At 40.6% G+C, this 72089-nt stretch overlaps 1 long non-coding RNA gene across 1 annotated transcript; it reads left to right on the top strand.

Moving 5' to 3' along the window:
- Window positions 1-27648: 27648 nt before the first annotated feature.
- On the top strand, window positions 27649-39801 carry LOC139066360 (uncharacterized). Its single transcript, XR_011519260.1, has 3 exons — window positions 27649-30308; window positions 34835-34955; window positions 39007-39801. It is a non-coding gene; the product is annotated as an uncharacterized lncRNA (long non-coding RNA).
- Window positions 39802-72089: the final 32288 nt, after the last annotated feature.

Below are 72089 nucleotides of genomic sequence, written 5' to 3'. Positions count from 1 at the left end.
GCGGCGTCACAGGCGTAAACATCGGCTTTTCATTACACTTGTAGGTTGCGGAAAGTGATGAAAAGAGGATAAATCTTCTTTGTGTCTCTCATCTCTACGAGAAAATGAATGAAAGGTAAACTCACAGAATGTCCTGAACTTTTCTGTTTCGGTGAACTTTATTTTTCCATCATGAGAGCTAGTAATCACCCAGCAGATTGCCGGATGGAAGACAAAAGTGCAAAGCAGTCATCAGATTTGTTCTGCATCATCCTACAGAACAAAATGGGCATGATGGCACGAGTGACCTTTGGCTCATCCATCAGCTCTGACTTCTTTCTCACAGAATAAAAAATGTTGCATTAGCACAAATGACCTTTTGTCATCATTGCTTCCTGACTACACAATGCCGTAAAGATCCACCCCCAGTGTCCCCTTATCTCCCTGAGCTCATGAGCAGTGATGCCATTAAACAACACAAATGACAACTTATTAATTAGTCCAAATGTCTCATATTAAAAAAAACATGATATAAGTTTACTTTTGTTTTTTGTGCAAATGATTTGAGTGAACTTTTAATTGCACTGAGCTTTTGCCAGATTTGACCCTTTTCTGCCTTCAACAGTGATTTTTTTCTTTAGATGGTGTTCCCCAGAGGTTCTGGTCCAGGTTGACATGACAGCATCACACAGCTCCATCCAAGATAAGAAGGTCCCGTTCCACCACATCTCTGAAGACTCTGGATTTGACTGAGATCAGGTGACTGACAGCAAAGGCCGTTGGAGTCCAGTCAACTAGTCATGCTCTAGTAGCCATCAGAAGATGAGTCCACTGTGTTCATGAAGGGATGGACATGGCAACACTCAGGTAGGCTGTGGGGTTTAATCCAGGCTTAGACGGTACGTAGGGGTCCAAAATGGGTCACCCATGAGCACTGATTCAAGGTAGGATGGATCCATGCTTTCATGTTGGTTACACCAGATCCTGACCATCCCCATCTAAATGTTGTGGCTGAAATCCAGACTCATAAGATCAGGAAAGGTGTTTCCGGTCTCGTCTGGTCCCGTTCTGGTGATCATGCGTGAAGTGTAGCTTCAGTTTCCTGTTCTTAGTTAACAGGAGTGACACCTGGTGTGTGTAATGGCTGACTCGAGCTGAGCGAGAGTTGGAGATGTGGCGTGGCTTCTTAACCCAAGCGCGGAGTGACTGACGCCAGGTTGAGTGAGCACGCTGTTTAATCTAGGAGCCGGGTGCGCAGCGGTATGAAGAAACAGCTGAGCACGGCGGCTCCCACAGCACAGGGCTGACTTCTAAGAGTTGTCAGGTCTCTTAGATCTGGCTGATCTGGTTTGCATAGGCTGAGTGATCTGAGACGATCTGGTCTGGACTCTGAGTTCGGTTCGGTGAGAACGATGACTGAGTGATTCGGCGTTGTGCGGCACTTCCTTAAGTAGACTTGGCGGGTGACGTGAACCGGAAGACTGGCGCTGGGGATGTTGGGTAATGGAGTTCGGATGGTCTGAGCGGCTCTGCGGTTCCTCCCTTTAGGAGGTCGATGGTTGTGAGGGAGACTGCGTGACAGTGTGGGCTTCTGTTGCTGGAGCCCATCTGCTCTATACTTCAAAGATGTTCTGCAGAACTACAGCAAGTGATCGTTTGAACTGCTGTTGCTTTTCTCAACCGTCTGCCCGTTGTCATTGAATAGTTTCTTATTTTTTTTTATTTCAGCAATTCCTCTTTACCACGTCTAGATGCTTCAATGCTTCCAGTAGCTGCCATGTGATTGGCTGTTTAGACATGTATGTTAACAAGCACTTGAATGGGTGTCTCTATAAAGTTGCAGGTGGTTAAATTTTACCGCAAGACAAAAGAGGAATAAAAAAATCATAATGTAACGAATGAAATGACTGTTTTCCACCAAAAGTCATTTTCCCCTCTCCTATGACACAGAACTAGTCTGCATGAGATACGGCCTCAAGCTCTCATGCATTTGCTTCTAAACTGCTTCTTTCCAGCTCAACAGAAGAATGAAGAAAGGACTCTCTCCTTTTAATAAATCAAATAATTCTATTTTAATAAAGCTAATCAAACAAAGTGTTAATCAATAATAAGATGTGACCAATCTGTGAAATCAAAATATTAATTACTTCATTATAATCCTATAGAATATAACAAGTAATATGACTTTAAATGTTTCCACTAGGACTGCTTTACTGATCCAATCAGAATGCGCCAGATCTAACGGAGGCGTGGTTTTGGTGGTGCTTGGTAAATCTGTCATCTTTTCATTCGACCATAAACCAAAACATCCTAAGTATAAAACTATGCCCACGCCATCTCTAACGCCAGTTCAAAGCGTTCTAGAGAAGTTGTCGGAGTGGCCAATCCGTAACTTTCCTCTTCAGCCGAAAGAACCAACGACAAGCTGGATAAAATCTGTTGCTGTTCCAACTGCTGCAACGGTTCCTTTCAGAATAAAAGCTGAATCATCACGACCCAGGTTTGGGTCTCACTAGATGCCAACAAAAATGTTGTGACCCAGAAGTATCTCAAAGACTGGTCTGGTCGGCAACCGATGCTTTTCCTACCGGCTCTGTTCCAGAGAGGTTCCAGCTGCTGGACCTCGACGTTCCTAATCTAACGGGGACTTCCACCAGGGTATGTTGGCCGACGGAAATCTCGTCGAATGTGTTTATGAATCTCCAAACCAAAGCTTAGCGCGAAGACATCACCTTCATTTCCCACCAGAACTAATCGTTTCTTCGGATTTGCTGGTTCTGAGCAGCATTCCACACTACACCATTCTCTGTCTCATTCACCTTAGTTACACCATAGATTTAGTGTTAAAGTTAGTCTAGTTTTAATTTGTTTAGTAATAAATCTTTAAACTTTTAAAACCTGACTCTCTCTTCTGTTGTCTCTGAATTAATATGAAGCTGTTATCTAATCCCTGCAATAAAAAGTTCCAATCTTCTGGTTAAACAGTACCCACAGATCCATAAGGTTGATTTCCTATTTCCTATGGAATCCTATGTCTTATGGCTTATTAAATAACATGTAAATTAACTCATTACAATAACAAAGTCTGTTTTCATCTTGTTTCCACAATTTATGAAAGATCCTAGTTCAAATGACTCTGAAAACATTGACACTGGAACTGGACAAGAACCTAAAAATCTACTTTATAAACTCTATCTCTGTCTCTTTTCTGCTTCATCTGTTCTCATCACTCACGGCTGTGATTTCTCATAATCGTCCCGTGAAGAACAAACACATGGTAGCAGAGCACCGCTGAGCACAGAGATGATAAGTTAAACCAATTAATTATCTCTGTTTTTGAATTGGCCAAAACAAGAAAAGAAAACAGCAAGACAAGCAGAAAGATACGGCGAGCGGAGACAGATGATGAATCCGTGTGAAAATCCTCCATCTATCACTGACGAGATAACTTCACAGTGTTTATATATTTTGGCTGTGTGGCTGAGCCTCCCATCTGGCTGGAAATCATTTGAAAAATGTACCGGTGCCAAGGCTTTGACAACTTCTGCAGATTGGAGGTTCAGCTTTACAAGTTGTGGTTCTTTGATGCATTGACAAAATTCACCCTTCGCCGTACTAAACCTGTCTTTTACCATGTTCTCAGGCTGACTTCTCTGGATTCTGTTCTGATTCTTTTATTGTTTGTTTTAGTCATGGGTAACAGCAGAACTGTGCTCGTCTCTGTTTGTGTGAAATAAGATTTTTCAGGCTGGTCTTGTGAGTCTAAAATCCACCCTCTGATCTGGGGATTGTGTCGTCTAGCATGACATAGCTCTCATTTTCCTTTTGATTTGGACAGAACGCCGTAGATTAGTACGCTACAGCTGCAGCGGTATTTTGTTACAAAGAACAAAGTAAGCCTCCATGCCAGCTCCTCTCCCAGGGGACAGAACCTTCTGCTGGGTGAAGAACAACAACAAGGAAAATATATCCCAGAATTCAAAGCTGTTGTCACACAGTGACATGCATTTGGTGGAAAATAAAATTGACAATAGGTAAAAAGTCCTGCAGCTCCGGAATTTCAGGAATTCTCTTCTAGTTTTTGCATCCTTGGTCTTTCTTGGGTTGGTTACATCGGTCTGCTGACTGTTTGGTCATCCTGATGCTTTGAAGGGAAATAAAATGTGTTAAGACTGAAGAAACTATTGACCACATTCTCTCCGGCTGCCCCACTCTAGCCAGAACTGAGTACTAGTGATGGGAATTCCAGCTCTTTTTAGAGAGCCGGTTCTTTTGGCTCAGCTCACCAAAAAGAGCCGGCTCTTTCAGCTCCCAAGTGGCTCCTCAGATTTTCTGTTGCGTAGAGTACATTTACAAGTAAAATAATGCAAAACTATAGGTAAAATGATTTACTAATGTAAAAAATTCAATATATCAAATATTTATCATTTCTACGGATTTAATAACTGAACACTTTAAGAAATCTCCACTTTCCGACTGCTGGCGCTCATTTTCTCACCGTCTTCATCGCACTCTCCTCTCTCACTCGCCTTTTTCCTCCTCCTCATTCCCTCTCGTCTCCCTCCACCCGCATGTGCTCTGCTGTGTGTCTGAGTCTGATCCTTCCTCTTCCCCGCCCCAACTGCTCTGTGTGTGGACAGTTTGGACACGCAGTTACACGTGTTGACCAATCGCCTGTAGCTTTCACCAAAGTAAGAGGGGAGGGGGGAGGGGAGGGGACGGCTCCCAATGATGAGCCGGCTCCCGTCGTTCACTTCAAAGAGCCGGCTCTTAGAGCCGGTTCGTTCGCGACTGACACATCACTACTGAGTACATCCACAGACACGACAGGGCAGCAAGCTCTATCCACTTGAAGATCTGCAAACATTTCCATCTACCAGCTGCAGATAAGTGGTATGAACACCAACCACCACCAGTGACTGAAAACAACAACATCACAGTGCTGTGGGACATGACGATCAACACAGACAGAGAAATCATGGCCAACAGACCAGACATAATCATCAAAAACAAAGAAGAGAAGACCTGCCTCATGATTGACATGACCATCCCATGTGAAAAAAAAATGTCACCACCAAGGAGCTTGAAAAGCTATCAAAGTACTAGGACCTGGAAATAGAAGTCACAAGAATGTGGGGGATGAAGACAGCAACAATACCTGTCGTAGTTAGTGGGTGCACTTGGCCTCATCAAGAAGGGACTGGAAAAGAGAACAAAACAGATTCCTGGAAACCCAACAGTCCATGAAATCCAGAAGATTGTTCTTCTTGGAAGTGCCCACATCATCAGAAGGGCGCTTTCCATAAACTGACCCTGAAATTGTCTTTAGAAGCATGGATTGGTTCTGGCACTTCAGTGAAAGCATACAAATATACAAAAAATATAATAATAATAATGATAATAATAATAATAAATATTTTAAAGTAGAACAACACCAACTAATAAAGAAAAGCAATGCAAAAAGTGCCCATCTATTTAAATACACTTTTGTTAACAAATTAAGAGCTAGCTTTTTAGCAGTGAGATCTGGAAAGTTTCATTAGCCTCAGTTGTTTCAGGAGTCAAATGAGAGAAGTGCAACACATTGTGGGGGCTAAAGAAGAAGAAATGTAGAAATAAAAACTGCCAAAGTAGGGGCTATCAAGTTGTTGGGCTGTTAGCACGATGCTAGTCTCATTATGAGATGATTTCAAGAGCAAGTCACCCCCCCCTACTTTGAGTCTAACTCGACCCACACTTGCTGTTTGAAAGAGTGCCAAAAAGAAGCAGACCGAGAGGGTGACGCATGTGGCAGTGAAGTCGAGTGCTGGTGCTTAGCCTGCCAGAGGCATGGCTGTGACGAGGCTGCTTCAGTACAACAGGTGTCACACTGGCTAACATAACACAACACCCCTTAGCCATTAGTGATGGCTGATTCAAATTCAAATATAACACAGACTTTTAACCTGAAGAGGGTCATAAAACTGACTAAAGCTGTCAGTGTTGCAGCCTATCCATCCTGGAAGCAGGGGTTCAGCACCATGGACAGTGCCTGCTTCAGCTATCCTTTCCCTTGATATTGACACCATGGTTAGATGCATCCCCCCTTTAGAAAGCAGACAGTGCAGCTGCTCCCCATTAACTGATGACGACTTAGGCTTTAAGATGCTGAAGCTGTAAGTCGCAGATCTGAAATCTGTGCTGTTCCCCTATCTCAGCACGTTTATATGTTTATAGGAACTTGTAAATAGTGTTGTTTGGTAAGCTTTTCACTTTAGACATTTCTTTTTAGTTTCTCCCCTCTGTGTTCTTTTTAGTTAGTTGTATTTAGTACAACAGACCTTAATTAGGATTGTCTTGGGTTTCAGGATGGGAAGTGTTTATTCCAGTAAATATAATATAAGTAAATAAAAGCCATTGTTTGACTGTTCCACCTACTTCACACCTCTTATGTTACACCATCCTTCACAATCAGCCTGCCAGTTTGTAACAGTCAGAATACATATTTTTTAATAGGATGCAATAACAAGCTAAAAGAATGGCTAAATATGTTTAGAGCACTATTAGAAACTCATTTTTACACTTTATCAGCAAAACACATCTGATTTGGCAGTGACTTGCTCTTTAAAAGCAGATACTTTAGATAATTTTACTGTTTTGCAATTTTAACATGCCTACTTACACACTTGGACAAAATCCTTCAGCCAATAAAAGAAAAACCCACAATGATCACGGAAATAACTTGGATCTAAAGTAATTCTAAAAAAATATTACATGAAATTTAACCAATAAAATCAGACACTGGTTTTTAACCATTCTTTAATGGAGTTATTAAAAAATTCAACTCATGGAGCAGGCCTGGAGAAAAAAATCATGACTAATCAAAGACATGGATAATATGAATGGTAACAAATGAGCCCAGAAAAACGTCTTAAGAGATCCAAGGTGAACTTCAAGCTCAAGGAACATCAGTGTCAGATTGCACCATCTATCATTGTTTGAGCCAGAGTGGACTACATAGGAAACAACCAAGGAGGACCATTGTTGAAAATAAATCATCAAAAGCCTGACTGGAATATGCCAAACTACATGTTGACAAGCCTTAAAGCTTCTGGGAGAATGTTCTATGGACGGATGAGACAAAAATGGAGCTTTTCGTCAAGGCACATGAGCTCTATTTTCACAGATGGAAAAAATTAAGTTTGTCAAGAAAAGAGCACTGTCCCTACTGTGAAACATGGAGGAGGCTCTGTTATGTTCTGGGGCTGCTTTGTTGCATCTGGCACAGGGTGTCTTCAATCTGTAAAGGGTACTATTAAATCTCAAGATAGAGAGAAATGTGCTGGCCAGTGCCAGAAAGCTTGGTCTCATTCACAGGTCATGGGTCGGCAACTGGACAATGACCCAAAACACACAGCTAGGAAAACACGGAACTATTCTAAAGTGGCCTTTTATGAGCCTTAATGTCAATATTGACTATCTTTGGAAGGGGCTGAAGCATGCTGTCTGGAGAAGACGCCCTTCAAACCTGAGACAACTGGAGCAGTTTGCTTATGAGGAGTGGGCCAAAATACCTGCTGAGAGGTGTAGACGTCTCATTGACATTTACAGGAATCATTTGATAGCAACGGTTGTCTCAAAGGGTTGTGCAAAAAAATTAAAAAAAAAGATTTCCAGTGAGGGGTGCCATCATTTTTGTCCAGACCTGTTCCATGAGTAGTTTATTTATTTTTTTAATAATGCCACAGAAGCATGGTTGAAAAGCAATGTCTGGCCTCCTTTGGTTAACTTTCATAAAAATAGTATTTATTATTACTTTTGTCAGATTAAATTCGTTTCTCTGATCATTGTGGGCTTTTCTTTCATTGACTGAAATGTTCCAACATTTTTTGTCCTCACGTGTACATCACTGCCATTGAAGTCACTCTATTATATGGCATAACAAGCTGCTTCTTTTGGGTGTTTTTTTTTCTTCTTCTTTTGCCAGATTCAGAAGTCACGCTGTACCTTAGAAGAATTTAAGGGTCTTTAGCTGTAAGTGATTGTGATTAAACAACAGTTTTCGGTTTATTAATTGTTGATTAGTCAATCAGTCGATTATTGGTTGACTTCTGTGAAATATTGAAAGAGGATCCATGAGTGATCTTGGAGCAACACTTTACCCTCTGACTCTTGAGGGTCTTTTTCCTGCCTTGGAAGACATAAATTCCTACATATGGTCATTTATGCTAGAATGATGAATTTATTTCTGTAATATTTCATACAAGCTGTTAACGTATGCTGTACTGTCTCCAGAAAGCCCCATTCACATCAGGCTGTTGCATGTTTTCCTTTCAGTTTTAAAAGTTCATTAAAACCACAGTGGCCTCCCTAAGCCCAGTAAACTTTACACTTTCCAATATATTTTATGTTTTTTACCGTTAGTTGTGTTGTTGTAAATTGTATTAATGTCTACCCCCTTTTCAACATTCCACAGTTCTTCTCGAAAATTTCCTTTACTTTACGATCCTATTCAGTTTCCCCCAAATGAAATTTCATTTAATTTAATGTTTTTGAAACAGATTTGCAAAGTCAGCAGCTGCTTCATTTGCTATTATTAGAGTGCCCAGGTACCCAAATAAAACAAGTCATAATGCCCTTCCAGTTACTTTCCACAAGATAAGTGAGATCTCACTAATTATATCAAACCTAGTAGAGTGTTTTTTTTTTGTTGTTTTTTTTTTTTTTTCCTTTCAGGGATGTTAGTGCAGCTGCTGAGTCAGAGCAAACAAGTTCCTTGTCTGGTTTAATAACCTTTAACCAATGCCAAGAAACTGCAAATAACTCAGCTGTAAAAGAGAAATGTTGTCGTTAATGTATCTACAAATTCTGTAGACAGCCTGTGGTATTTAAACCCCGTGGAATTCTGCGCTATCATTAAATCCAACAGTATAAATCTTCAATAAGATCCTGCAGAGCATACAATTAAACATCATGTATTACACAGACTCCTGTGGAAGTCTGAGGTCAGCTCACCAGTGGTGTGGCTGTGTATTGTGTTCTTAGTTAGCCTTTTCTACACAAACTGGTTACTTGGTTGTTGTTGTTGATTTTTTAAAGGGACATTATGGAAGTTTGACAGCCAAAACATGTATAGAAATAATACATGTCTTCTTCATACATTCTCCTGCAATGCCCTGGTCCTGTAGAATGAACCCTGGCATTTTTACTGTGATTGCCTGTTTTTCTGTAAAATCACAGAAAAAAAAAGATGCTCGGGTCGAGCAGGCTGCTTCATGCGTGTTCACGCTCAGGCATAGCCCTTAGCATTTGCTGTCAGTAGCTTTAGCAGCAGAGAGAGAGGCAGTGCCAACTCAGCAACTTTGTCACTGTTCCTAACGCCTAGTGACGAACCTAGCTACAGTGGGGCAAAAAAGTATTTAGTCAGCCACCGATTGTGCAAGTTCTCCCACTTAAAATGATGACAGAGGTCAGTAATTTTCATCATAGGTACACTTCAACTGTGAGAGACAAAATGTGAAAAAAAATCCATGAATTCACATGGCAGGATTTTTAAAGAAATTATTTGTAAATCAGGGTGGAAAATAAGTATTTGGTCAATAACAAAAATTCAACTCAATACTTTGTAACATAACCTTTGTTGGCAATAACAGAGGTCAAACGATTACTATAGGTCTTTACCAGGTTTGCACACACAGTAGCTGGTATTTTGGCCCATTCCTACATGCAGATCTTCTCGAGAGCAGTGATGTTTTGGGGCTGTCGCCGAGCAACACAGACTTTCAACTCCCTCCAAAGATTTTCTATGGGGTTGAGGTCTGGAGACTGGCTAGGCCACTCCAGGACTTTCAAATGCTTCTTACGGAGCCACTCCTTTGTTGCCCAGGCGGTGTGTTTGGGATCATTGTCGTGTTGGAAGACCCAGCCACGTTTCATCTTCAAAGCTCTCACTGATGGAAGGAGGTTTTGGCTCAAAATCTCATGATACATGGCCCCATTCATTCTTTCCTTAACACAGATCAGTCGTCCTGTCCCCTTAGCAGAAAAACAGTCCCAAAGCATGATGTTCCCACCCCCATGCTTCAAAGTAGGTATGGTGTTCTTGGGATGCAACTCAGTATTCTTCTTTCTCCAAACACGACGAGTTGAGTTTATACCATAAAGTTCTACTTTGGTTTCATCTGACCACATGACATTCTCCCAATCCTCTGCTGTATCATCCATGTGCTCTCTGGCAAACTTCAGACGGGCCTGGACATGCACTGGCTTCAGCAGCGGAACACGTCTGGCACTGCAGGATTTGATTCCCTGCCGTTGTAGTGTGTTACTGATGGTGACCTTTGTTACTGTGGTCCCAGCTCTCTGCAGGTCATTCACCAGGTCCCCCCGTGCGGTTCTGGGATTCTTGCTCACCGTTCTCATGATCATTTTGACCCCACGGGATGAGATCTTGCGTGGAGCCCCAGATCGAGGGAGATTATCACTGGTCTTGTATGTCTTCCATTTTCTGATAATTGCTCCCACAGTTGATTTTTTCACACCAAGCTGCTTGCCTATTGTAGATTCACTCTTCCTCGTCTGGTGCAGGTCTACAATTCTTTTCCTGGTGTCCTTCGAAAGCTCTTTGGTCTTGGCCATAGTGGAGTTTGGAGTCTAACTGTTTGAGGCTGTGGATAGGTGTCTTTTATACAGATAATGAGTTCAAACAGGTGCCATTAATACAGGTAACGAGTGGAGGACAGAAAAGCTTCTTAAAGAAGACGTTACAGGTCTGTGAGAGCCAGAGATTTTCCTTGTTTGAAGTGACCAAATACTTATTTTCCACCCTGATTTACAAATTCTTTAAAAATCCTACCATGTGAATTCATGGATTTTTTTTTTTCACATTCTGTCTCTCACAGTTGAAGTGTACCTATGATAAAAATTACTGACCTCTGTCATCATTTTAAGTGGGAGAACTTGCACAATCGGTGGCTGACTAAATGCTTTTTTGCCCCACTGTACATTTCTGAGGACCCTTGGCTACTTTCTGTAGAACTTTCTTCTAGAAAGTTCCTGCAAATTAGCAACAAAATAGCCATTTTTGCTTCGAATCATTCTTTGGTTTGACGTTGTTTCAGCTGTCATCAAGGATATAAAAGTTACAGATACTTTTAGTGTAGCTCACCTTGTAAGATGTCTGACTCCCATGCCGAAGACCTGGGTTTGATTCTGGATGTGAACATAGTTCATTTAGCATTTCTTTTTTACATTAATGGTATATTTTTTTACAGTAAGATGCCCAAATTTTTATTTGAGACTTGCCGAATGGCATTGAATTCACAGATAAAAAAGATGTGGGTTCAACTTTCATTTTGGAACAATTTTTCAAGCAAGGGAAGGGACTGATCTTAGCATGCAGGAGGACTGACCCATCATAAACCTTTGTCGGCTGTGCTGAAGAGAAAGGTACAGAACCAAATTATTTATTTAATTAGCTGCACGTTCTCCTGTCCTTTGTCCTCCGGGCCACACACACACACACGGGACTGTCTCAGCTGTTATTTTTGGTAAGGAGTGTGAACGTACAGCATGCGCGCCTCGTGCACGAGCCTACTATTAAAGCTGCCGCTACGCTTTTGGCCTGAGGGGGCAATCACGAGCATAAAAATTCAAAAGTCCGTAAAGTCCCTTTAAGAATTCAAAAGTAGTACAAGTGTGTTGAGTCTTCATATGAGCTGGCCATATCTCATTCCAATGTCTAATAATAAAAAAAGATGTCTGGGCTTAAATGACTTTGCTACAGCCGTTTTGGTCAAACCCTGAAAAAGACAAAGACAGTTTTACCAAAACTCCATCATACTTCAGTATATTCAAAACTCAGCTGCACAGCTCCTCACTCACACCAACAAGAGAGATCACAAAACCCCGGTCCTAAAAAACCTTCATCGGCTTCCCATTCAGCAGATCTTTCTCATCACCTACAAGGCCCTCAATATTCTTGCCCTTTGTTATCTACATTGCCTTGCGAGGCCAGTTGCCTTGCTTACATGGACACTGTACTTCCTTGGTCAAAGAAAACAGTTAAATGGAACAGACTTGCATCACATCACCGCGGCTTCCGCAGCAGTCACGTAGCATCATGTGACATGGGAGGTAACATTTTATTTTTCCTTAGTTTCAATATAAATGTATAATAAGCCTTTATCTTTTGTTGATACATTGGTTAAATTGAATATGCAAGCGAGTTACTACCTGCTAGCCACCGAAGCTGCCACTACTAGCATCCAAACAACCATAGCTAACTGCTTTGGATATTTAAAAAAATATTTAGATATCAGCCCGATAGCTACATTTATAAACTATAATTAAACTGGAAATTTGCCCGCAAAGTAGCTGCCGGCTTATGATCCACCATCCTTTTGAAAATATAGCGCTGTATTCTTGGAAATTTTTGACCAAGGCCTGGCTACAAGGCACCTCCTGTGTATCCTTGCTCAGCTAGCTAAACGGCTAGCAAACAGATGCCTCGGTGGAACATGAACACTGGAACACGCCTTGATGATTCCTGATGAGATATCTCAAAGTTAACGAAAACATCAAGGCAAGGTTTCTTGGCAATGGGAAACATCAATTGTCCATTCCTTTGGCCATTTTCAGTGGTGGTGCGTACATAGAGGGCGATGTCCCACTAGTCTAACAGGAAGAGAAGAAGAAGAAGAAGAAGAAGAAGAAGAAGATAGGAATCAAAAAATATTTTTCAAACACCTTGAAAACAGACTATCAGTGCTCTGTATTTATGTGTAGATTTAAAAGGGTTCTCTCACTCTTTTATCAAGACCGAAAGGTCGTGTGATGTATTTCCTGTTCCTTTGGGATGTAAAAATCATAAACCTACTCTATTCCTGGCACATGCGCGCTGGATCCCTCTCTAATGCAAAGAATAGGAGAGCCGTAGGGTGTAGAATTTTGTGACCGAAGCAAGAGCAGACGACTAGGGTCTCAGCTCAGATTAGGATGCTCACCCAGAAGCTCTCCACAGTCCACCTCTGGCTAACTGACTGTGCTAACTCCGGTGCTTTGTTGGGATTCTCCTGCCTCCTCTTTGAGCTGCCTGGCACAGATCATGCCAGGATACAGATAGATATTACAGATTTTAATTGTAACTGAAAACATATTGTATTTTTGCTTCAATTAAATATTTTAATTGTGTAATGAATACTTTGCGGTAGCCTAGTGGTAATATGTAGTTAGAGCGCATCTGAAAACTGTGGCCCACTAAAAAAATTTTTCACTAGCCTCCACTGGCCATTTTGCATATACTGCTTTTACTCATGCTTCACTCCAGCCAGCATTGGTTAACTTTTGTTTACTTGCTATATGCTAACCAAAAGAATGCCGACACAAAAGGGCCACCTACCTCAGTGGGGTTCAATACAAATCATTTAATCGTTCCATTTTCTAACTAACATGTTGACTAGGATAAAGACTCCCATTCTGGTTAAGGTTAGCTCAGTTAGTGACACAACTCAACTTAGATGTACATGTAACGGTGTTAAAGTTTAACTAAATCCCCCTCCTCTCTAAAACTAGTTAAACATGTTGTGTTGCTGGTTTTGGGTTATTAAAACCTGCAGATATTTTGTCGGTGTATTGTTGATGACGTTCTCTCGCCTGATCATTACCTCCTTTGTAAAAAAAATGCTGCTGTCAGGTTACAACAACGTGTTTGCTCTAATATGTAAATCAGAAGATTAATGGAATAACATAGCTTTCTATAAATACACACATGCAAATGCACACACACACACAAACACATAAAACAAAGCTGGTGTGAAGCCATCTGTGAGGCGCTCGGAGTGTGTCTGCTGATTCACAGCTTTCAGACCAGCTCTAATGAACTGCAGAAGCTAGCCAAACAGAACTCGGTTCTATTTAACCAAATATAACCGATTCAATTTGAAGACACAAGCATACAGATATGAAATATTCACATCATTTCTTAGCTGTGGAATAAAATCCCCATAACTCACTGCTAAGTTTCATCAGTGTGCTATTAGTTTTGTCTCATGTCTTCATCATGCTTAGCCATTTTCTAGCAGATTTCTCTGGATCGAAAACTTGAATCTTCTACTGTCTTTAAGTTATTAGTCCCTGTTTTTGTTTATTTATTTATTTATTTTGTGAAAATTTGACCTATTGTGGGAAAATGTAGAAGAAGTGATTCCTTTAACTTTTTTAAAACACATATCTGACCGCCAAAGCATGAAGACCGCCCACTATAGAGCTCCGGGAGTTAACGTCACTTCTCCCGGCATGCAACAGTTCAAATCGAAACGGCGCTATCGCAAACGGGAAATATGGTAGATTCCTGTTGTGCCCCAGGATGCAGAACAGATGCAGACGAGATAAGGGAAGAGCCTTCTACAGGATTCCCCAAGATCCGGAACGTTGCAAATGTTGGATCATTGCAATAAAACGCGCTAGTGACCGGGCTAAAATGAAACTGTGGGATCCCGAGAGTAAAGGTTTTCGCTTATGCAGCGACCACTTCATATCAGGTACTTAAACCAATGTTTCCTCAACTGTGTATGGTATTTATTTTAAATGTTTTTATTATGATTCTTAGTGGGCTTCCTAAACTTATTTTGGCGTGGCTTTTTCTGTCTTATTACTCATAGCAACAAGTAAACATCACGTAAAACGTTGCCTCGTGATTTCTGCGTTCTGCTGTTTACGTGTTTTATGATCACAGCAATTAACCGGCTAAGCTGTATTTAATTTTTAAGCAATGGTTGATCAATTGTCAGATCACACATAAAAAGCACTTTGGATTGCTATTATCTGTCTCACCGAGACAGATCTCAGACAGATCCTGAGACACTCCTGCCTGACATATTTATTTTATTCACGGAAAGAAATCTGACTATTTCAGTTTATACATTCAAACAGCACAGCACTCTATTTAAACTTCTTACATGTAAATCTGTTATTTGTCCATCCATCCATCCATTTTTATCCACTTATCCGGAGTCGGGTCGCGGGGGCAGTAGCCTAAGTCGAGAGGCCCAGACTTCCCTCTCTCCAGCCACTTGGGCCAGCTCCTCCGGGAAAAATCCCAAGGCGTTCCCTGGGCAGGTCCGGTAAGAAGTCCACTCCGGCAGCTTCTGGCATTTTCAAAAAGTATCCCAGGGGCACGGTAAGGGTCAAAGATGTTAAATCTATTTAGTTTCTGACTGTTTAAAACAATTTCTTCGGTTTTAAAGTGTGAAGTAAACGCCGACGGAGTAAAATCCAAGCCGATCCCGTTCATTTTGTTTACCTTTGTTGTCTGCCAACATGGCGTCTACTCTCTGAGAGTCACGTGACGTCCAGAGCTCTGTGATGCCCATTATGTATTTGATTTTTATTAGAGCAAACCACAGTTCCCAGAGAAAAGCCACACATGCATGAGGAGAATATTCTAATTCCATGCAGGTAGGCTTCAGTCAGGACTCAAACGTGTGACTGGTGTTGCCAAACTAGTGTCTTTGTTGCTATTAAGGAGTTTTCAGACCCTTCTATCAACCCCTTTCAAAATAAGTGACAAGTAATAAATCTGAAACATTTTGGGGTGTTACTGACTTTTGGAGTTTTGCTAAGTGCTGCGGATGCAAATTACACCATCATTGCCTTGATTAAGCACATGCACAGTTCATTTAGTCTGGACACAGTGGTGTGAACATCTGCTCTGCGTTCAGCCGGGACCGCACAGGACTGCAGCCCGGCGTCTAGCCTGGTAGGAGCACAGTTTGTTATTTCAGATTTCATCTTGCAAATGTTATGGTTCCAAATGTTAACTTGTGACTGTTTAATGTGACATAACAGATAATGCATGTGCTGTGGTCTCTAGGATGAAGGAATGCCCTGAGTCATTTTCTGCATACAAACATCTGGTGCTCCTGTTTCAGGCAGTAGAATTTAGTCAGTGATGCTATTTCACAGTGTGACATAGGTGTGTGTGGCTTTTCCTGACCCAAGTGTTTTCTAGGCTATTTTCTTTCTGTGGCTAATACAGGAAATGGTGCTGGAAGACCATTTTATTATTCTGCATGCACCTGAAACTCAGAGTAGCTGATCATATTTTAAATGTTTGCATTTTCCGTTTCTCAGCGAACCTCAATTTTTATACTGTTACGTATTTTTTACTACTTTTTGTCTCTGCCGTGACTTTGTCCTATCCGTGGGAATCAGGCTTCTTTTAATTATTCTTCAAGAGTTTCCACTGCAGTTCCATGAGGGATTAATAAAGTTGCATCTATCTTTCTATCTGAATTATAAATCCACTCACAAATTTAGACTTTGAAGCATTTGCTGTCAAGAAAATAAAATACAGAAATTCTTGGGCAATAAAAATCGAGTGAGAATAACATTTTAATTTCAGGGTTAGGGTTGGGGTTAGGGTTAGGATGAAACTTTGATGAACTTCCTCTAAAAATGTGCAGTTAAGTTTTGTTTTTCTTCCCTGGCATATTTATGCTTCTAGATTTCACTTTTTTTCTCAACCACACCTTGGTTATCTCTATCTTTATGTTTTCTTTAAACTTTGGTGTGATTCATTTGCCTAATATTGGCAGTCTGTGAAATGCATTCAAGTGTGAAGTTTTAATTGTGTGCTGTGAGCAGTCTACGGGTCCCCCAGGAGGAGGGGAGGGGGGGCAGAGAAAGAGGTGGCGATGTAGATTTGGTTCAGTGAGGGTTTCACAGCCCGGAGCAACTATCGATCAGCAGAATCTGTAAACTGTCATGGCATGTGGGCTGACACAGGAGCCTCTTTGCTTTTCTCAATTCATATTGAGAAGTTGACTCTCGCCACTGTTCTTGCTGACGATCCTTAAATAGAGTGCAATTGTTCAAAATAATAACTCACTTAGAAAAGAGGATTGTTTAGAATGAAGAGGGAAGAGCATAGTGAGGGAAAATGAGCAAGCAAAAGCCTACTCCTCTTCTTTCTTCTACACTAGAAATTCTTGCTGAATGAGTTTCACTTTGTCAAACTTAAGTTCCTGTGGAGTGGCAGACCGGGGTGGTGGTCCCCATCTTTAAGAAGAGTGACCTGAGGGTGTGTTCCAACTGTAGGGGGATCACACTCCTCAGCCTCCCTGGAAAAGTCTGCTCCAAGGTACTGGAGAGGAGGGTCCGATCGATAGTTGAATCTCGGATTGAGGAGGAGTAATGTTGTTTTCGTCCTGGCCATGGAACTGTGGACCAGCTCTATACCCTTGCAAGGGGGATGGAGGGGGCATGGGAGTTTGCCCAACCAATCCACATGTGTTTTGTGGATTTGGAGAAGGCTTATCCTGCAATGGACTGGCTCTCTGTCCAGGGTGTACCCCGCCTACCTGCCCGTTGACTGCTGGAGATAGGCACCAGCCATTCGGGGGAGAGGTCCTACCTCAAGTGGAGGAGTTTAAGTATCTCGGGGTCTTGCTCACGAGTGAGGGTAGGAGGGATCGGGAGATCTACAGGCAGATTGGTTCAGCGTCTGCAGTGATGTGGACGCTGAGCTGATCTGCCGTGGTGAACAGGGAGCTGAGCCAGAAAGCCAGGCTCTCGATTTACCGGTCGATCTACGTCCCAATCCTCACCTATGGTCATGAGCTTTGGGTAATGACCGAAAGAACAAGATCGCGGATACAAGCGGCCGAAATGAGTTTCCTCCGTAGGGTGGCCGGGCTCAGCCTTAGAGATAGGGTGAGGAGCTCGGACATTCGGTAGGGACTCGGAGTAGAACCGCTGCTCCTCCGGATCGAAAGGAGTCAGTTGAGGTGGTTTGGGCATCTGGTCAGTATGCCTCCTGGCTGCCTCCCTGGGGAGGTGTTTCGGGCATGTCCTGCCGGCAGGAGGCCCCCGGGTCTACCCAGGCCAAGTTGGAGAGGTTACATCTCCAATCTGGTCCGGGAACGCCTTGGGCTCCTGCCGGAGGAGCTGGTGGAGGTGGCCGGGGAGAGGACGGTCTTGAGCTCCCTAGTTGGGATGCTGCCCCCATGACCCGGACCCAGATAAGCAGAGGAAGACGACGACGACGAAAGTTAAGCCAACTAGTCTTGAATGAGACTTGACACAAGATGTGTGAGAATCCACAAAGACATCCAAAAGTGGTTAAATTTCCAATCTGCTTTCAGGAATGATGGATGTGTAATTATGTGTTCTGGAGGGAGGGGCAAAGCAATCAGCAGCCAGTGATGAACCAGTCTAACTAGTACTAGTGGCCAGCGTTAGGGAGTAATTGAGCACTTGTACCACCAAGGGGTGGGATTTGAAAACCAGTTCTGTTGCAAGCTCTCGCATGCCAGAAACAGTGGAGGTGATAAACAAAGTCATAAGGAGCGCAAAGATAAGCGAGAGACTGCTGCTGCAGGTGGAATCAGGCAGGTGATAAGGAGGAGTGGTCCAACTGAAAAGGAAGTAGCACAGGATGCGGGACAGAAGAAGGCCAACTGAAGAGATATCTCAGGATGTGAAAGTCCTCCGTGGGGGAGTTTTGAACTTTGGGTGAAACCGAAACCAGCTTACAGATATAACGATCATATGGATTTGGCTATCTTGTGTTTGACTGAGATATGTAACTGACAAATAATCACATTGTTTTGCTGTCTTGTGATGAAAAGATATATGTAACTGACAAATGATCACATTGTTTGGCTGTCTCGTGGCTGGTTGAGATATTGCTTCACTATGGAAAATGTTTTACTTGGCAGTTTTTAGAATGATATATAAAGGGCAGTTAGAAGTAGTTAGAGGGAGTGACAGTTAGAGATGACACAAGTTGACGAAGTAGCAGCGACAGTTGCAGGAAGAGAGAGCAGTTATTCTCAGGAAGATATTTAGAAGCATCCTCCTCCTAAGGGGATTTGTTAATCTTAGATTTTATCTTTTTTGTATTTTTTTATTTTGAAATAAACTTTTTGGAAAAAGAATCCTCGTTCTCGATTCTTAAAGGTCTCTTTTAGCCTTTGAGTGGGAGCCCTGACCAGATCTGGTAGCAGAGGTAAGCCACCTTAAATTGCTTGTTCCTGTGCTTCAGGACTTGTTTCAGGTTGTGACAGATTAAGAAAAGATACCTTAGGTAATAGGAGCTAGTCTCTCCTCCTCCCTCATGTATCGGGACATCCTAAGGGTTATAAACCACAGTGGTTCGTTGGTTCAAACAGGCTCTGTTCTGCACGTGAGAAAAAGTCTCTGTTTAGCGTGGGAAGGAACCATTTCAAAGGGTGGATTAATTAGACTAATTGATAAATCCATGTTAGCCTGATCAACTAAAAGGAATCATTTTCTAGTTACCATCGCCCACAAATGCTGACAGAGGTGCAAATTAATCCTTATAGGACCCAAATAACAGTCAGCTGGATGGCCTCCAGTAAACTTTCGCCCTAGTATTTAAAACCATTAAATAACGGGAAATTAAAAGGAAAGTGTGTTGTCACAGAAGAACAAGTACGGCAATCTCCATTCCACCTTAAAATAGAAAACGAGTTCTAATTAGGGAGTCCAAACCAGGGTCTGTACAATAAAACTCACCTGCGGCCTCATTACCCTGAAAAAGCAGCGTATTCTAAGGTTCTAACGGAACCACTAAGGTGCACGCTCGCTACAGTTCTTGTGGAGAACCAGTCCCATTTTTTCTATTCCTAGAAATCGTTTGCCACTTTTGCAAACAATTCCCCTTATCAATTCCAGTCGGAGCGAATGACATCACCATGCACGTTGCGTAGCTTACAGTAGCAGGGAACATGGCGTCTAAGAGGTGCAAACCCTTGAAAGTTTGGTTATATTTTACAAGAAAGGATGACAACTGGGTAACTTGCAATAATTGCAAAGTAGATATTTCTTTAAGGGAGGAAACAAATATGCAAACACATTTGGGCACAAAATACGTGATGACTTAAAGTTAATGACGTGTTCTGGTCCACTCCAGATTTGTGAACTTTGATGCAGCAGCAGTGAAGCTTGCACGTTCTCTCCTGTTAATACTGCAGGAAACTAATCAACTAACACTGCCTATCATGTTAGCGTCATTTGCCTCATTTACACTAGCAAACTCCAGCGAATAAAGTCTGACCTGTGATGAGATTTTTTCCACTTTGCATAAGCTACAGCAACACTACACCGAACAAGATGACTCTGCCTTCACAGGAAGAATAGAAGAGAATATTTGGAAAGATATTTCCAACCGATTCAGGCACAATTTATCATTTATCATAAATAAATCATTATAAAGCAGGAGGCCTTGTGCAATTCGTTTTTGCCACCTATTAAACCACCCTGGAACTGGATCGATAGAATCGACAATCCCATTTATATTGATAAAAACGTATCAATTCCCACCCCCACTACTGCTGTTACATATTTAGAATTCTAAATATGAGCAACTGTATTCTGTTACAGTTACTATTTCTAAACTTGGTATTTAGAATACAGTTACTTTTGTAATACTATTGGAATACTTGTGTGTTTTCCACTTTCCACCTGAAAGATAAATTAAAAAATGTCAGGTGATGAGTGCCCACCTGGCTGATTGAGTCAGTCAATGGGAAAGTCCACCATTACATCATGAAAAAAAACGACATAAAACATAGAAAACTTAAATTATATATAATTTTTCTAAAAAAACATGCTGTGAGTTGGTTAGTTGCTCCTGAAAAAGTTTCACTTTATTACAGAAACATAAATATAATCTATTCAATAAATTGCTTTATTTGTTTTTTTTCCCAGTCGGAACACAATGTTTAGCATTAATATGCTCTCTGTTTTCCTGTGGGAGCTGCTACCAGCACATATGACATTTAATAGACTTAGATGCTGTTTTTACAGGGAAGTTTTCCAAGTAATTAGAACACAAAATGAGGACTAGGCAAAGTAACGGAATACGTTACAAAATACATTTTAAAGCAGGTATTCAGTGTTCTGTAACTGAATATATTTGTAAAGTATTTTCCCCATTACTGCTAGTGACACTCTGCCCCGTTCGAGCCGTAGCGTAAACACGGAGAACTCTTTTTGATGCAGGTGTCCAATTATCTTTCACACTTTTGTGAAGGTGCACTTCGAGGCAGCTTGGCTCAGTTAACCGTCCCTCAGTGGAGGTGATGAGATGAAACACAAAGAAAAAAATATGAACCAAGGACTAAAAGTTTAGAACTATATCTTCAGGTTTGGCTTCACCATCTTTTCCTTCTCAGCCTAATTAAAGGAATTATTTGATTTCCTTCCTCAGATGTAAACTCAGCATCTCTGGCATTAAGCAGCAAGCAACTTTTCCTCCAGCTTTGACCTTTAACCTCTAAAGCCAACCCCAGCTCTTTGGCTCGTGAACACGTGTTTGTTCCTCACAGATCAAAAGAGCCTTGCTGAGACACTTTGCTGTCTCCTGGACAGCAGACCGAGTGTTTGTGTGCACTGCCGAGCCGGCTCATGTTGGGTTGGGGACCCGTGCTAAGGGTCAAGTCTACTCTGCAGGGTGAGGGGAACTGTTGACTTTGCTGAGGCTATTTGTGTACTGCTCACACACATTTTCCTGTCCAGATAGTTTAACATCCTTTGGGCTTTCTTTCTGTGGTGCTTCTTCAGCTGTCTTATTTTTATTTTATTTTTATTTATTTTTTGCTGAGATAGAAGGCACTGGTGGGTGGAGAAAGGATTTCAGAGGTCTTGTTCTTTTTGGTGACTAAACATGCTTCACATTCTGCTGGAAGTTTTCCTAAAAATCAATACGCATATCTGCTAAAAAAGTTTTTGTCTACCTTAGGGTTCCAACCTCCAGGGTATGAAAGCAGTTTTAGCCAGTTTTCTGGGCTATTGCATGCAGAGATATCTTCTCTATAAAGTTCATGTCAAAGGGAGGAGGTGGTTAAGGACCAAATGGACTGAAAAGACAAGGTTGTTCAGGTCTCAGCAACAAAGAACCAGAATTCAATAAAGACAACGTCACAATATTAATCTGATGGGTGTAGCTCGAGAATAAATATATCTGCTGAAGGAGCAAAGAAATAGTGCAAAAAAAATTCCAAGAACCTATAAAGAGATTTGAATCAAGCTTTCTGAAAATAATCCTTTAAAATTTGTCCATAAGCAATTCTGAGTTAGCATGTTTCAAGATGACTTCCGCATCTTAGGCTATGCAAAAATGGCTACAGCTCAGACAGATCTGTGGAAATGAAGCTAAAATGTTGTGTGTTAATAGCTCAGAGTAAGTCCCATCAAATACTCAAAGGGTGTCACGTTACAAGGGATCATCCATCCTTTAAAACGTGGGCATCACATTTTGGAGTCATCCATGTTTGCCTGTTGGTTAATTTTCAGAAAGTCTCCATTGGATGATTGAAGTCAATTCAATTCTAGATGCATGCAGAAGCAAAATCTAGTTTTTACACCCTACGCTTCCAGAATGCGCCAAGCTCAGCAGTTCAAATAGGCTAGACATGAAGTCTAATATTGGAGCGCTGTAAAACTTTCAAATACATTTAGATGTCCTATTTTTTAACTATTTGAAACAATACAGTACCTGTGACACCACCATGGCACAGTTATAAAGAGCAGAAAATAAACCGTAAACCTTTTGGGATACACGCTGCAGTCTTTCTATGCTTCTTTATCGTGTGATCTCTCGAGACCAGCTATGTGGAATGTATCCAGCTGCTGCTCGTCTGAAATGCCCCTGGTAGGACCGGACACGCTGCTGAGGTATGATATGCATATGCCTTCCGTAACTGTTAGATTGTTAAATTCATCCACGAAACGTGTTTGGATCACTTCACACGATACTTTCTTAGGATAGAAGCATAGAAGAGGTCATATGACCAACAACAAGAGCATTAGTAACCTTCTAAATTTTAAGAAACAATACATTTGAGATGAAACATCTTCAAGAACTTCTACTTAATCAAGTAGGATCATAAAAACCTGGATGGCTGAGAATGTCTGACGAAATGTCGTCGTTGTCGTCTTCCTCCGCTTATCTGGGTCCGGGTTGCGGAGGCAGCATCCCAACTAGGGAGCTCCAGACCGTCCTCTCCCCGGCCACCTCCACCAGCTCCTCTGGCAGGACCCCAAGGCATTTCCGGACCAGATTGGAGAAGTAACCGCTCCAACTTGTCCTGGGTCGACCCGGGGACCTCCTGCCAGCAGGACATGCCCGAAACACCTCCCCAGGGAGGCGTCCAGGAGGCATCCTGACCAGATGCCCAAACTACCTCAACTGACTCCATTCGATCCAGAGGAGCAGCGGTTCTACTCCGAGTTCCTCCCGAATGTCCGAGCTCCTCACCCTTTCTCTAAGGCTGAGCCCGGCCACCCTACGGAGGAAACTCATTTCGGCCGCTTGTATTCGCAATCTCGTTCTTTCGGTCGTTACCCAAAGCTCATGACCATAGGTGAGGATTGGGACATAGATCGACCGGTAAATCGAGAGCCTGGCTTTCTGGCTCAGCTCCCTCTTCACCACGACAGATCGGCTCAGCATCCGCATCACTGCAGACGCCGAACCAATCCGTCTGTTGATCTTGCGATCCCTCCTACCCTCACTCGTGAACAAGACCCCGAGATACTTAAACTCCTCCACTTGAGGTAGGACTGGTGAGACAACAAATGAAACTTTAACCTCTGTAACCTGGTTTACAGTCTTAAACCTTTATTAATTTTCTGTGCTTCTTTTCTCTACAGGACATGTTCACATGAGCAGGAAAAATAGAGGCACTTTTGTTTGATTCTGTGATGTCCTGCGGTCTCTAATAGAATCATAAGGAGCTGGTGCTCAAGAACAATTGTCACATGTGGAGGAATGTTGGAAGTAAATCACCAAAATAAATGTTTTCCTAACACCGGCATAGTGACGGGCTGAATCTTAACAATGCTCTAAGACTACAGCAAAGCACAGGACTGGCAGTCAAACACAACTCATCACCTACGTGGCTTCCAAACAGCATTGTCATTTTCTAGGCACCTTGTGGGAAGCTTTTATCTGGAAAAAAGTACAAGCTGAGCAAGAGACAGTGAATGAAAAACACACAGAGTTCTTAGAATATAAATGGAGAATTTAAGTGCCAGATATTTGCTTGTACTCTTGCTAGAAGAGCTAACCTGCCATAAAGATAAATAATAAATGCACTGAGTGCATTTGTAGACTTCAACCGTTTGCTGTTTACCTCCGTACGAGCCAGTGTCAGCTCTGCTGCAGATAGTTTCACTGGGACTGAAAACAAAATCCGTCAGCTGAATCCAACATTATAGCAACGTAAAGCTGAGGCACTATAATGACTTATACAGAGATTTTATTAGCAATGTTATGAATGCAGCAATTCACGGCTAAAATAGGAACAGGGCTTGTGCAAGTGTGTGCAATTTCATAACGACTAACAATGATAAAAATAACTGAATGCACATTTATTCCTTGGTAATACAACCTTTTTATTAGTGTTTTTATAGTCATTTGTCTCCAGGTGTGTCTTTTCAGTGGGCACTGCTGGAGAGCCACGAGCTAAACCAACTTTAGCTGCATGTGGAGAAGGAGGTGGGGTGATAATCATCTATGATTTGCTCTGCTGTGATGTTGAATAAATACAGTTTTGTTAGTTTAATAGTAAGTAGCAACAACAAGTTATCACATCTTGTAGATTGATGCAAGAAGCCTCCCTTCCACATCACTGGATGAAATGATGAATGTGATTTTTCCTGACATGTCATCAATTTTCTTCCAATTATCTGGGGTTGGGTTGTGGGGGGCAACAGCCTGAGGAGAGGCCCAGACTTTCCTCTCCCAAGCCACTTGGGCCAGCTCCTCCAGGGGGAATCCCAAGTTATTCCCCAGCCAAGAAACATAGTCCCTCCAGTGTGTCCTGGGTCTTCTTTTAGGCCTCCTCCCGGTTGGACGTGCCCAGAAAACCTCACCAGAAACCAAATGCTCGAGCCACCTCGACCCACGGTCAACTGGTTCTTCTTGATAAGGAGGAGCAGCAGATCTGTGAGCGAGAGCCCACACACCCTGCGGAGAAAACTCATTTGAGCCGCGATCATATTCTTTCGGTCACTACCCATAGCTCATGACCATAGATGAGGGTAGGAACATAGATCAATCAATATATCGAGAGCTTTGCCTTCCAGTTTAGCTCTCTATCACCACAACAAACTGGTACAATACCTGCATCACTGCAGACGCAGCTCCTATTCGCCTGTCGATCTTGCACTCTCTTTCCCTCACTCGTGAACAAGACCCCAAAATACGTAAACTTATTTACTTGAGGCAAGACCTCATCCCTGACCTGCTGATCTTTATTCGGGCTGCTTCACACTTGGCTGCAATCTGCTCCAGCAAAAGTCGTTGATCACAGTCAAAAGACTCTAAACCGTCATATGCAAAAGCAAAAATTATTTTGTTTTGCAATTCGGCCTACGCACGTTCCATTGGAACCTTTGCAAGTCCAGCCAGGATTGTTCCAGACCAATCACAGTGCATTTAGAACTATGCATTGTTTTACGTTTTTTTATGTGTCATGTAGTTCTTCCTTGATGAAACAGCGGTCTGCCCCATTTACTGACATCCGTGGTGGGCCAATCACAGCACTCTGTCAGCCAGGTGGATGGGATGTTACTGACAACCAAGATGGCCACAGCTCCATAGCGGTCCAATCATAGTGCTGTATTGATTTTGTAAGGTGATGAAGGAGCTATTCCACCGAAGGTTATTTACCCTCTCTCCTCAGATGCCTCTGACACAGAACTAATCTGCATGAGACTGCCTCAAGGTCATGCATTTGCTTCTAAACTGCTTTCTTTCCAGCCCAAGAGAAGAATGAAGACAAAGGTCTCTTTCCTTTTAATAAATCAAAGAACTCTATTTTTAATTAAGCTAATGAGAAATTGAGAAGTTTAATGAGAAATTAATGAGAAATTAAAATCAATAGTACAATATAATATAACAAAGAAACATTTGCAGGTTTACAAGCAAACACACAACTTACACAATGCTAAGAATGGGCGCGGGCAGAAGCATAAGCTTATAAGCCCAGCCCCCCAAACCCTTTGAACTTAAACAAAATTTTAGAATAGCGTACCGATTCCATAATTTTTACATCATGTTTGAAATGTATGGGAATATATTCAAATCCCCATTCTAGCTTCATAAAAAAAAAAAAAGACCTTTAATGTTTTATGCATTTTTTCATTGACTTGATTCATAATATTTAATCACATTTGATTTAAACATACCCTTAAACGTTACCATTGTTGAACAATCTTTTTGCTCCTGGTCTAATTTATTCCACACATCAACCCCAACACAAGAAATACAAAGTTGTTTCATTTTAGTTCTTACTTTAGGCTTTCTAAACATTTTATACCCTCTGAGATCATAAACACTCTCTCTGATCTGGAACAGATCCTGAATTTGTTTTGGCATCAAATTATACATCACTTTATACATAAACTGTGCAGTTCTTAATGTAACTAATTCTCTTAGCTTTAATACTTTTAAATGAATAAAAAGTAAATGTGTATGCTCTCTACAAGCTGCTTTATTAACAAGTCGGATTGCTCTCTTTTGAATTATAAACAAAGGCTTTAAGTGGGTTTCGTAGGTATTTCCCCACACTTCAACACAATACATGAAATAAGGCAGAAATAAGGAACAATACAAAAGATATAAAGCTTTTTCATCTAAAAATTCTTTAACTTTATAGAGAACTGCTAATGATTTCGATAACTTTGCTTTAATTGAGTCAATATGCGGTTTCCAACTTAACTTTTTTTCTAATCAAACAAAGTGCTAGTTAATAATAAGATGTTGACCAATCTGTGAAATGACAACGTTATGATTAGTATGTTTTAAGAAGTAATATAACTTTAATCTAGCTGCACTAGACATTCTGACGACACGTAATGTAAACGCATGACACATTGCTTTAACTCATCCAATCGGAACCTCCCTTTCTGAAGCGTGGCATAGTCTCTGTGGTGTTTATAAATCTGCCAACTTTGATTCGACCGTAAATCAAAACATCCAGATTAATAAAACCAGTCCCCACGCCATCTTAGTTCAGTTCTCTGAGTTCTCTACAGTTCACTGCAGTTCTAAGCGAAGTATCGGACCGGCCACCCGGACTTCCTTTTTAAGCAAAGAACCAACAAGCTGTATAAAATCTGTTGCATTTTACCAACCAAGCAACGGTTCCTTTCAGAATAAAAGCTGAACTCACTGACCCTCCGGGTCCATCTGACGCTGTGAACCAACTGTCGCTTTTTACCTGGAGACAATCCAAAGACTAGTCTGTCATACTGCTGACGCAGTTTCATCGGCTCCGGTACCGAAAGGGGGGTCCGAGGACCTGGCATTCTGGATCTGTATGGAGGTCTCATTTTAAGGGTATGTGTGGAGCAGCAAGATGGTGTCTCATGTGTTTATGAAACTCCGATGTTGCTTAAGAGCAAAACATCACTCAGACTTGCTTCTCCGGATACGAGAGTTCTGATGACAAACATCACTCACACATACACCATTCATCTCACGTCTCATTCACACCAGATCCATCCATTCACTTAGAGTTTAGAGTTAGTCTTGTTTAAAATTGTTTAGAATTAAATCTTCTTAAACATTTTAAAGGTGACTCTCTCTTCTCTTGTCTCTCAGTTAATACGAAGTGTTACATAATCCCTGGAATAAAAAGTTCCAATCTTCTGGTTAAAAGTACCCAAAGATCCATAAGATTGATTTCATATTTACTATGGAATCTTATGTCTTATGGTTCATTAAATAGATGTAAATTAACCCTTTACAATTTGGTGGGCCAATCGCATCACTTTGTAGGCGGGATGCTACTGAAGAAACAGATTGCGAGTTGGCAATTGCTTGTTTGAAACAGCTTTGGCTTCAACTCTGGACTATTTTGATTTGGGCTTTTCTTTGAGTTAAGTGCAAATAAAGGTACTTAAGTTTATTTAGAAAGAGGACGTATTTGCGCCTTCTTTAATGGAGTATGGCAGACTGCCTCGTTGACTGGCATCTGCAGAGGTGATGTCATGTTGTTTGTTATCCAAAAGCAAGTGGGGACAGTTTGAAAGACAACCGTAGATCAACTGAGAACCGTTAATTGACCGAGTAATTTTCTTCAGGCATCACCTTTAGAAGAAAAAAAAAGTTGTTATTAGGCTGATAATAAATAAGTAAGTTTTAGCTGCACAGGTTTTTTTTAATGTGAGTAACACTTATTAGCCACGGACCATAGATGCACAAATCCAGCCGCTGAGAAAATGAATTGTTTGTTATACTTTTCAGCTTTCCATCATGTTTTTACAGAAAAAAGGTTTAAAACAACTCCAACATTAAACAACATAAAAAACTGAAGTCACATCAGGTGTCAGATTTCTTGATTGGATCCATGTCAGTGTTGGATTAGAAGCTGCTATTTTCACATTAACTTCTGTTCAGTGGAGCTTTGAAAGGAAACTTTATTGGACATTTTAACTCACCTAGTCAGTAAAGCCGGACAGCTGTAAAAAACTTTTGTGTGGCACAACTGTTTTCATTACCCTTCCAGCAGTTTAGAAACAGGAGGGGTGGGCTTCAAAAAGGACATTTAAAGCCTTTCTTTCACCTACTGACAGTGCACCCTGGCTCTCATTTGTTCTCTGCCAATCAGAATCTCAATGCTCGTCTCCGAAGCTGTCACAGCGATTGGTTCGGCTCTCTTCTAAACTTATTTGCCTTAAGGCCACCTTTCCTTGTCCTTTAACTCCATTTTCCAGTTTCATTAACCTAATCGCTCACAGTCTGATTTCTCTCCACCTTGCCTGGTCTGCTGGACGATCTCAGAGGGGAGCATTGTGAAGGTGAGTCAGCCGATTAGCGTCCAGCTGATGTACCGTTCCCTTCCAGGTACGACCTCCACTGCGTCCCATTGGATATCAGCCCACTGTACGACGGGGCAGCTTGTCAAAATGAGAGCTGCCTTTGAGAGCGTTGATGGATGAATTGGTGCGGGAAATGCTGTTATAAACAAAAGCTCTTGGTCTTCCCTTTAAAACATACGTTTTGATTTGGAAAAAAACACTTGAAATGATATCAACATTTAATATTTTGCTTAAAACTTGCTGAATTAATGTATAGTGCAAAATAAATTGGCTTCTTCTCAGATAGAGCTTGGTGATTGTGTGTCCGAGTGCATCAAGAATTTGAAGCATAAAAAGCCAAGCTGGCCTCGTAGCATCACACTGTGGACTTCTAGTTTGCAGCTGTGTGAGTTAGGCCACCATTGGAGCTAGGGAGTGGTGCAATCATGACCATATGTGATAGTGTCACCATGGAAAAGAGCTGCTGACCTACAAGTGTGTGGTGGCTGTGCAGGACAGAAACTCAGGAATGTGGAAAATTGCAAACAGTCTATTTGGCATTCATTAAGTGTGAAACAGCTTCATATGACCTTCACACTCAAAGTTTTCCAAAATTAGCCTTTCAGTTTCTGCAGTTTGTGGAGATCCTAGCTGGAGAAACAGAAGTGTGCTGTCATTTTACGCATCATTATAAACAAATCACACATTTTCATCCTCATACTGATCACATGTCAACATTTTGGAACTAAGTCCAAAGTGCAACATCATTGAAATGTGACGATGTATAAACACTTAATGAAATTCATCATACTAACGTATAGGTTACTTTCAATGTGATGTTTACTGATGTCACGTTTCAAAGATGGTAGGACCCAAAATGCAGATACCCCAGGATGACACGAGGCAGGAGATAGTGTAAAGTAAAAATCCTTTTTATTTGCAGGATGAAACACAAATAAATCCAACGGCAGCGAGCCAAAATCCAAAAAAATCCTCAATCAGGAAGACAAAGCTCACACAGAGCACAAAACCTTGAGGCCAGGTAACAAAAGCTCACTTAGAGCACAAAAACATGGAGACAAGATACCAGACAACGCTGAAAAACAAAACAACAATGGACCGACAAGACACTGAGACAAGACAGGGCTTAAATGCACTGGGGCATAATGGGAGGATGATGAGCTGCAGGTGTGAGGGGAGAGAACCAGGTGAAAGTGATAACTAATCAGGGAGGAGGAGCTGGAGAGGACCCCTAGACCTTACTGGGGAAGGACACACACACACCTAGCTGGAGGAGGACATAAACACACACACACACACACACACACACACACCTAGCTGGAGGAGGACAAACACACACACACCACACACAAAACTGGAATAATAGACCTATGGAAATTATGGTGGGGAGACTGAAGGAACACAGGACCTGAGAGGGAATATCTGGAGGGCTGAAGACCAGGGGACACAAAACGAACACCAAGAGACACAGACACAGACCATGACATCTGAAGGTACCATTACCCCAAAATTCCACAATCTCCGCTCCACCCCCGTTTTCCTCTGCCGCTCGCTTCCGAACTCAAATTATACTATACCCGCTCTACAACAGCTCCGCCCCGGTGCGGAGACCAGACGTGCGCAAACAGGCATGCGCAGGATTTGAGATTTTTGATACAGTCCAAGCAATAAATGCGGAAGTTAGATCCAAACACCCGTTGTGTGGGAGAAGCATCGAAATGAACTGTTTAATCTGCCCATCATTTGTGTTGAGATGTCAGCAGTGTTTGGATGAACAAAGGGTGAGTACTTTGATAGTAGAAACTGTATTTATGGCTTACTTTTGTGCATTTAAAGTTCAGCCGCCATCGATAGTTGTTAAAAGTTGTTAAACCTGTGCATATGAAACAAAAAAATGCTTTTTGTTCATCGATTTATTGTGAAATAATGGAAGTTGTGCTTGCTCCCTTTCCTGTTGGACGGTTGTGATTTCTGTCTATTGACTGCGGAGGTGCTCCGGCGTCCGGCAAAAATAAATGGATCCTATTTTTGCCGGATGGCGGAACGGCACGCTGCACGGCCGCAGTAGTGGAACAGCTCTGACTGACTACAACGGGACCGTTTTTGCTGCGGAGTTCGTGCCGGAGCGGAGCGGAGATAATGGAATTTTGGGGTTACTGGCATAGTTTATGACATGAATTACTAGAAAGGCTGCAATGATTCTTGTCAGACACCAAATCAAAGAGATGAGGTTAAAATTTGAGGCCATGTTTTTGAGCCATGAGGCTCATTTATCTGTCGTAATACGCTCTAAGCAGTCTCCAAACTGCTTTTCTTTTGGATATCATGCATTTTTTTCCCAGGAAACACTAAAGTTCTGGATCAATGATGCTACCGGCTGAATTATAACAAATAGGCTTTTTATTTAAGTTTTTTCAAGCCAATAAAGTGATTATTTCCCTAGGTGGAATATTCAACTCCAGTTGTTAAACCTGTTTTAGATTCTGGATCCTTGTCTTGTTTTTATTTTTTATTTTTTACTCTATGCTCTTTGCACTCTAAGAAACGAAATGTTGAATTTACTCAACCAAGATATGTCATCTAGTTCCACTACACCTGTACATTTACTTTGCTTCAAAGAATGTATAATAATGCATTGTAATCTTTACTTTTAAGCAACTAGGTTTAGTGGAACCAGATGACATAAGCTGGGTAATGTTGTGTATTTAACCTGGCGGTAGGGGCAGTAAATTATTGCAAGCAAGCAGTATTTTGTGTTTAAGTAAGACCTTACCAACCGATGGCCTTTAGGGTCAAAAATCCCTGGGAGCGCATCCTTCAGCAAAATGACAAGCACATCAAACTCCCTTTCATCACTGGCATTGGGTTCAGAGGTAAATGTGTAAAACAACATTTATGAATGGCGAAAGTTTTGTAACCATTTGTTACAAATGAGTAAATGCATTTTGTCCTCACGGGCTCACGTAAAAGGAAACATGGCGTCACACAGAGACTTACCCCTACTTCACACTGGAAGCATCCATGGAGCGGAACGGTTTACTCGCAGCTTTTGCTGTGTGCCAGTACACACCAGGAGGATCTCAGCCGCGGAGCAGCATCTCTGCCATGCTCGTCGCTGGACTCGCGAGATCACAAAATCAAAGTCGGGCTTTGTTTATGCCATCTGCAAATAAACCAAAAAGAAAGAGATCATGTTTGACATCGATGTTTGATGTCATTTATGATGTTGTGGTTAGTAACTTACTTTGAACTGGAAACAAAATGTTTACATTTTTGTCTGAATGCACACGTCATACAGATACATGCCCTTGTACTCAAACAGCATAATGTCTAAAGGCTGATTCATGCTTCTCCGTCTGCTCCAACAGGGAGAGACACGCACGCACGGACGGAGACATTTTGGGCATACTTCTCCGTCTCCTGGGAAGTGTTGCAAAGCAATTCCCCGCCAGGACAACAGAGGGCGTAGGGCTGTTCTGTGGTATCCTGTCATGTATCCGGTCCAAGATAGTGTGTTTATCTTGTGTTTTTTGTATGTAAGAGATTTATTAACACGACAAATTTGTCTCTCATTCTCCTCCACCTCGTCATGCGCTCGCCACCTCTAAACCCACATTTCCTGTCATTTCCGTTCAAAAAATAAAATGCCTGCTACGCATCTTTTCACTCCTTCAGTCACGGGAGAATTAAACGTTCACATTTTAGAGTTTTTTCGCGAGGTATTCTTCAAGCTTCTCCGTGTCTGCCGCTAGTTATCCTCGGCTCTCTTTATGTTTTTGAGGGCGCAATGGTGGCGGTGTAGACGACAGCGGTGCCCTGACCAATCACAAGCTTGCGTTCTCCGTCTCAGCGGACGGATGTTTAGAAAAGAGAGCTCGACTCCGAACGTCCTTGCGGGGCTCTCCAGCAGGCCCACAAGGACCCGGATATGGTTCCTTTGTGTTTTTGGAAACGTGAATTTAATAACAGAACTGTTAAACTCTTTCCAAAATATTTGTGAAAGAACAGAATCAAAAAAGAGATGCTATATATTTTGGCCTAGTGGTATTGCCGTAGTATGATGATCCAGAAACTACAGCAACAGAAAATTACAATCAGTGTTGCGTTCTCTCATTGGAATTAAATGAAGAACCATCAGAGTCTTAGGAGTCACGCTGAGGTTGCATGCTTTCTGCTCCACAGGTAACAACATTTACCGTAATGTCTTTTTTAACTAGTGACAGGCACTGTCATGGTCTGCGTCTCCCTCATGTGTGTCCTTGTGTGCTCCATCCCCCTCTAAGGATCCCCTTATGTGTCTCCTTGTGTTCCTCATGTGTCCCCTGGTCTGCAGCCCTTCCAGATTATCCCTCCCAGGTCCTGTGCTCCCATTGGTCTCCCCCAGTCACCCGTCTGCAGTTTTTCTATAAGGTTCAGCTTTTCATATAATTAGTCTCTTTAGTGTGTTTCTTTCCCCACCGGTTGTTGCAGTTTTCCTTCCCCCTTAGAACATTAGTTATTTAGCTTGCTCTTCTTGTCTTTAGGTTTTTGCCCTTAGGTCACGTTAGTTTCCTCCCTGATTAGTTAATTGCTTTCACTTGGTTTCTCTCCCCACGCACCAGCAGCTTATCTTCCACTGATCATGCCCCCGTGTATTTAACCCTGTCGGTGTCTCTGTTTGTTGTTGGGTCATTGTTTGTGTCACCCTTGTCTCGTTCACCTCTCTAGATTTTTGGTATTTATTGGTGTCTTACGTTTTTGGATATCTCTAGGTTTTGTTATTAGGACTTTTTTGATTTTGGTTTTTGGCTCCCTGCCTTTTTGGATTTATTCTTTAATAAAGGATTTTACGTTATTTCTACCAACCCTGTGTAATCTGGAATCTCTGCATCTTTGGGTCCTAACCTCCTCTTGGCTCACAACGTGACAGGCACGGTGATATGGTGTAAAACTACCCTAAAATCTTTGTATGTACTATCCCCTAGCACCAGGGAACCACACAGTGTTGCACTTTATACCCAAGAAGGAAGAGCAAGCAAAGACATCTTTTGTACGTTCTTTCTGCGTTTGGCTTCTAATTCCATTTTTGGTTCTTTTCTAAAACACAGGAAAGGTTTCTGCTGGAGCGTTAGCTCTGAGGATGTTTTTCAGTCGGCAAACGAAACCGTCAGCAAGGTAAAGAGATACCTTTCCTGTGTTTTAAAAAAGAACCAAAAATGGAATTAGCAAGCAAAGACAGACAAAGAGTTGTGTTGCTATTAACCAATCAGATGTGAGATGTTTGCATATAATGAATATTAATGAGTAAAACCTCAAATCCTGTTATTTTAACTCACTCCTCTTTACTTCCTGAAACAAGAGCACCAGAGCTTTTATTCTACAGACCTAGTAGGCATTCATTCATACTAGAGACCACAGCAAATTTATAAAAAAAATAAAAAATAAAAAAAACACGTAAATGAGAGCAGACTATAATTCTAAGTTTTTCATTTGCTTGTGACACTAGCTGGTACTCGCCAGAAGATTTGTGGTGTACACTGGAAACCATATAAAGAGCATGTGATAGTAACTTGTGCACCTCGGAAACAAATTCTCTTAGTTTTGTCTTTTGTGTTCCTTTAGTGGTAAACGCATAGTGTGCAGAGTATAGAAAATGCTTTAGCTGTTGAGTTTCTGAAAGAATGTGAAGTTGTCATGCTGCCTGGCAATTTAAAGGCTCGTTATTTTGTTAACAGTGAGGATGTTTACTGGAATTGTGAAGTAAAAGGGGGGAAATGAGGCTTCTCTGTTTTATTCACATATATACATCTATGAACATCCCCTGAAAAATAAACACGTCTAACAAGTGGGCTGCTGAGTGGAGGGTTTTCTGTGAGACATTGTTATTCCTCCTGAATCTATAACGTGCCTTCATCACTCTGTGCCATGATTTTAACAATTAGAGGAAAATGAGAGGAAAAGGGGAGCTGAGTGAGAGCAAGATGGTTGTCACCAGTCAGATAAACCATTAAGCCTTCTACTTGTCCCCTTTTCTCCCCAGATCAGGTGGGAAAACATCATACAGCACGGCACCTGTCGTCTCTTAGCTGCAGCTGAGAGGGCTTTGGAGTCAGCAGCATCTATCAAGTGTCATCTGTGTTGGTGAGCAAGGATGAGCTGATGTAAGTGAGAGAGAAGGAGGGTTTCTTCTGCATCAGAACTTGGTGTTTTATTTTGCTTACGGTTGTGACGTGTGGATGTACAGAACACACATTTGTGTGCTGCATCAGTGAAGGCAGTGACGGAGAAGTAGAAAGAGAGTTGTAATGACGTTCTGAAACAAAACCAGGAGAAAGTGCTTTGGAATGTGTGTCTCTGAGGGACTGGTTGAGATATAACACGTTCTAAATTTTTCATTGCCGATGAAACGTAATATCTAGGCTCCACATCACAGTTCTGAACCAGAACTAATTTGATGGTTCGATAAACACTGAGACAGTATATTAGTTTGTTTCCATGAAGGCTAACGTTTACTTAGAAGATTGTGTGTGTTTACCTCATGGATGTAAGGCCTGGTCTGGAAAAGCCTGTTGATCTTACACATATTCATTATGAATAATTTAAAGGGATGTGGATGAAGCCAGTTCTTCTTCTAGTGTTGAAGCAAATTTGTAATATTCTGTTCGTTCATGTTTTTGCTTCAATTTTTATATTCTGCTACTGTGTTTAGTTTTAATTTGAGCAGGGTGAAAAACTATAGCAATACATGTTATGCAATTACTTTTCTTCAACTTACATGTGAGCGCGGGTCAATATGAACCTTTGATATGTTTTTTTCCGGAACTGCGCTGCTCTGGGTGGCTGCATATTGGAGTAGCTCTGTTGACTATATGTAAGTTTAGCCTTTTCATGGGCATTTTTTCTTCTAGTTTCTCAAGAAAAATTTTATTTTTTGGACACTTTACTTTTCTCTTTCTGGTGCTGTGAAGCTTGGAGGATTTTTACTGCTATTTTTTAGCTTTTCTCACTTTTAGAGCATTTGATATGAAGCGTAACTATGGCAACAAGCTGGTTTACAAAGCTGGTTTACAAAAGGAGCAGCTGATTAACATTGGATAGGCTGAAATAATACCTCAGCTGAAGCCACAAATCCCAAATGAGCTAAAACACAAGAAGCGTGGGTGCAGAGCGGGAGCAAAACGGAGACAGAGAAAGAGGAAATTCAAACCATCTCTTCCATCGATCATAACGGGCGATGTGAGATCACTGGCCAACAAGATGGAGGAACTCCAAGCCCTTTCAAGGACTCAGCCAGAGTTTCGGCAGTTTCGGAACCGCTGGAGGAGATAATGCAAAAAAGGATTCTCCAGAGAATCAAGAAAATTATGGACAACCCTGAGCATTCTCTTCACAAGACTGTCCGACAACGGAAGAGTGTCTTCAGTCAGAGGCATCTTCAGTTTCGCTGCAACACTGACCGCTACTGGAGATCCTTCCTGCCAACAGCCATTGTAATATACAACAACTCTTTGATGACTTGATTATTATTATTATTCTGAGCTACTACAGCAATGAATTTCCCTCTGGGATTAATAAAGTATTTTTGAGTTGATTTGAATTGAATATAAAGAGGAGATGAACAGCCAGTCATATTCAGTGGTAGCCTACTGGACCAATAGAGCCACACAGCAGCCATATGAACGGGCGGCTAATGGCTAATGTTTGTGTAGCTTTAGCTTGTGTCTGCAGGTAACATGGCTGGAAGTGTAGCCAAAATTTAGCATTCTGAAAGGGGGGGGGGGGGAGGTGGAGAACACAGCAAATGACATTATTCACAGCAAGGAATCGTACTGCTGAGCCGTGTGGACATATTTGAACTGTTTCAAGTAGGAAGTTGGACAAAAACAAATAGCTGCATTGCTTGGGGTGGAAATTAATACGTTTTTAGAAGAAGAAGAAAATATCATTTCTATAGCGCCTCTCAACATAAAAATCATGAGGCGCTTCAAAAAACAAAAACAAAAAATATAAAAAATTGTAAAAATATAAAAAAGCACTTAGAAATTGTTTAAAAATATATTTAAAATGAGCAAGAATACACAATTGCGATTTAAAAGAAAAATGTTAAGAAAGAGAGAGACTGAATAGGAAAGAGGGAAATCAGTGGATCCTGAGGAAGGTGGAATAGGTGGGGAGAGCAGAATAAAGAGAGAGTGGTTGAAGAAGGTCATACAAAAGCCAGCTTGAACAAGTGAGTCTTCAGCTGCTTTTTGAAGGAGACCACTGAGTCCACTGATCTCAGGCTCAGGGGGAGAGAGTTCCAGAGTCTGGGGGCCACACCAGCAAATGATCTGTCACCTTTGGTCTTTAGCCTGGTGTGTTGCACAACCAGTAGGCTTTGATCACTGGACCTCAGGGACCTGCTGGGGGTGTAGGGACTAAGAAGATCACCAATGTAAGATGGTGCTTGTCCATGTAAGGCCCTATAGACCAGAACCAGGATCTTGAAATGAAACCTGGAGTTGACTGGCAGCCAGTGAAGCTGGAGGAGAAGCGGGGTGATGTGGGTGTGTTTGGAGGACTTGGTCAGAAGCCGAGCACAGGCATTCTGAACCACCTGTAGACGGTTCAGGGAGGCTCTGCTCAGACACGTGAAAAGAGAGTTACAGTAGTCTAAGTGTGAGGAGATGAAGGTGTGGAGAACTGTCTCAAGTTCAGAGCGAGACAGAATGGGACTCAGCTTAGCAATGTTCCTGAGATGGAAGAAGGAAGAGCCAACAAGAGAACTGACATGAGAATCCAGGGTGAGAGCTGGGTCAAAGGTCACGCCAAGATTCCTGATGGAAGGTTTGGTGTCGGAAGCAAGCTGACCAAGAGAGTCTCTGACTTTGGGAACCAGCTTGTCTGGGGCACAGATGAGGATCTCAGTCTTATCTTCATTCAGCTGAAGAAAGCTCCCACCATCCAGGTTTTGATAGAGTCTAAGCAGGTGTGTAACAGCTGCGGCTTAGACATCTCATGGGGCTTAAAGGAGATGTACAGCTGGATGTCATCTGCATAAAGATGGTAGGAGATTCCTTTGAAGGAGCTCAGGATGTGCTGAAGAGGAAGCAGATAGAGGAGGAAGAGTAGAGGCCCCAGCACAGAACCTTGTAGGACACCATGTGTAAGAGAGGTGGTGGAGGACCTAAACTTGGAGATGGCCACAGAAAAGGAGTGCTCAGAGAGATAAGAGGAGAACCACTCCAGAGCAGATCCTGATAGGCCTACCCAGTCTCTCAGCTTTATCAATGCCATTGTTGATCGTGACCATCCTGACCATCAATGCAATTCCTTATCAGTTCTTGAGTAGTTCAAAAGGTGCAGCACCAATCACTTTCCCTCACTCGTGAAGAAGACCTTGAGATTCTTTAAGTCCTCGATTTGGGACAGGACCTTGTCCCTTACCTGGAGAAGGCATTGCAATATAACAATTCTTTCTGGCTTAGATGTTTCTTAAGCCATTAAGACATCAATAGTTTCAAAGAAACAAAAAAAATGATAGAGGACTTTTTTTCTTTTCTTATTATTTTTCTCCTGCAAGACAAATTCTAAGTTCTAATGAAAAGTGCAAAATTCTAAGCTCTTGAACTGTGATGAACTTCTTTATTTGTGCAAACTCGCAGGGAAAGCACTCTCCATCCAGTTTCTCTGGAGTGGCCAATAGGGTTCTTGCATGCCTGGTCCTGATTGCATGTAAATTGGTGTAAAACTGACTGGGCATCAGATGCAAGGCTGCACTGTGTAAAACCTGCAACACTCTCCTTAACTCAAGGTCCTTGTTTTTTTCTTTATGATTAACATTAGCAAGAAAATAAGAATCATTATTCTGATAAGACATAAAAAGCTAAATCAGAAACCAGTGGTGAGTTAATAGTTTCATGCATCTCTGCACTGAAAAATTGCTCTTCTAACTGCCCTTCAGATTGATTCAGCAAAGACTCTTATTTACTTCAGTGGGTCCAACAAATAAACACTGAAAACTGTTCAAATGTCAATATTTAACTAAAAATTCCTCCTCAAAGGCTAAAAAACTCTCGAGTCAGTAGGTCCTGTTTCAGTTAGGCCTCAGGAGACATGTTCCAGTAGAAGCCAGCCATATGCTGCTTTCTGATGGCAGTTTGTTTTTCACTGAATTCACAGATGAAGATACGTCCCCAGAGACTTGGATTTTGTTTTCTTGTGTGTTTGCAGGCAGGAAAACAGAGTGAGAGTACATGGGACTGAGCGATAGTGTGTGGCTGCCGCTTGCCACAGCTGCAGCGTTTACCTCGGCCAGCGCAGGGGAGGTTCACCCAAAACAGAACGCAGCATATGCCAATGTGCCACAGCTGTGGCCATCTGCACGGTAAACTGGACTTCTCCTGGGAAACAAGCCCCACTCTTTTTTCCAGGCTCATAGAGGATGTAGCACGTCTATAAACCATCCATTTGCACTTTTTCATCTCAAATTTCACAATCACTTCCCCAGAGGAGCTTTAAAGCAGCATTAAGGAGTGATGATGATGGGGCCTCATTCATCTCCTCACCTGCGTCTTGCAACAATTACCGGTATTTTTCATTCTGACAAAAATCGCACACTGTTCTGGGTTATTTACCCCTAAATTCTGATATTCTTCCTGAAGCCAAAAGCTTTTTGATATCAGGAGGCTTGAATACATCAATAAAATGTTTGATTACCACTTTTTGTTGCTAATTTAATCCAAACAGTGTTGGGTGAATTCATACTTCCACCCAGGAGCGAACTGACAATAATTTGTGCTTGTCAGAAAGTGGCTTGTCTTTTTAAAACGTGGCTTGTTTTGAGAAAAAATCATCAGTCTCCTTAACCTTGATATTATATTTAATTACACATACATATATGGATGTACTACAACCCTCATTATTCAAAATGTATAAATTATTTTCATCAGAATCAAACTATTGCATTTTGTGTACTCAACAGCTGTTTTTCCTGTTGTAATATGTGCAAATCAATAAAAACTAAGAGACGACACATTATTGGAGCTGATGAATACAGTTATGATTTTAACTTCCTTGGTCAGAACAACACTCTTTTTTCATCTCAAGTCACAATTACCTCAAGTCCTGCAGCTCAGCCAGAGGAGGAAACAGGACACGTTACATCTTATGGGCTTGACACACGGGAGGCGACATCGCCTCTCCTCCATTCATTTTCAATGAGACATGCGCTGTCAGGTCATACCAAAGACTTAGAAAAAAATGGGACCCAATGCCTCCCTGCTAGATACTCAGCATTAAGGGGTTGGATTGGGGGGTTAAACCACCAAATGGTTCCCGAGCGCGGCTGTGTCTGCAGCTCACCCCTCCCCCAGGGGATGGGTCTAATGCAGAGAACAAATTTCGCACACACATCAGTGTGTGTGACAACTAATGGGACTTTGACTTTAACAAAGCGATAATCGCGGGTCTCCCTCCTACCAAGCGAAATGCGAAAAACGTGCGTGTGAAATTTTACGCTCGTGCACGTGTCATGCACAGGCGACCCAGCGACGCGATCCCAGAATGTTGAAACTTTTTCAACTTTTCATCGCTGTCGCTCGGACGAGGACCAATCAAAGGAGGTTTCATTCACTGACCAATGAGTGGACAGGATGCTCCGTACATCTCTGAGCAAACATGGAGTTGAAGTTGATTATTATTGTTTTATATAGTAAAATCAGAAGTTAGATTTCACATAACTCTAGAAGAACCTTGTGAAACATTGCATCTACCGCTTTTTCAACTCTGAACCGCTTAAATAACCTTAATTCCCTCCAACCTGACACAGCCAAACATAACAACGGAAGTTTCAATTTCGCCATGGAACAGAACGCGTAGATGGCTTTGCTGCTGGCCACTGCTGCGGGTCGCCTCCCGTGTGTCAGGTAATAAAAGCGACAGCGACAAATTTAGCTGATCGCCGTCGTTTGTTGCCTCTCGTGTGTCGAGCCAATTATTCAGTGAAGAAATAAAAACTGTTAATATTTCAAACACCGCTGCAAATTTGCAAATGGGGAATAGTTGCATTCCACTTATTTTTGAAATCTTTTTATACTTTAATTTTTTTTTGTTTGTTTTTGTTTTTGTGAAATGCCTCCTGAATTTTATGGCCCTATATAAAAGATCGTTTTCTTTCTTTCTTTTCTTACTCCTTCAGGTGTGCATGCCAGTGGTTCTGTATAACTGCTAACGAGCAGAACTCCTAAATGCACTGTAAACCCAAAAGTTTTAAATAATCTAATATATTGAGTAGATAAAACAAATAATTTAGAAAAATGTTTTAGAACTCAAATGTGTTGAGCTTGTTCAACCTTTTCCTTGTTTTAAGTACAGAACTCAAACGTTTTAATTAGCCTGAACTATTTCTTTTTTAAGTAAGCAGAACTTAAATTAATCAATAACTTAACTTTAATGAGTACTAGTAACCAAAAAATGATTGACTTATTATTTTATGTTTCTATATTATTCCATTCATATTCATGTCAACCCTAAAGTGTGTCTGATAAACTGACTTTTATATCATTTTAAATATTTGTGGATTTACAAGAAAAACAACTACAAACAAGCAATTTTGTTGGATTTCAGGAACAATAAACAACTGGTTGGGGAGGTGCATTGTGGGTAGTCATGTTTTCAGTTATTTTGCTCTATTTTGGGGTGTTTATGCATGTTTATTGTGGAGGATTGTTGTTCTCAGTTATTATAACATTCAGTGTTGCAGATGTGGTGTTACTTTTTGTATCATGTTGGCACCATAAGTGAGGAGGTTGGTCAAAGCAATGCTGTACGGCTGTGCAGTCCTATTGTTAATAATACTGTGGTTGTTCACATCAGATGCTCTTGACTTGACTTTGAGTGTTCCACTTTCATTGGCTGTTAGCATCTAGGGGTGTGTGAGTCATGATCTGGTGTTAGTTACTGCCTTCACCAGCCTGCCACATTGTCATTTATAAGTAAATTCAACTTATTTGGGTTAGGGTTTATAGGTCCATTTAGAGTTCATATAATTTATAATATTTAAGTTAGTTAAAACATGTAATAAAGTTCAAATAAAATAAAATATGCAAGTTTAGTGAAATTAAACTTTGTAAGTTGCTTAAGTACTAAGTTATAGGTAGTTAAATGCTTTGATTTTATTCAGGTCATATTTTTTAAGTTATGGTAAACTTATAGTTTTTAGATAAGTTAACTTAAAATTTATTAGGTAATCAGTTTCCTCATGAATTTTGAGTTCAGTGAACTTATTCGGGGTTACAGTGTGGGATGCAGCCCTCTTTAATGCATGTGCTTTCCCTACTCGTTCAAGTCAAAACGCCTGTGAAATAGGCCCATCATTGTGCAAGGGGTAGCGTCAAACCAGGTACCTCTTGCGGACCAATTGTTGCAGCATTAGCTGGAATACTTGCAAATATATTTAATAACAACGGTTGAAATTCATGAAACGACTAAAAGAAGGGACTGAACCAAAGCTGAGGAAGTAAGAAATAAGAGTTATGTACAATGATGAAAAGTTGTGGAAAAACAAGTGGGATATGATTCTATTTTATGTTGGGGGTAAAATTGAATCCCAGCTTGGATATCTGGTAGAGATGAGGCTTCATTTTGCAAATGTCGCACACCACTTGACAGCCACTTTCCCCCCTACGTCAGCCATCTCTCTCTGCATGATTACGGCTGGTAATGAGCGTGAGGTCTGACTGTAATTTAGAGGGAGACATGTTGACTGGGCGACTCGAGTGTGAGGAACAGGAAATTGTGCTGCCTCCGGAGAGCGAGCATCCCTGGAAAAGAGGGCACTAGAGAAATAAATAAAAAAGGGAAGCAGGGAGAATATGAATTAGCTCTGACATTTTAGTGTTTATAAAAGTGTGTCAGTGCAGCTTTGCCTCATAGTGTCTTTATAAGGGGTGACCTCTATTACTATTCCTGGACTAAATTTACTGTAACACGAGTACAGTTTGCAGACTTGGAGACAGCTTTCTGCTCTATTGTACTTGACAGTCAGGTTGAATTTGTCTATTCTGTGTGACATTAAAAGAGACTTGACCTTACCGAGAGCCCTGTAAATACTACACAGTGAAATTAGAGTTCAGTAAAAAGTACATCATTCTCCACAGACCCTGAACAGTGTTTTTAGAGAAAATTACCGCTTCACTGATTTACACGACGCTAACTATATGTTTCTGTACATCTTGACACCCTTCCTGCAGAATACGAGCCTTCAGCCTGACACCCTGACACAGCCACCCCACCTCCCCCATCTGCTTGCTGTCACACTTAGAGCCCTGCGGGTCCCTCATCTTGACTGGCTCCCTGAAGTCATTATCTGCATGATCAGAGGCTAGAATGACTAAAGGCCACGTGTGTTTAACCCCTGAGAGTATGAAGCAGGAGAAGGGCCGGCCTTGGTATGTGCAATAAGAGGAGATGACAAGGTTAGGTGAAAGTGTGGTGGAAATGTTAGTAGAACCAGAATGGCAGCTGGACCTGTCGTTCAGCCTCTTCAGCTCTTTGTTAGATTGTGGAAAAGCTTCTTAAGCCCAGACAGAAGGATAATTGGGCCAATTTTTGACCCCATTTCGACTATTTTTATGACACCTGATTATTGCAGTGGCTCTTAAGACAATCTTATTAGATGTTCCTTTAGAGTGTGGTGTGTTAAGAGTGCTCTGGTCTGCTCACCAACACATTGGGACCATTCAGATTATAAAACGGTGACATGTTGGATTGCCTTTCCCCGACTTTTACGACAAACGAGTGTAGTGCCTGTTGACTGTGACGTGTCCCTTGTCAGAAAGCACGGTGACAGAGGTTGTTTGTCAGTACACAAGATCACTTGAGTGTTCTTGTGTACTTGACAAGAATGTTCTCGGCAAGTATAGCAGAAAGTCCGTTCCACCAAATTTGGGGGGACGAGTATGGCATTTGGAACAGAACCGTACTCCTTTGCATCATGTCTTTTTTTTTATTAGTTTGTTTATTCATTCATTCATTCATTCATTTTCAACCTTTATTTTACCAGGTAAAATGTTTGAGAACATGTTCTCATTTACAAACATGATCTGGCCAAGAGGTCTTGGAAGCAAATAACTAAAACAAAAAACTTGTAATAATAATAATTATTGTTATTATAAAATTAAATAAAAAATACAAGTAAACAAGCACATAACAGGTCAGACATAATAGGTTATCAGCAGTCATTAGAAAAATGTGAATCTGGGTCTGAAAAATAAAAGAACTGACACACATGCATGCAGGATAATCATTACATCATATAGTAAATGGTAAATGGCCTGTATTTGATATAGCGCCTTCTAGAGTCCTGGAACCCCTCAAGGCGCTTTACAACACAATTAGTCATTCATCCATTCACACACACATTCACACACTGGTGGTGATGAGCTACGATGTAGCCACAGCTGCCCTGGGGCGCACTGACAGAGGCGAGGCTGCCGAGCACTGGCGCCACCGGTCCCTCCGACCACCACCAGCAGGCAACGTGGGTTAAGTGTCTTGCCCAAGGACACAACGACAGAGACAGACTGAGGGGGACTCGAACCTGCAACCTTCATATTACGGGGCGAGCACTTAACTCCTGTGCCACCATCGCCCTATAGTGAACCGAATGTGTGTGTGAGTCTATGTAAATAAGTGTGATCTGGGTGATCAACAAGAGCAGCAGTCAGTAAAAGTTTGGAGAGGTTTAGGTCTAAAGGTTGTAATGGGTGTCAAAGTTGCAAGTTTAAGGGTGTTTTGTAAATTGTTCCAGTCATATGCTGCTGCAAAGTGGAAGGATTTGCGGCCAAAGACTGTATAGGTGTTGGGGATGATGAGCTGAGTATATCCACTAGACCTGGTGTAATATTTATTCATTATTTATTATTGTTATTTATTATTTATTTACTAAACGCTATGCCATGCTACAGTAAAAAAAAAACGGACTTGACAAAGAAATGAAAGTCTAGTTTGTCCCTCAAATAACAAAATAACAATGAATACATACTATTTCTATAATAATTGGTCCACTTGCTATTTTTCAATAAAACTGAGCTATTTAAGGCAATCCTGCTTTTATTTTGAAAGTGGATTAGCTAATTAGCATTTTGAGGGATCATGAAGTATGAAAAGAAAATACACACACCCTTGATACAATGGGCGGAGGAACAATACATCTGAAACTTTGAGTGGCCTTGCCATGATACGTACATAGGAATGGAACAGCAATTTGGCCATCGTTGACAATTTTCACAAGGACGTGAGTGCACAAGTACACATATTGAGAAAAGGCCAGGATCGTGCTGCATCCTCCTCCTCCACCATGTTTGTTTAGTCCAAGGTCAATTTGAATCCTCTAGAGGTTTTGTGAGATTACTCGTCTGATCTGGAAAATAGTCACGCTGATTTTTGACTCACTCCTCTCCTTCAGACAAACTTAAGGATGCCCAGAATTACCATAATGGCTCTAAAGATAATCTCATTAAATAATCCTACATTTTGTGGTGTGTTTGGATTAGGGTAAGGGTTGAGGTCTGGTCTGGTCTGATCTGAAGGATGTCGAGAATGTTCCAATCATGAATCCAGGCTTTAAAACACGTTAGAGCGATCTGATGTTATGGGACAAAAGAATGTGCTGCCTGTTGAGTGTGACCTGTGCCAATCAGAACACGAGTTATGAGAAGCGCGCTGCACGCTTCTCCTCCTCCATGTTTGTTTACTAGGAAGTCAAGTTTGATCTCGCTGGATTTCCAACCTGAGCAGGGATAGCTGTGAGTGAAATTGGTTCATGTGTGTTTTTTTGCCACACACCACGTACTGTAGGAGCAAAACCGTTGTTTTCACGAGTTTAATTCATCAAGTGCGTCGTCTCTCATGTGCAGCAGATGCTTGTAGTCACACAAACAGCTACAACGTAGGAGGATGCGGCTGTTTTGGTTGTTGCCCCCAATATCCGGGATGACACTATTTTAGACATTTATCCTGTTTGATTTGACTGCTTTCAAAATTTTATTTGCTGGCTTTTGAATCTGGGTGGCCCATCTTTAGGTAATGGCTTTTTAAGTTGTTTTTATCTCTTGCCTGTTGTCTGGCAATCGCTGATGCCGTTGTTTTGCATTGCTGTTACTTTATTATGCTTTTTGCGAAAATATTTCTTTGTGTTATGTTTGTTTGGGTTCAGCACTTTGGTTGGCCTTTAAGTGTTTCATAAATTAAACTTGGTACAGTGTACCATTTTGAAAATCCTCCATCTATTTTTAAATTCTGACATGTGAACCGAGTTTAAAAGTTTTCATGACAGATTTTATTAATCACCAGCCTATTGAAGATATTTTTGTCTGAATCCAGTATCAAACTGCAGATAATTTCTAGAAATATTTTGTCTTTTTGCATTAGGATTATACCTGATACAGCTTCTCTGTTCACATGGCAGCAATAATTTAGCAAATCAGGGTTTTTTTCCCCTTCTCAGTTGCAGAGTAGCTGGGCCAACTCACTGTCACACTGCCTGGAAACGTTCCCAAACACTATTTGCCACCCACTTTCAGGGTCACAGAGCTCTCATATTGTATCTCTGACGTGAATGTTTGCAGCTGCTGTGATAATGTGGAAACATATGCAACGGCTACTTTTTATTTTGAAAGCAAAACAACTGAACAATAATATGATTGGGAAAAAAAACATTTATGAAATCTAAAACACCTGTTGACATTTTTTTAAACATTAAATGATTTTAAATGCGTGTTTCAATGTTTTGTTTTCAAATTTTCAACAAAAATGTAAAGAACGAACATTTAGAAGAATTGAATTTATTTTTTTACTGTTTTATTAAATGATTTTTCCCTGTTTTGTAAAACATAATTTCATTTCATGAGTCTGAAACCTGTAAACATGAGGAAATAAAAGTTTTACAGTGGCTCTGATTAATTCATTTCAGCATTGCTTATTTTATTACATAATTATTCTTTCTGTGCAGTAATGAAGAGCTTGGGCCTATACCCAGTGATTAGGGATTAGTAGATTGTGTGAGGGACAGGTGTAACTGATAAATGACCTGCCCTTGTAAAGCACCTTTCTGAGTCAGAGGACCCCTAAGCGCTTTCCACTACAAATCACCCATTCACACACTGGTGATGATGAGCTACAATGTAGCTGCAGCTGCCTTGGGGCACACTGCTAGAGGTGAGGCTTCCAAGAAAAGTCCCTCCAATCACCACCAACAGGCAATGCGAGTTAAAGTCCGTCTGCTCTCGCCTGTTTTCCAGGCGAGGCGCTGCTCAACTCGAACAAGGCCATTGTGTGACGAGTCAGGGACGAAAACACAACAGAAACAACTTAGTAAAAAGCATTAAACGTGCTGACCCGAAAAGTATTTGCTAGAGCAGACATCACACGCCAGACGACGTCAACACTCCATACTTGGTGAGGTCCTCCCTCCCTGGCGGTAAGGCGTTTCCTGTTACCTGTTTTCAGTGTTGCACTACGTGTAGCTGTTTGGTGTTTGTGGCTTGCTAAAACTGATTTAATTTCTCTGTACTAGGATATCTCTGAGTTATTGTAGCACATAAGCACGCTAAAACACACATTTTCTGTTGTTCCACCTAGCTTTCAGGGGACCATTTGAGTTCGCACGCAGTTTATTTGGTGTTGAGCAGTTTGCTCGTCCAGTTAGCTTAGCCTCAGCACAGCTATGGCTACTTCTGTCTCTGCTTCTCCGTCTCCTATCTCTTGCTCTCGGTGTCAGATGTTTAGTTACTCCTCTGCCTCCTTTAGTGATAATGGTACGTGTAATAAATGTAGCATTTTTGTAGCTTTGGAGGCGAGGGTGTCGGAATTGGAGTCCCGGCTCCGCGCTGTTGAAAAACCTGTAAACAGCCGTAGTTACTTAGCTAGCGCGGGGCTAACTAGCTCAGAACAACCACGTAGCGGTCCTCCAGTGGAACCCGAGCAGCCGGGACCTCAGGCCGGCTGGGTGACGGTACGCAAGAAGCATAGAACCCAGCCTGTGGGCCACCACCAACCCGTCCACGTTTCTAACAGATTTTCCCCGCTCAGTGACGCACCCACTGACAAGCCGACTCTGATCATTGGCAGCTTCATAGTCAGAAACGTGGCATTAGAGACTCCAGCAACCATAGTTAAATGTTTACCTGGGGCCAGAGCAGGCGACATTAAATCTTATCTGAAACTGCTGGCTAAGGATAAGCGTAAATACAGTAAGATTGTTATTCACGCTGGCCGTAACGACACCCGGTTACGCCAATCGGAGGTCACTAAAATTAATGTTGCTTCGGTGTGTAAGTTTGCCGAAACAATGTCGGACTCCGTATTTTTTTCTGGCCCCCTGCCTGATCGGACCAGTGACAACATGTTTAGCCGCATGCTGTCCTTCAACCGCTGGTTTTCTAGGTGGTGTCCTGAAAACAACGTGGGCTACATTGATAATTGGAAAACTTTTTGGGGAAAACCTGGTCTGATGCGAAGAGACGGCATCCATCCCTCTTTGGATGGAGCAGCTCTTCTTTCTAGAAACATGGCCAGTTTTACTAGTCCTCCATGACAACCCAGGGTCCAGACCAGGAAGTAGAGTCGTAGTTTAACACACCCCTCTGCAGCTTCTGTACTGTTACCCACCCACTACCCCATAGAGACAGTGTCCTGCCCACGGCCAAAATCACACAGATTAAATATCAGGCATAATAAAGCAAACCATGAAAATCTCATAAGTATTAGAACAAATTCAACTGAGCAGAAAATTAAAAATTTAAATGTGGGTTATTGAACATTAGATCAATTTTTTCTAAGACTTTGTTAGTTAATGACTTGATTTGTGATAATCAGATTTCTTTGCTCTCTCTCACAGAATCCTGGCTGCAGCAAGAAGACTATGTTAGTTTAAACGAGTCGACTCCTTTTAATTATTTAAATCATCATATTGCTCAAAGTACAGGGTGAGGAGGAGGAGTAGCAACCATTTTTCATTCGGACTTATTAATAAATCCCTTACCAATTAATAGCTACAGTTCGTTCGAACATCTTATTCTTAGTTTTCCTAATCCAGATTGCAAAACTGTAAAACCATTCTTGTTTGTAGTTTTATATTGTCCACCAGGCCCTTACTCTGAGTTTTTGGATCAGATCTCTGATTTTTTTATCTGATTTGGTGCTAAATACTGATAAGGTCATTGTAGTGGGGATTTTAATATTCATGTGGACATTGAAAGTGATAGCCTCAATGTAGCCTTTAGTAATATCTTAGACTCAATTGGTTTTACTCAAAGAATACATAGCTCCACCCACTCCTGCCATCATACATTGGACCTTGTGCTGACTTATGGCATAGAGTGTGAGGAAGTAACGATCTTTCCACATAATCCAGTCCTCTTGGACCACTTTCTGATAACCTTTCAGTTTTTTTTATAACTGAGTTCTTGAGACATGAAAGTAAATTTCACTATAGTCAGTCTCTATCTGACAACACTGTTGCATCTTTTAAATCAACTGTTCCATCTTTACTGTCCTCTGCATCTCAGAGGAACGTAGCAGAGGGGAATATTTTCATTTCTAGCCCCTCTCAAATTGATGCCTTAGTCCATAATGTTACTTCCTCTTTACGTGTGGCATTAGAGGATGTTGCCCCTTTAAAAAAGAAGGTAATTAGGGACAGGAAGTTTGCTCCCTGTTTTAATTCTCATTTACGAGCTTTAAAACAAAACTCTAGAAAATTGGAGAGAACATGGTGCTCTACGCACCATGAGGAGGCCTACCTATCCTGGAAAAAGTCTTGTGCTTTATAAAAATAAGCTTCGACAAACTAGAACTGCTTATTTCTCAGCATTAATTGAGGAGAATAAGAATAATCCTAAATTTCTTCTCAGTACAGTTGCCAAACTTACACAGAATCATAGCTCTGAACCATCTATTCCCTTAGCCCTCAGCAGCAACGACTTTATGGGATTTTTCACAAGTAAAATTAATTATATTAGAAACAAAATCTTTAGCATCCTCCCTAATGTGGTTTCTTCTTCCTCAGTAAGTGAGGCAGCATCAGAGGTAACTGTAGAACCTCATCTGTGTTTGAACCATTTTGATCCAGTTGAGCTTTCAGAGTTATCAAAAATATTAGCTTCATCTAAACCTTCAACTTGCATTTTGGATCCAATTCCAACCAAATTATTTAAAGATGCATTTCCTTTGGTTACTGTCCCCATTCTAGATATAATCAATCTATCCTTAGTAAATGGATATGTATCACAGGATTTTAAGGTTGCTGTAATCAAACCTTCACTTAAGAAGCCTTCTCTGGATCCAGATGACCCAATGAATTATAGACCAATATCTAACCTTCCATTTTTATCCAAAGTCCTGGAGAATATAGTGGCCATCCAAGTATGTGAGCATTTAAACACTAATTATCTCTTTGAGGAATTTCAGTCTGGTTTTAGAGAGTATCACAGAACTGAAACTGCATTAGTGAGAGTTACAAATGATATTCTCATGGCTTCAGATAAGAATCTTGTGTCTGTTCTAGTCTTGTTAGACCTCAGTGCTGCTTTTGACACAGCAGATCACAATGTTCTTGTAGAAAGCCTTGAACATGTTGTAGAGATCAAAGGACCAGCGCTAGGCTGGTTTAAATCCTACCTGTCTGACAGATTTCATTTTGTAAATGTACATGACAAATCTTCTTCATACTCTAGGGTTACTTGTGGAGTACCACAGGGTTCAGTGCTTGGACCAATTCTTTTTACTATATATATGCTCCCAATTAGTAAAATCATTTAACAGCATAGGATAAAGTTTCATTGTTATGCTGATGATACTCATTTATCTTTATCCATTAACCCTGATGAACCTAATCGGTTAGGTAGATTACATGCTTGTCTTGAGGACATAAACACTTGGATGACTCTAAACTTTTTGCTTTTAAATCAAGACGGAAGTTCTCATCTTTGGACCGGAAATCCAGAAAAGGAAATTGCTTAGTCAATCACCTGACTTGAATGGCATTAAATTAGTCTCCAAGAACAAAGTAAGGGTCCTTGGTGTTATTTTTGACCAGGAAATGTCATTCAAATCCCAGGTTAATCAGGTTTGTAGGATTTCCTTTCTCCACCTTCGGAATATTGCTAACATTAGAAGCATCCTTTCCAGGAGTGATGCTGAAAAACTAGTTCATGCATTTATTACATCAAGACTGGATTACTGTAATTCATTACTCTCAGGAAGTCCACAGAATGCAGTTAAAAGTCTTCAGCTTGTCCAAAATGCTGCAGCTAGAGTTCTGATGAGAATTAAAAAGAGAGATCATATCTTTCCTGGCTTAGCTTCCCTACATTGGCTACCTGTTAAATTCAGAATAGATTTTAAGATCCTTCTTCTCACATATAAAGCTCTTAATAATCAAGCTCCATCATACATCAGTGATCTGATTTTTCCATACGTTCCTAACCGAGCACTTCGCTCTCAGACTGCAGATTTACTGGTGGTTCCCAGAATATCTAAAATCAGGGCTTATGGTTAAAATCTGATGTGAAAATATTTCACATAATATTTCACATTACTCCCTTTGTCCCACTGTGATCTCTGATGTCCACTGAAAACCTGCTCCTGGCAGAACCTTAGCCACATTATTAATCCCACAGGGAATGGGCCCTCTCCCATACAGCCCAGAAACAATGGAACAATCTCCCCCTGCATGTGAAGCAAACTCCTTCCCTTGTACACTTTAAGTCTATCCTTAAGGCCCATTTCTTTTATCTTGCATTTGAACATTGGCAAGGTCTTTCAAAGGATGCACTCCCTGACCTTGGACTCGGTTCTATTTTTGGATGGCTCTTTATAGTTTTGACTCATGCTTTGTGTAAAAACTACACAGATTTTCTGCATTGCCCTCACACCTGTTTAGCTATAGTCAAGAGCTGATACATTTCTCAAACTCACCGCAGTCTCACGCGCAATTAGCCATGTTTGTGCTAAACAGATTTTCATGACATTTTCAATTAGGAAAATTTGTGGCACAACATGAACTTATTATGGGACAGAGATGGAGAATGCTGCTCTATTAGAGCCTCATAACTGGTGTGATTTATTTGCTTTGCAGCTTCAGGTTGACGCAGGTAACAAATAGATCAGCTGAACACTCACTCCATCTAACTAATGTTGCAGTTACAGCATCCCAGTTATTTTTTTTCTTTTAGTACATATTTTAATCAGTGTTTTAGTCATTTATTATTAGTCCTTAACCTCCCAGCCATCAGTGCACTCTGATATTAAAAATTATTTTTACTCGTTTTGGCGATGGATTGCACAGACACATGAAAAATGTGTACAGCTGAATTTTCCCCACTCATAAAATCCTCCTCTTCCTTCTTTTTCTTGTGGGCCTCAAAGTTCCACGGCAAACTTAATGATTGCTGCATATTGTTTGGGCTTCCCCTCTTCCTTGCCTGCAACCACATGACGTCCTCTCAAGCCGCAGAGTTTGGGACTAGCCAATTTAGATCCAAGAAGCAGAGGCATGTTCTGACCACGGTTCCATCCAGCCTGGATGCATCGTGTGCCAGAGGAGTCGAGCGTGGGAGGGAGCAAGCTCTCTGGATATTTCACAGACATGTGGAGGATGAGAAGGAGCCGTGTGTGGAGCTGTGAAGAGAAATAAATGGAATGCGATGAGTAAGAGTAGTGAGAGTGAAATATAAAACAAGTCAGCATTAACAGTGAGCTTTAAATGCTTGTGGACATGAAAATTGAAGAGGATTACTGAGGCGAAAGTGGCGCAGGAGTTAAGTGCTCGCCCCGTAATCGGAAGGTTGCAGGTTCGAGCCCCGCTCAGTTTGTCGCTGACGTTGTGTCCTTGGGCAAGAGACTTAACCCACGTTGCCTGCTGGTGGTGGTCGGTGGGACCGGTGGCGCCAGTGCTCGGCAGCCTCGCCTCCGTCAGTGTGCCCCAGGGCAGCTGTGGCTACATTGTAGCTCATCCCCACCAGCGTGTGAATGTGTGTGTGAATGGATGAATGATTAATTTTGTTGTAAAGCGCCTTGAGGGGTTCCAGGACTCTAGAAGGCGCTATATCAAAATACAGGCCATTTACCATTTATTTACTGAGTGAATGCACAAAAAAAATGGAAAATTCTAGATTCACACTGTGTTAGATAGAAGGATTGCGAATGGATTTTCTTCATCGAGAGCCAGTCACTAACGAGGAAGTAGGCAGAAAGAGGGCAAGCGGGGGTTCAGCAGAGTAGGTCACAGGGAGAGCTGATTGCAATGCAGGTTGCAGGTAAGAGGGCCTGGTTCAGCACACTGGATCTAATGAAACCAGCAATCTAATTACCTATGCTCTGTACATACCGCTGCTCATAGCTATAATGGCAATGCACCTTTGCTAATGTCACTGCACTTTAGCACCACTTTACTTGCAATAAAGTAAAATAAAAAACTTATAAAAAATAAGTAAATGCCTGCTCATTTACATTTATTTTTCTGCACTGAAAAGCTATTTATGCAGGTTTGGGAAAACATTTAAAAGCATAGTTTTAGTAACAAGAGCGTGCAGACTGATTTTAAAGCATGACAGTCCCTTTAAATGAGGATTGGTGGTTCACACTGATGTTCTGAGCGGATTACTGCTGTCCTAAAAAAATGAATATCTAAAGTGCAATAGCAGTTCATGCAAATAATATTTTAGAATCCTTATCTTGCAATATGTTTTCCCACATTAAAAAAATCTATTGAAAATAGCAACAAAAATATTCCTTGCATAGCATTCCATTTTTATTTGAACTTTTTTTCCAAGATTCAGAATACTTTAAAAGCCATATCAGAAATGCTACAGGAAGACACAACACAAATGTGAATTATTCCAGAATAAAAGCACTTTAGACCGTCTGCTGAAGTAAGTGAGGTTTATAAATTAATAAACAATTAAATAAGAATGATAATAGAATTAAAAACAATGAGGTGGTGATGGCAAAAAGGAGGAATATCCTACTATTACGATCGAATGATGTGGCATTAAACGTAACCTCAGAAATGAACTATATTGGTAGATTTGGATACTAGTACAATAGCAGATATCGAATATCCCCAGTGTACAGATGCAGTGTCCTGGTGAAGCAAATATTCAGTTTTGTTGTGCAGTATTACTGATATGTTGTTTTTGGAGGCATGTGTGAGCTATAGTGTTCTATCTGAGCTAAACAGTCTCACTACATCAGGGTAGAAGCTGCTGCTCGGCCTGGTGGTTTAGCGCCTGATGCTCCGTATCCTGGTGACTGAAGGGAGGGGGACAAGTGGGGTCTTATGTTTAAGATATTGCAATTTAAGCTGAATTTAACTTTTTGCTGCAAATGGCTTAGCCTAATTAAGCTAGCTGTCCATTAGCTTAGTAGATATACTCGAGGTGAATCGTAAGCTGGACAATGTTCTAGCTGCGATACCGGTATTAGTGCGCAAAATGGATGTCATCTCGGAGAGTCACTGGGCGGTATGGACAGGTTTAAAAACCCAAAATTGGCTTCACTGAAGGACTGGAAATGATCAGTTTAAAGACTGAAGGCAGAGAGGAAAATTATCTCAGCCTGACCCAAACAAATTCTTGTTATCTGAATCTGACTCCCTGGTAGCCCTGGTAGTGGTAAGCAAATAAAACCCCCACGAAGGAATGCAGACAGATGCTGTGACCCCCCCAGTCACCAATTCTTGTCATGTGTCTTGCCCATGTATGTCTGATCCCTGAATTTTGTGTACTGAAACTCTAGGATTAATAAAGTATTGATTGATGCTAAACTAGCATCTTATTTCTAAAGTTTTTACTTTCATCTTATTCTGTAAAGTAGTGCACTGCTGAAAAAAATTAGGAAAACACAAAAATAAGATATGAATGAAATTAGTATTCTTATTTTCTTTACATGGTTGAATGTGCTTACAACACAAAGCACACAAAAATTATCAATGGAAATCTAATTTATCAACCCATGGAGGTCTGGATTTGGAGTCACATTCAAATTTAAAGTGGAAAAAGACTTCAGGCTGGTCCAACTTTTAAATGTCCTTTAAACAAGTTAGAATGAGGATCAGTAGTGTGTGTGGCCTCCACGTACCTGTATGACCTCCCTACAACACCTGGGCTTGCTCCTGATGAGGTGGCGGATGGTCTCCTTGGGGATCTCCTCCCAGACCTGGACTAAATCATCTACCAACTTCTGGACAGTCTGTGGCACAGTGTGGTGAAGTAGTCTGTGGTCGCCACCTGCAGAAACACTCCTCAATAGGGAATGTCTTGCTAATTGCCTACAATTTCCACCTGTTGTTAAATCTATTTGCACAACAGCATGTGGCATTAATCATCGATCAGTGCTGCTTCCGAAGTGGCCAGTTTGACTTCACAGAAGTGTGATTGACCTGGATTTAAATTGTGTTGTCTAACTTTTCCCTTTATTTTTGTTTTTAAGCAGTGTATTTATGATTAAACACAACAAAGGTCAAAAATGATTTCCACTTGTTGACTTTTTAAATGATCTATCTTACAAGTCAAAAAACTGGTTCTAAGCAAGTACTGGCCCTAGTTTTGTGGTGGAACCAGTTTAGATTGGGGACAAAGGCAACAATCACAAATTATGACATCTTTAGCGTATGTTCATATTAATACACAGAAGTAAATACAAGCTTCTGCAGATTTGATATAGTTTCAGCACAGTGATGCTGTTTCTCACAAACACACACACACACAAACAAAAAAGTAACATAGTTCTGAACGAAATCCAACCGTTGTTGATTATCATATTGGCTTCACCTCAGCAACAACACACTTTTCACAGTCATTTCAGTGAATAAGCAAAGTCACAGACTTGAAAATATATTATTAGCTCTAATTATGTTTTTTTTTTATTTCAGCTTTGACAAAAAAGGAAACACTTTCCTGATTGGTGTCCGATCATAGCAACAAGACGCCGTGGTGGAGATATTCAGTGCAGATTAACAGCTTGTCACATGGCCTGCAGCAGATTACTGGGAAGCCACAAATATTACACAGAGTTGTTTTGTGCAGTAAATTACTGGGATTTTATTACAGGTGCTGGCCAGTAAATTAGAATATCATCAAAAGGTTGAAAATATTTCAGTAATTCCATTCAAAACGTGAAACTTGTACATTATATTCATGCAATGCACACAGACCAATGTATTTCCAATGTTCATTACATTTAAATTTGATATTCATAAGTGACAACTAATGAAAACTCCAAATTTGGTATCTCAAAAAATTAGAATATTCTGAAAAGGCTGAATATAGAAGACACCTGCTGCCACTCTAATCAGCTGATTTACTCAAAACACCTGCAAAGGCCTTTAAAAGGTCCCTCAGTCTTGTTTTGAAGGCACTATGGGGAAGACTTCTGACTTAACAGCTGTCCAAGAGACAATCATTGACACCTTGCACAAGGAGGGCAAGACACAAAAGGTGATTGCTAAAGAAGCTGGCTGTTCGCAGAGCTCTGTGTCCAAGCACATTAACAGACAGGCGAAGGGACGGAAAAAATGTGGTAGAAAAAAGTGTACAAGCTCTAGGGATAACCGCACCCTGCAGAGAATTGTGACGACAAACCCATTCAAAAATGTGGGGGAGATCCACAAAGAGTGGACTGCAGCTGGAGTCAGCGCTTCAAGAACCACCACGAGGAGACTCATGAAAGACATGGGATTCAGGTGTCGCATTCCGTGTGTCAAGCCACTCTTGAACAAGAAACAGCGCAAGAAGCGTCTCGCCTGGGCCAAGGACAAAAAGGACTGGACTGATGCTGAGTGGTCCAAAGTTATGTTTTCTGATGAAAGCAAGTTCTGCATTTCCTTTGGAAATCAAGGACCCAGAGTCTGGAGGAAGAGCGGAGAAGCACAGAATCCACGTTGCATGAGGTCCAGTGTAAAGTTTCCACCGTCAGTGATGGTGTGGGGTGCCATGTCATCTGCCGGTGTTGGCCCACTCTGTTTCCTGAGGTCCAGGGTCAATGCAGCCGTCTACCAGGAAGTTTTAGAGCACTTCATGCTTCCTGCTGCTGACCAACTTTATGGGGATGCAGACTTCACCTTTCAACAGGACTTGGCACCTGCACACAGTGCCAAAACCACCAGCACCATGGTTCAAGGACCATGGTATCCCTGTCCTTGATTGGCCAGCAAACTCGCCTGACCTTAACCCCATAGAAAATCTATGGGGTATTGTGAAGCGGAGGATGCAATACGCTAGACCCAACAATGCAGAGGAGCTGAAGACGACTATCAGAGCAACCTGGGCTCTCATAACACCTGAGCAGTGCCACAGACTGATCGAGTCCATGCCACGCCGCATTACTGCAGTTATTGAGGCAAAAGGAGCCCCGACTAAGTATTGAGTGCTATACATGCACATTCTTTTCATGTTCATTCTTTTCAGTTGGCCAACATTAGAGAAACAAACATTTTTTCATTGGCCTTTAGAATATTCTAATTTTCTGAGATACCAGATTTGATGTTTTCATTGGTTGTCACCTATAAATATCAAAATTAAACGTAATAAACATCGGAAATACATTGGTCTGTGTGCATTGCATGAATATAATGTACAAGTTTCATGTTTTGAATGGAATTACTGAAATATTTTCAACCTTTTGATGATATTCTAATTTACTGGCCAGCACCTGTATATAGTTGAACGTTGGACTTGATTTGCTCATAGCACTCAAAATTTGGGTTGTGCATTGCATAATTTTGTAACAATGATGGTTCTCTCTTGATTGCATAATTAAAGTCACATCAGGGTGATTTAAATTACGCCACATGTTATCTGTGTTATTGGTTGGTGTGCATCTAAAATCATTCTGATAATTTCCTGTTGCTAAAAAGAAGTCTGCTCACCATCTCTTGTCTGAGAAAGTTCCTCTCCCGTTCAAAAAAAAGACGGTGTGTGTCTGCTGCAACATTTAGTTAGCTGACTGTTTATGGACACAATGTAAAGACCACCGCTTTCACATTTAAACTTCAAACCCTTCATGTATCTGTAAAAATCATTATTAGTGATAAACGTGAAAAAGGCAGAATTTTCTTTTGCCAGCTCGAAATCTCCTGTCATGTGTTTGAGGTCCTGAACCCACGTGAGCTTTTTTCACCTCACGGGGAGAGCATAAATGGCTCCAATAGCTCCAACATTGATGCCACTGAGGTGTAATGATTTTTTCATTACAACGGCACCTGTCAAGGGGTTTAATATAAAGGCAAGTTTGCTAAAGCTCAAGAATGGAAGCAGGAAAAAGGCGGCCATTTGTATGCCTCTGAATGGTTACACTTTCACTTTGTCCTTTGAAATTTTGGATGGTTCAAAAGATTTTACAGGCTCCGTCCAGTCCTGCTTAATTTTTACAGTAGTATTTGTTTGGGATGTATGAGTTGATTACCACCAGCTGCATTTTCTTTGTTCAGAGCTACTTCCTCAGTCAACCCATCTGTTGACTTTGCCCATTTTTGACTTGGATTGGAATTATCGGTGCCACAGACTCTAGACTGATGACTGGATTGATCACAGCACCTTTGTATTGGCAGCTATTGTGTGATCTTCCCACATCAGGTCACCTTCATTTGGGATGTAAAAATTCAGCCAGAATGGTCTTTCCATTATCTTTGCACGGTAAGAATCTTGCTCATGCATGGTTAGGGCGCAGTGGGCCCACAATGGTTTTGAGCATGTGCACCTCTGTAGAGTGGTCTTGGTATTTTAGCAAACATGGTAGATGAAGTATGGTGGGAGTGGACACATGATGCTGAGCCAGTTCACACTGATTTGGCTTGTCGACAATTTGAGAGACTAATGCCCTGATTATGACCCTGTCACAGCATCTTTGTGGTGTGATTTTCCAGCATCCTGACACTTTCTGAGAGAGCGGTGCAAGAATGGGGCCTGGGGTGTGGTGCAATTGTTGCAGATATATAAGTCAGTTGGGAGGGGAAAATGTCATGGTGAAGAAAAAGTAATGAAGTATACAAAGCATAGCAGCAAAGTGATCACCCTTGTTTAGGTTTTGCATGCTGCTGCAGTAATCCAGCCACGTTCACATAGGTTACATAAGTCACAAAGTGTATAGCTGGGGTCTTAAACTACTGTAATGGAGGCCTCAATAAATGGTCCAAAGAAGGCCAACTAGAAAACAAGAGACAGGGAGTGGGAGGGAGTTTTTGCCTCAGGCTAAGGACTTCAAGTACTTTGGTGTACTCTATACAAATGATGAAAGGAAAGACCAACATACCAGTGTGAAGTTTAGCTATAAAGAAAAACTCTCAATCTATTGGTCTGTTTGTACACTGTAACAAATAGCTGTATATTTAACAGCGATAAACCATAAAACCATGTCTGGAAAAACCTGTCGGCTATAAAAAAATATTTAAAACTGTTCATTTTATGTGAAGTTGCCATAAATAAATAGGTAAAAAACAGTAATTTGTGCATTTGTTTTTTGAAAAAATATATCATCTTATTGTAAAGCATGTTTTCTTTTAAACAAAAATGTTCCTTAAAGTTTATAGTGGTGAAACACTATAATTTTTACATGTTTTTAGGGATGCACATTTTCCAAAATTTCTTTAACCAGTTATTGACGATCTTAACAATTAACAGTCGTGATGTCTGAGTCAACATAATATAATAGCGGTGCTTTTGCACCCTCTAGAGTCACAAAATATATTGTAGCAGTTGTTGGGGGAGTTTAATTCCTGTTTCCCAGTGTGCTTTGCAGCATTTATTTGCGGTCTGAATGAACTGTCAAGCTTGGTTTACGCTTGACGCTTGTACAGTCCGAGAGGAAATGAAACGCACGTCAGAACTTGCAGCATTTATGGTTCCTTCCTACCCTCTGTGGCTTGTCTCCGCTGTGAGCCAATATTCTCCCAGACTGGAGGGGGCGGCATGAGGCTCTACGACATGCATACAACACTACAACATAGTAGAAGTAGAAATCACTGTTGTTTGCAACATTTTTTCATTGTGTCCTTGTCTTTTCCAACTGGGGCAGCAATTAAAAGAAAAAATATTATGCCCATAATTTTACAGTACTGTTCTGGCAAGCCCAGCAGCTGGCGTTCTACCGTAACATCTACTTCTTTTTTTTTTTTTTTTTTTTTTTCTTTACAGTGAATTACAACCCTCAACTGTGGTTGGGAAACTTGGATTGTGTTTAAAATAAACAGATAAAACACAAATGAGCTTCCTCTATAAGGTGGCTGGACTCAGCCTCAGTGATAAGGTGAGGACATATGAAAAGATCACAAGGTAGACTCAGAACACTCCATACAGTTTATGCATTTTCTCTGGATTAGAAACCTGATCCCCAACGTGTTACCTGGAATAAGGATTTCTGTATTTCCCTTTTGAATTTTTCACCTCTGCAACCTGATTTTGGATAAGTTGTGGACATATGTTTCCTGAAATAGTTTTAGGAGAATGAGACAAAGTTTTTTGTCTTGGTCTGGTGTTATAGTCCCACCATCTTAATCCACTTTAGTATCCACTTGCAAGATTACAAATGTAGCATCCAGCAATGGTCAGTTTGGGTACAGCCTGACCTTTTACCATCTATTCAATATCTGGTCAGAAAGGAGACACAGCATTGCTTGTGTTCAAATCTGTCTGCTTCACACCAGCTGGGATTCAGACTCTGCTAGTCTGAAAGAGAAACAATAACTTTCTTTCCCCAAGGTCTCATCTGTCTGCCTCCAGAAGAAGAATTCCGGCTCAAATCAATTGCTAAATTCAAGAATGATTGTAATAAATCAATTTGAGCTTCTCCTATGACTTATAATCTAGATAATCATTAAATAAGCATTTGTTTATTACTACTTATAATAATTATAGTATAATGAAACGCTTCATTAATCTGTGCACACTGAATGGATGTTATATTATGTGGAACCTGCCATGTGTTCACCATGTTTTGACGACAAGGTCCTCACACCTGCTCCACACAATAACAAGTACGGCTAAGTTAAGACTACAACACATAAATTGTTTTTCTTTACCAGTCAGGACTTCTGATATCAAAGAAGGCGTGTTTCTGAGATTCTTGGTAAAACATCTCCAAACTTGTCAGCCTCTGATTGGCTGTCCAAATCATAACATCAAATCCTTAAAACTAGATCACTTTGAGTGATTTGGCAGTTCTAGAGAAAGCTTCAGACCAGTCATCTTTAGCCAAATCTCTTTAATCATCAAAGATTTTGACACGTCGTCAAAACGTTTTTGCACCTACAAAGCTGAGACAGCAAAACTAGTTCCTGCAGAACAAAGCTGATATTGTTCAACTCCTTAAGAGTTATTCCTGAGACACAAGCTGATACCAACCTGTGCTGCCTGGTGACATCTCTGGACTGGAGAAGTCGGTGCTTGCGGTCAATCTACCGGACCTGGGTGCCCCGAGGTCATCCGACCTCTCAGACCTCCGGATCCGTGACGAGGGTCATCAAGGGTGAGGTAGAACACAGAGAGATTGCGTCTGAATGTGTTTTTGATAACAATCAACCTCATAGTTTAACGCAGACCAAATTCTTTTACATCCAGAACTCAGCTCTGTGAGATTCGGAAGTTCTGACCAACACCGCATTGACACATAGCCTACATCACCTTTAGCTTCATACACTCACAGAAAATGCTTAGTTCACTTGTCGTGTTTTAATTGTTTCTAAAATAAAGTCTTACAATTATAAACCCGACTCTTTTCTGGATCAAAATGAGGTGTGTACAATTACTTAATAAAGCAAAAACCCTACAATCTTCTGATTAAGCCCTAGAATCTTCTGATATTTACAACAAAGATCCAGCAAGGTAATATTGTATATTTATACAGAACATCAAATAAATAATACATTTGCCTCCGCTACACAAAAAGAAAACATAATATTTTTTTGCCATAATGACTTGTTGTCCTGCGACCCTGCATGGACAAGCGGGTTCAGATAATAGATGGATAGATGGATTAACTTGCTGTTGTCCTGTCACTTGTTATAATTACTCATAAGTTTGGAAATTATGGAAAGGGAGATCCAAGATTCCTAACAGTGTCACTCCTTGCAAAGCCTTGAATAGGAATGTCTTTTTAATGCTGCCAACATAAAAAGCCCAGCTGAGATTGAGCAGTGGGAGCAGGTTTTCTTACAGCAGGCAGAGAGCAGCATGTAGCCTGGAGACCTTGTTAGCCTCTCCCCTCTGATCAATGAAGAATGACAATGCCAGGGGCTAGGCAAACTCCCATGGGCGCTGCAGTCGGCTGACACATGCCAGAAGCACTATACCCGCCAAAAATAGAAACCAGCGTCAAAGACCAGCAGAAACATGAGAGCTGCTCAGACTTTCATGTTGAATCTTTAACATGTCATGTTCTCTGTCTGGCTTATTCTCACTGCGGCTTTTGGTGTGAGTGTGTTTTTTTTCTTTCTTTCTTTGTGAATCCAAACCTCAGAGGAAGGCATTTGGGGTGAGTGCTTAGATAAACTGAAGGGAGAATCAATGGTGATTCAATAATAGAGGAAGGCATAATCCTTTTCTCTTGATAAGCTAAAATTTCACAGCAAATGACTGCAAGGATAATTTTCTGTGACCACTCTCAGAATCCTTCATAGTTGCTTATGAAGAGAAATAAAGTGTGTACAGCTTGTAACCTTCCGAAACAGTGGTGAGGTTTCCAGTGTTAGTTTGCCCTCTAGTTGCAGAGTTAGGAACTTGAGTAATGAAGTAATTGGCATGTTGATGAAATCTTTGTGGGAATAAAGGACAGATTTTAATGTTATTTCTGACTGACTGTACTTTGTGGTGAAGAACAAAAAATTTACTTCAACTTAACAATTATTTCATTTTAAAGAAAAAACAACATTTTCGCCCTTATTTTTACTGAGACAAAACAGAAAATAATAAAAAGAATCATATGGATTTTAGCTGAAGAATGAAAGATAGTTTTTTAATTACAGAGCTAATTAATTTTAATTTTTGCCTATAAATTCTAATTTATGTATGTACAGGAAATTTTAAACACATTTTGGGTCTTTGTATAAAATTATTTTCTGTTTCTTATATAGAAAATACTTGATCAAGGTTGTATCAAAGCTGAGATGAGGTCAGATCTTATGAAATGACATGTGTGAGAAGTTGCCACGTTATTACCCCACTCAGAAAATGCACGATTTCACATTGGAAACCCCACATGAGAACACGTTTAAAAACCATGTGAAATTTAGCATGTTTAAAAATGCCACTAGATGTGTTTTGAACACATTTCCCGTGTTTATTTGGAGCTTTTTCATGGTAATAACGTGTGAAAACTATGGACATTCCCATGTGAAATTTAACATGTGCCTTTCTGTAAGGGCTTTAGCACGTTGAACTCCTAGTAAGTGAAGGAAAATTTTCAAACCAAAGCTTTTTTTTTCACTTTGTAGGTTTTTGATAATTAACTCATCCAAAATCTTAAAGCAGGTGAGAACTAGAGTGCTTTGGACAAGGTTGTGACATGAGGGTCGCCGTTGCATCAAGTCTTTCTTAATACGACAAGTGGAGCTGTAACAGTAAGAGACACAGGTTAATTAGTGGGATTCTTTGCCACTGTCGCTTTGCACCAGTGACTAATTTAATGGTTCTATTACCGTGGCTTTCTGTCTAATTAAATTGCTCTAATCTTATTTGCAAAGTATTGTGAGGTGCAAGTTCAAGGTGCTCCCATGAGCTTCGGGTTTGTCCCAGTGGTGCGACATGGAAAGTCACAATCCATGCTGTTCAAGCGGTTATTAAATGTCAAAGGCAATTAAACCTTTAGAGAAGATGCTTTTGGATAATCTAAGAACTAAACGCTGCATGTAGTCCGAACAGGAAATGCACAAGTGCAAAAGAGTTCTTGCTGAAATTGTATCAATGTAACCATCAAGTGCATTGGTTGAGATCTAACCAGAGCCAATTTAAAGTGACCAGTGATAGGAAGTATAGATAGACATACAGTCAGATAGACCATCACTACTTTTGTGTCACCAGCTCAGTTGTACTGGTTGGAGCAAACAGGAAGTGTTTGCTTAAGGGTCCCAGCCATCAGGCTACGGACCAGTAAATATTCATGGATCATTTGGTAGTGGGCATTACAGAAAGATTAAAAAAATTTGTTGATTAAAACAAGTTTTTTAAAGTTGGTTGAAATCATATTAGTACTTGTATTAATTGAAAACATGCACCAAATTAAACTCCATAGAGTTGATTTTTTTTAGACGTCTTTTCTGTCTGACGCTAATAAAGCAAAAAAGTGCTTGACTGTAACCCATAAACCAATCCCCCTTTTTCCCCACCCCACCTCAAAAGGTGAAATAAAAACTTAGGAATGTTTCAAGATCTTCATCATCATCATTTGTATAAGACTTTAACACCACCATGGATGAAGTGCTGAACACAACACATAGCCTAAAAATCACAATAAAATGTAGCACCCACTGATTTAGATGAAGCCAAATCAAAGCCACTAGCTAAGTTTAAACAGTAAAGACACATTAAAATCAGATTAAAATCACAACACAATTAAAAATTTAAATAACTACATCAACCGGATGACCATCACTGCACACAAAGAAATTTCTGCTGAGTTATTAGCACCCTGTTTAACTAATACAGCCATGAGTAGGGATGGGTACTTTAGACATTTGAATCGATTCGGTACTAATTCCCGGTACCTAGGAATCGATGCCGGTACTTAACTGTACCAATTTTAGATATTTTTGAGTGTTTAAAAATTTAATTCACTTTTATAATTAAATATATATTTTTCTCAATATATAACCATATTTGATAAATATCACAATAAATAACATACAACTGTTTGTATTTTAACATCGTCATTGTAGTTTCATAAGATGATAATTAAACTGAAGCAAACATCTTTACTGTGAACTAAATTTACTTTGTATCTTCATCCCTTTTGCCGTCTTTTTTCGTTTGATTTTTCCTACTGGGAAGTTAGAATTTCTGAGGAGAAAGCGAACGCACCATTAGCTGATAACAATGGTGGCAATGGAAGCTAATTTATCAAGCTAACGTTATCTTATACAGTTTATTTAGCTGCTGGAGCAGATTAAAACGATGATGCCTCACACTTAGATCGTTGTCACTGGTTTCATCTTCACCCAATCACCTGTCGCATTTAGTAAAGTGAAGCCAAACTTTAGAGCGCGTTCATGTTCTTCTAGTCGGAAAATCAGAGTTCCAAGGAGAACGCGAACGCACCATTAGCGGAACGGAAGCTAACATATCAAGCTAACGTTATCTTATCATTTTATTTACCTACAGGAGCAGATTAAGATGAGGATGGCTCACTTAAATCGTTGTCACTAGTTTCATCATCACCCAGTTACCCATCACATTTAGTGAAGTGGACCCAAGCTTTAGCGTGCGTTCTTTCTACCATGCTGCTCTGTTTACAACTCGCTCTCAGCGACCGACGTAACGTTCTTGCGCATGCGCAGCTGTCTAGGCAAGTTCTCGTTATGAAGGATGGGTACCGAAACGAGGCACCGTTTCAAATTACGTGAATCGGTGCTCAGTCAGTACTATGGAAGTAAAAAATTGACGGGGGTCTGAATACTTTCCATAGCATGGAATCTGTATGTTTGTGAGTGTGAATGTGTGTGTGCAAATTTGTCAATGGGAATGGTTTGAGAATGAGGTTTAGGGAGAATGACGTGTCACGCCACCACTACTTCAGCACCTTGAGTGCCAGAGTGAGAGGTAACGTTCACCAAGACATCACATCTAGGAGCCTCAAGGAGACGGACAGCTACCATTGAGCTCCGGAGAATGCTGCATACCCGTGGAAGAGGGAAATCAGCTAGGGAACAGAGGAATGCTGAGCCCCTAAACGTATTCCATTGAATAGGTCCCAACTCCACCATGTATTCATGGCTCCCAGTGAAGCTTACATTCATTTTTGACGGACTCAGGTATTTGACAAGAGAGAAGTAAATGCTCTTAGAATGATCTGGGATGTTTTTGAGCTTCCCAATGAAGTAATGTAAATAATCAAACCATGTATATATAATATATAAATGTACATATATATATATATATATATATATATATATATATATATATATATATATATATATATATATATATATATGTATGTATGTATGTATGTATATATATATATATATATATATATATATATATATATATATATATATGTGTATATACATATATATAGATATGTATTTACACATATATATGTATGTATGTATATATATATATATATATATATATATATATATATATATATGTGTATATACATATATATAGATATGTATTTACACATATATATGTATGTATGTATATATATATATATATATATATATATATATATATATATATATATATATATGTGTATATACATATATATAGATATGTATTTACACATATATATATGTATGTATGTATGTATATATATATATATATATATATATATATATATATATATATATATATATATATATATATATATATATATATATTAGTGGTGTGCATCTCTACCTGCCTCACGATTCGATCCGATTCCGATTATCTGCCTAACGATTCGATTTGAGTCTGAAATGCATCACGATTCTTCACACAAAAATTTTCATTACTTAATAAAAGCAGTAGAATAGTTTTCAATTTCTTTTTGATTTCGAAATCCCTGAAAAACAGAACATTTATCTATTCACTATAGTGAGCAATATTTTTTAAAGTATGCTGCCTATAATTACTTAAATAATAGAAGAAATAATGTTTTCGGTAGAGCAGCTTTAAGATAGAATATTACTGAACTTAAAAATAGTAAACAAATACTGTGTTAAGTGATTCTTTCACATCCAGGATCCCAAAACCGAAATTAGCCCAGACATCCGATTTAAATGTAACGGGTACATCTTTGATTACTGGTAATGTTGGCCCTGTATCCCTGTCCGCCTTTTCTGTGTTAAATTGGAGCTAGGGCAACGCAATGCGCATGTCATTGCAACTCTGCCCCCAGAAGTAATTATAAAACCTCAAAACTTTATTGTCCTGCATAGACATAGACCAGGAGTCGGCAACCTGTTCCCATCAAAGAGCCATTATTACCTGTTTCCCACAGTAAAGAAAACACCGCAGCAGCCGCGGCGTTGTGGGCGGGGCCTACCCTCAGACAGCAGAGCGCTGCTCACAACAGGTGACAGCAGCCAGTACCGGTCGCTCGTGTATGTCAAAGTTATCTTTCATAAGACGATAATCAATAAAACGATTTATATAAAGTGGATCCAGAAGTTGTAGCCCGTCTCTGCCTACAATATTTTGATATTTTTCACCCTGTTGGTGGTTTTACTGAGCAGGTGCCACTTTTGTCATACATTTCTTCTTAAAACATGTTTAGACTGTTCAGAATACAAATCCAGGCTCTGTCACGTTTGATTGTTGTAATTAAACTTTGTAGGTGGGGAAGGTCAGAAAAGGATCTGATCAATTTGTTTTCCCCTCATTTACAGTGACGGAGATAACGGTGCAGTGTGCCTGGCTCTGGTGTTAATCAAGTTAAATTTGTAACAATTTTCACAAGAAAACAGAACAGTTAAAAGCAGGGCTTGTGTTGTGTTGACCGGACAGTTCCCGTATTTGGCCGTTTATTTTGACGGAGAAAGAATAGAAAGAATTACCCCGACGCAAGCAGACGAACTGACACTTTATGCGTTTCGCGCAGATGTAGCTAAATCACTTAAGAAATGATTCCCATCTGAGCTTGACACTGAGCTCAGCGCAGCTCGCTGTCAGCGCGAACGTACGGCGCACAGCGAGCTGAAGTTGTGGAGAGGGGCTTGGAGCACGTCGCAGAACCAAAGCGCATGCAGGAAGATTCCTCCGACTGAAGCGAGACTTGTCACTTAGAAAATGTTCCCTGATTATGAAACTTTGGCTGAATAGCGCTTGTTCCTGTCTCCAATGTGGTGACACATCCAGGATCTGAGGAGAATCCCAGAACCTCACGTCCTCGTCAGCTCAGAATGCGCCTTTATGATTACGCACAAGCGTGACGCGTCAACCTGGTCTCACAGTAAGACCGGGTTGGAGCTGTTCAGGTTTACGCAGACAATCTTTACATTTAGAATTGGCATACAGATGTAAAATTAATGCAGTAAAATATAAAGCATTTTATTTAAATATCCATTCATTATTTTACAAGCACAGAGAGCCGCATCAGATGGATGGAAGATGCGGCTCCAGAGCCGCGGTTGCCGACCCCCGACATAGACGTAGGGAGAGAATCTCATTATGTCACGTTGCTGCATCGATGCTGAATCATGCACGGCTGAATCGCGATGCATCTTAGAATCGATCATTTTTCCCACCTCTAATATATATATATATATATATATATATATATATATATATATATATATATATATATATATATATATATATATATATATATGCCGTTCTAAAAGATCTACTGACCGCAAAAACAACAGAGTGCGCGCCGGCTGCACCGGTGAGCTGCATCACCGGAGGACAAAACAGGTGATGTGCTCCGCTCCACAGCAGCGAAAAGCATCAGGCACAAATACCAGAAAATATAAAACAAAATGAGCCGACATGAACGATCGCGTGTTAAATTTGTTTTTGAGGTGGCGACACCTAATTTGATAATGTTACTGTGGCCGTGCTCAGGACGCAGATGTTTGGAGCGCGTGAACGATCAGAGCTTTGCATGCGCAAGCTGGTTAAGATTAGGATGGGGGTGAGGGGAAGGTTAAATTGCAAGAGGGTAAAGGTCACAATTTGGTTAAATGTCTGTTTTATCGCGGGTGTCAGTACCGATGCTCTGGCACAGCGCATCGCCTGTCGACGCGCAGGGGCTCGTCCCCTGCTGTCTTTTCCGAGGACTGCATCTTGTCGGTCATTATCACGTGACAACGACTAGTCTACGACAAGCATAAAAAGTCACTACAGAGCAGTGAAGTTGACTAGTCGACTAGTTCATGCAACCCCTAGCTCTACGAAGAAAATATTTTACTGTAATGACCTGACTTGGCAGTTTAAAATGTTTATTTAAAGACGGTTCCTACTTTGTGGTTCAAATGTTCTTCTACTTTTCTTGGCACCCAAATGAAATCTTGGCTAATGGCTCTTGCACTTTTCACACTTAAATGCCCACTTTTATACACAAACTAGACTAGAAAAGTTTGAAGATTAACCCGTGCCGTACCGCCGTTTATAATGTGCTGCAAGAACAACAAGAGTTTTTGAATCTGAGATGAGATTTATATCAAATAGGTGTATTTTAACGCCAATTCACAAATCCTCACGTTGGCTTTTTTATTGCATTCTCATCTGTAGCTTAATATTTGTGCCAGCCATAACTATTTCTGTTTCTTCTGGATCAATAAAGTTAATATTACTGTAACGTACCAAAAGGGTCAATTTGCACCATCTACATTGACCAACATAGTGACCTTTCATCTACAGCACATGTGTCAGACACAAGGTCCGCGGGCCTTGAAAAAAGTCTATGCCGCTTCAAAGCACACATTGACTATGAACTACATTTCCCATAATGCGTGGTGATTGTGTTTCAAGTGCAGTGACTCGCCACCAGGTCACAGTGTATCCCTCTTCCATGTTTAATTAATGCAACAAGTGAAAATAATTATCCACACATCATCCCAAAATGTCCAGGAAGAGACAGATTGGTGTAGAAGGAAGGTGTTTCAACAAAGATGGAACATGTTGATGCTTCAAGGAGAAAAACCGGTATGTCTTTACAGTCATTAGCTTTCATGCTACTAGCATCAGCGTCTGCAGCATTACCTCCTCTGCCTCGGACAAACTGAAAACACTCCTCTTACTCAGCGCAGAGTTTACTCAGCAATTAGCCGACTATGAAGCCCAGAAATGGATTTCAACAGCTCAGTAATGTTTGCTGCTGACATAGAAAGCGCACTGACCAACTTCCAGACCAAGATGATTTAACTCCAGTTTAGCGACACGCTCAAGTCACTATGACTCTGTGGCTGCTGCGGCTTTTATCACCCTCCCCGACACAACTGCGTGGTCCAGATGCTCTCCATGTCCAGCAGCACAAACCTGTGTGAGCAACTGTTTCTCACTGATTAACTCCTTCCTCAGCTCAGAGCCCAACCCCACAGATGCAGGTCTGGCTGGAACAGGTGAGCATCGAGAAATCAGGGTGGAGAAAACTGGGATTAATTATTTTGCTTTTATTAACCTTTTCTGCTCCAAAGCATTCAAGTTAATAGGTGAGATGTTGCATTTTCATTTGAGAATGGCTATTTTTTTATTCATGTTGGTGGCCTGTGAAATAAATTAAACTTACTTTAAAACAGGACAGATTACAGAAAGAAGAATAGAAATAGAAATAAAATAGAAAATCCCTTTATTGCCCATCAGTGGAGAGTGCTTGGCATCACAGCAGCAATAACATTCATTACAGGAGCAACAAAGGAGAGAAAAAAAATAAAGAATAAACAGGAAAACAGAAAATAGAAACACTTAAAAGATTCAAAAGAAATGTTGAATATATGCAGATTTTAAGGAATTAAATTTTTTTTAATTTGAGACATAAGTAACGAATACCACTGATGTGTGCTTTGTTTAAAACTGACTTGCTTGTGTGTAATTTGGTTATTCCACATTCAGTGTTACTGCAAAAATAAGTTTGTTTCCAAATGAAAAGGTTCAACCGTTCATATCTGTAGATAAAGGAAAATGTGCGCATTTATCGTCACTGAAAAAATATTGAGTTTGGCGCGCGACTTTGTCCCAGTTTTTAATTGTGGCCCAGTGTGAATTTGAGTTTGACACCCCTGATCTACAGCATGAATCCACTTTGTGGCCTTATAAATCCAGAAGGTTCTGCTCAACGTGTTTTGACATTCCATGAATAGAAAACATTCAAATAGACACTCTGTCCCAAGGTCTTACACTCTCTGCTTAGAAGCCAGACAACATTCTTCACTGTGAATAAGTGAATACTCCATTATTTTATAGTTATAAGTTAAATATCTTATGTGATGAATGAACAAGATGTTTAAATCAAATGTTTGAATAATCTGTGCTTAAATCAATGAATTTGAAATGAATATTGTTCTTACAATGATACATTTATGTCACAAATCATGTTTGATTTAAGGTTAAAATGAACCTCACATAAGAGTTTTAAGACATTCTCATTCACAGTGTTAAAAACATCTTTGTATCTGCAAGAAGGCATGGCTTTATGAGGAATGTTTTGGTAAAGCCTTCCAGACATGACACATTCTGATTTGCCAGAAATTATAAATAATGAGTTTAATAAAACAGGATTTACTTCCCGATTAATTCAGTGTCCAGTTGATCACAGATTCGGCCAAATTGAGAAAGAAGCCTCTTTTGAAACAATCTCCTTTGACCTTAAGTCAAAAACCTTTCTGCGACGCTGCAAGTGATTACAGACACAACAGTTCTTTTCAGAGCTACTTCATCTCTCAGACATCCACCTTGGGCACCTAATCTGCAGGCCCCGGGCTGCATCTCATGGCCGGGGAAGCCGAACTCAGAGGAAGCTACTAATCTCTGAGTATCGTGGTTTCGACGTCCGGTGACTCACCACTCTGACCACAACCCTCTGGACCACCGGGAGCAACTCATACAAGGGTATTGTAAGCCTGCAGACTGGTGTCTGATGAGGTTAATAAATAAATGTAGCGTTGTTAAACTGCATACTAGAATCAACACTGTTTGCTATCAGTTTTGTTAGATTCTGAGAAAAGATCCAAACGAGTTAACCATGAAGCTTCTATTATATATAAATATCTAGGATATTATATATTCGATAGAAGTTCATATGCCAAGGAGCTTGGTCTAATTTTAATCCAAAGATTAACATTTAATATAAGACAATTAAATTTAATAGCTAAAGTTTATTTATTTAATCAGAAGTTAAAGGAATCTTTGCTTTTTCAATAACCAGAAATACACACCATTCTGCTTTTAATTTCAAGAAGAGAGTCAAGTTTATAAAGTTAAGTTTTTTTTTAAATGACAATTTGAAATGACAATTTAGAAATGACAATTTTTAACAGACAATTTGATATTAAAACTTGTTTTAAAGGCAAACCTGTGACTGAATGAAAGCTAAAATGAAAATGAGAGTTTTTGTGTATTGAATTTCAGAAGGTTTCTTTCAGCGAGAGAAGCGCGTTCTGGGTTGGAAATGATGTTTTGCAGTTAAAT

Source organism: Nothobranchius furzeri, chromosome 2 (assembly GCF_043380555.1).
Source record: "Nothobranchius furzeri strain GRZ-AD chromosome 2, NfurGRZ-RIMD1, whole genome shotgun sequence".
NCBI lineage: Eukaryota > Metazoa > Chordata > Actinopteri > Cyprinodontiformes > Nothobranchiidae > Nothobranchius > Nothobranchius furzeri.
The sequence above is the reverse complement of the archived record's forward strand: the minus strand, read 5'-3'. Positions and strand labels throughout refer to the sequence as shown.